We start from the raw sequence: 72089 nt of genomic DNA, 5'->3' as shown, positions 1-72089 counted from the left end.
GCAGTAACTGAAATAAAGGGGGCCTGGCATGTCATCTGTGGTATATCTGCAAGTTATTCTACCTGATGTAACCTCTAGAAACTCTCCTCAATGTCTACAATGCTAAGCTACCCCACCAGTATGAGCCTTTTGTGGAAGACCCCTCATACACACAAGTATAAAGTATGACCTGGGCTACCTTCCCAAGGAAATGTGCTGCCTCCTCCTGTGTGTCAGGCTGGCCTTCTTGCCCATGATCCCTAAGAGGAACACTTTATACAAAGGTTGTATCTCCCCTGAGAGGGACGTTCTGTGTCCATCTCTTCAGGGACTGAGAACATCTAGTGTTGACTCAAGCATTGACTATGAACCATTTTGGTTTAAACCTCAATCTAGGCAGTCAAGAACTAACTCATTTTGTATTCTGTCCCTTAGCCAGAATATTTTTTAATGTAGTTTATCTTCAATGCATATATCTTAATACATATATATATATATATATATATATATATATATATTTTATAATATTCCCTTCTTTCACTTACATTCCAGAATTGACAGCTATGCAGGTGGCACTAGTGGTAAAGAACCTGCTTGATGATACAGGGGACATAAGAGATCCAGTTTGATCCCTGTATAGCAAAGATCCCCTGGAGGAAGGCATAACAATCCACCCCAGTACTTTTGCCTAAAGAATCTCATGGAAAGAGGGGCCTGGAAGTCCATGGGGTTGCAAAGAGTCATAAACTACTGAAATGACTTAGTACACATGCACACATGCTCATTATTTTATATAATTTCAAGTTGTAAAACATGGTGACAGATAAATGTTATTTTTATTTATTTTTTTAATTGAAGAATAATTGCTTTACAGAAGTTTGTTGTTTTCTGTCAAACCTCAACATGAATCAACCAGGGGTATACATATATCCCCTCCCTTTTGAACCTCCGTACCATCTCTCTCTCCATCCCCCACCCCCTTCCAGGTTGATACAGAGCCCCTTTTTGAGTTTCCAGAGTCATACAGCAAATTCCCATTGGCTAGTTTACATATGGTAATATAAGTTTTCATGATACTCTTTCCATACATGTCACCCTCTGCTCCCCTCTCCCCGTGCCCATAAGTCTATTCTCTATGTCTGTTTCCCCATTGCTGCCCTGTAAATAAATTCTTCACTACCATTTTTCTAGATTCCATATATATGCATTAGAATACAATATTTCTCTTTCTCTTTCTGACCTACTTCACTCTGTATAATAGGCTCTAGGTTCATCCACCTCATTAGGACTGAGTCAAATGTGTTCCTTTTTATGGCTGAGTAATATTTCATTGTGTATATGCACCACAACTTCTTTATCCATTCATCTGTGGATGGGCAGCTAGGTTGCTTCCATGTTCTAGCTATTGTAAATAGTGCTACAATGAACAATGGGATACAGGTGTATTTTTCAATTTTGGTTTCCTCAGGGTATATGCCTAGGAGTGGGATTGCTGGGCCATATGGTGCTTTTATTCCAAGTTTTTTAAGGAATCTCCATACCATCTTCCATAAAGACTGTATCAATTTACATTCCCACCAACAGTGCAAGAGCATTTCCTTTTCTCCACACCCTCTCCAGCATTTATCACTTGTCAACTTTTTGATGAGGGCCATTCTGACAGGTGTGAGGTGATATCTCACTGTAGTTTTGATTTGCATTTCTCTAATAATGAGCAATGTTGAGCATCTTTCCATGTGTTTGCTAGGCATCTGTGTGTCTTCTTTGGAAAAATGTCTGTTTAGGTCTTTTTCCCACTTTTTGATTGGGTTGTTTGTTTTCCTGGTATTGAGTTCTATGAGCTGATTGTATATTTTGGAAATTAATCCTTTGTCAGTGGTTTCATTTGCTATTATTTTCTCTCATTCTAAGGGTTGTCTTTTCACTTTGCTTATAGTTTCCCTTGCTGTGCGAAAGCTTTTACTTGTTTTTATTTTTGTTTACTTGTTTACTTTTGTTTTTATTTCCATTACTCTAGGAGGTGGGTCATAGAGGATCTTGCTTTGATTTATGCCATCAAGTGTTCTGCCTATGTTTTGCTCTAAGAGTTTTATAGTTTCTAGTCTGTCATTTAGGTCTTTAATCCATTTTGAGTTTATCTTTGTGTATGGTATTAGGAAGTGTTCTACTTTCATTCTTTTACATGTAGCTGTCCAGTTTTGCCTGCATCATTTATTGAAGAGGCTGTCTTTGCTCCATTGCAAATTCTTACCTCCTTTGTCAAAAATAAGGTACTCATAGGTGCATGGGTTTATTTCTGAACTTTCTATCTTGTTCTGTTGGTCTATATTTCTGCTTTTGTGGCAGTACCATACTGACTTGATGACTGTAGCTTTGTAGTATAATCTGAAGTCAGGAAGGTTGAATCCTCCAGCTCCATTCTTCTTTCTCAAGACTGCTTTGGCTATTTGGAGCCTTTGTGTTTCTATATGGATTTTGAATTTTTTTGTTCTAGTTCTGTGAGAAATGACATTGATAATTTGATAGGGATTGCATTGAATCTATAGATTGTGTTTGGTAGTATAGTCATTTTCACAATACTGAGTCTTCCTACCCAGGAACATGGAATATCATCTCTCAATCTGTTTAAGTAATCTTTGATTTCTCTCATTAGTGTCTTATAATTTTCTGTGTATAGTTCTTTTGTCTCCTTAGGTAAGTTTATTCCCAGATGTTTTATTCTTTTTTTGAAGTGGTAAATGGGATTGATTCCTTAATTTCTCTTTCTGATTTTTCATTGTTAGTATATATAAATGCAAGTGATTTCTGTTAGTATATAGAAATGCAATGATTTTGTGTGTTTTACCCTGCAACATTGCTAAATTCACTGATTATCTCTAGAAATTTTCTGACACCATCTTTAGGGTTTTCTATGTACAGTATCAGGTTATCTGCAAACAGTGAGAGCTTTACTTCTTTTCTGATCTGGATTCCTTTTATTTCTTTTTCTTCTCTAATTGCTGTAGGTAGGACTTCCAAAACTATGCTGAATAAAAGTGGTGAAAGTGGACACCCTTGTCTTGTTCCTGATCTTAAGGGGAATGGATTCAGTTTTTCACCATTGAGAATAATGTTTGCTATAGGCTTATCATATATGGCCTTTACTGCGTAGAGGTAGGTTCCTTCTATGCCCATTTTTTAAAGAGTTTTAATCATAAACAGTTGCTGAATTTTGTCAAAGGCTTCTTCTGCATCTATTGAGATTACCATCTGGTTTTTATCATCCAATTTTTTAATATGATATATCACACTGATTTGCATATGTTGAAGAATCCTTGCATACCTGAAATAAACTCATCTTGATCATGGTGTATGAGCTTTTTGATGTGTTGCTGAATTCTGCTGGCTAAAATTTTGTTGAGGATTTTTGCATCTATGTTCAGCAGTGATATTGGCCTGTAGTTTTCTTTTTGTGTGTTGTCTTGTCTGGTTTTGGTATCATAGTGATGGTGGTCTCATAGAATGAGTTTGGAAGTGTTCCTCCCTCTGCAATTTATTGAAAGAGTTTTAGGAGGATAGGCATTAGCTCTTCTCTAAATGTTTAATAGAATTCTCCTGTGAAGCCATCTGCTCCTGGGCTTTTGTTATGGGGAGATTTTTGATCACAGCTTCAAATTCAGTGCTTGTAATTGGGTTGCTCATAATTTCTATATCTTTCTGGTTCACTCTTGGAAGATTGAACTTTTCTAAGAATCTGTCCATTTCTTCCAGGTTATCCATTTTATTGCCATATAGTTGTTCATGATAGTCTCTTATTCTCCTTTGTATTTCTGCATTGTCTGTTGTAACCTCTACTTTTTAATTTCTAGTTTTGTTGATTTGATTCTTCTCTTTTTTTTCTTGATGAGTCAGCTAAATGTTTGTCAATTTTGTTTATCTTCTCAAAGAACCAACTTTTTAGTTTTATTAATCTTTACTATTGTTTCTTTTATTTCTTTTTCAGGTATTTCTGTTCAGATCTTTATGATTTCTTTCCTTCTGCCAATTTTGGGGTTTTTTGTTCTTCTTTTTCCAGTTGTTTCCAGTTGTTTTAGGTATAAAGTTAGCTTGTCTATTCAATATTTTTCTTTCTTAAGGTATGAGTGTATCGCTACAAGTATTGCTACAAGTATTTTTCTTTCTTATGGTAGGATTGAATTGCTATAAGCTTCCCTCTTATAACTGCTTTAGCTGCATCCCATAGGTTTTGAGTTGTGTTTTCATTGTCATTTGTTTCTAGAATTTTTTTTATTTATCCAGTAGCTTGTTGGTTATTTAGAAATGTATTGTTTAATCTCCATGTGTTTGTGTTTTTTAAGTTTTTTTTTTTTTTTTTCTCTTGTAATTGATATCTAATCTCATAGCATTGTGGTCAGGGAAGATGTTTGATATTTTCTTAATTTCCATTTTCTTAAATTCACTGAGGCTTGATTTGTGACCCAAGATATGGTCTATCCTGGAGAATGTTACATATGCACTTGAAAAGAAGGTGTATTCTTCTGCATTTGGATGGAATATCCTGAAGATATCAATGAGATCCATTTCATCTAATGTATCATTTAAAACTTGTATTTCCTTATTAATTTTCTGTTTTGATGATCTATCCATTGATGTGAGGGGGTGTTAAATTCTCCTACTATTATTGAGTTACTGTCAATGTCTCCTTTTATGTCTCTTAGTGTTTATCTTATGTACTGAGGTTCTTCTATGATGGGTGCATACATATTTACAATTGTTATATCTTCCTCTTGGATTGATCCTTTGATCATTATGTAGTGTGCTTCCTTATCTATTGTAATTTTTTTTTTTTATTTTAAGATCTATTTTGTCTGATATGAGGATTGCTACTCCAGTTTTCTTTTGCTTCCCATTTGAATGGAATATATTTTTCAATTCTCTCACTTTCAGTATATATGTGTCTTTAGGTCTGAAGTGGGTTTCTTGTAAACAGCCTATATATGAGTCTTGTTTTTGTATCCATTCAACCAGTCTGTGGGAGTAAATGGCAACCCACTGCAGTATTCTTGCCTACAGAATCCCATGGACAGAGGAGCCTGGTAGGCTGCTGTCCATAGGGTTGCAACGAGTTGGACACGACTATAGAGACTTAGCATGCATGCATGCATTGGAGAAGGAAATGGCAAACCCCTCCAGTTTTCTTGCCTGAAGAGTCCCAGGGACAGAGGAGCCCGGTGGGCTGCCATCTATGGGGTCGCACAGAGTTGGACATGACTGAAGCAACTTAGCAGCAGCAGCCAGTCTGTGTCTTTTGGTTGAAGCATTTAATACAAGTTACACTTAAAGTAATTATTGGTATATATGTTCCTGTGGCCATTTTCTTAATTATTTGGGGTTGATTTTGTACATTTTTTTTCTTCTCTTGTATTTCTTGAGTATATAAGTCCATTTAACATTTTTATAAAAATGGTTTGGCGGTACTTAACGCTCTTAACTTTTGCTTGTCTGAAAAGCTTTTTATTTCTCCATCAACTTTGAATGAGATCCTCGCTGGGTACAGTAATCTTGGTTGTAGATTTTTCCCTTTCAGTACTTTAAATATATCCTGACATTCCCTTCTGGCATGCAGAGTTTCTGCTGAAAGATCAGCTGTTAAAGATGTGGGGTTTTCCTTGCATGTTACTTGTTGCTTTTCCCTTGCTGTTTTTAATATTCTTTATTTGTATTCAGTCTGTTAGGTTGATTAGTATGTGTCTTGGTATGTTTCTCCTTGGGTTTATCCTATATGGGGCTTTTGTGCCTCTTGGACTTGACTATTTCCTTTTCCATGTTGGAGAGATTTTGAACTGTAATCTTTTCAAAAGTTTTCTCATACTCATTCTTTTCTTCTTCTTCTTCTTCTTCTTCAGCCCCTATAATTCAAATGTTGGTGCATTTGATCTCAGAAACCCTGAGGTCTCTGAGACTACCTTCAGTTCTTTTCATTCTTTTTATTTTATTCTGCTCTTCAGAATTTATTTCTACCATTTTATCTTCCAGCCTATGGATTTGTTCTGCTTCAGATTCTGCTATTGATTCCTTCTAGAGTATTTTTAATTTCAGTAATTGTGTTGTTTGTTTCTGTATGTCTATTCTTTAATTCTTCTAGTTCTTTGTTGATTGATTCTTGCATTTCCTCCATTTTGTTTTCAAGGTTTTATATCATCTTTACTATCATTATTCTGAATTCTTTTTCAGGTAGTTTGCTTATTTCCTCTTCATTTATTTGAACTTCTGTGTCACTAGTTTGTTCCTTCATTTGTGTAGTATTGCTTGCCTTTTCTTTATGTAAGTTATTGTGTTTGTGGTCAACTTTTCTCAGTCTTTAAATTTGAATTCTTTCTTCCTTTTGGTTTCTGCCCTCCTGAGGTTGGTCCAGTTGTTTGTGTAAGCTTCATATATGGTGAGATTTGTGTTAAGTTTTTTTGTTTGTTTTTATTTTTCCTCTGATGGGCAAGGCTGAGTGAGGTAGTAATCCTGTCTTTTGTGATTGGGTTTGTATTTTTGTTTTGTTTGCTGTTTAGATAAGGTGTCCTGTAAAGGGTGCTACTGATGGTTGGGAGATACAGGGTCTTGTAATCAGGTGGTTTCCTTTGTGTGAGTTCTCACTATTTGATTACTCCCTAGGGTTAGTTCTCTGGTAATCTAGGGGTTGGGAGTCAGTGCTCCCACTCTAAAGACTCAGAGCTTGATCTCTGGTCAGGAACAAAGATTCCACAAGTGATTTGTTACAGCATTAAGTGAGAATAAAACAAATACCCAAAAACAAGAAACCAAAGAGGAACCCCAGACAAATGGCAGTTACAAAATCAGGCAAATAATAATTAAAATAATGGAATATACACATATACATATTCATATACATAAGCAAAATAAAAACAGTTCAACAAAAATAAAGTATAATAGATTGACCTGGTGAACAAAGGAAACCAAAAATTATATCTACCAGTTAAGAACAAAACTAACTAAAGTGCAAACTAGAAAACAAAACTAAAGAAAGATGACATGTAGAGAATAAAGCAATGAACACAAAACTAACAAATATGTCGAAAGAAAAGGAAAGAAAGCAGAGATAAAAGAATAGACATGCAAAGTTAAATAGAAGTAGGTAAAGAAGATTTATATACTTTAAAGATTAACTACAAGGGGAAAAGAACTGTAGGAAAGCAAACCAAAGGATAAATGTAGAAAAAAAATATGCTAGGTTTTAAAAAATTAGAAGTTAAAATTTAAAAAAGAAAAAGAAAAAAAGAAGAAAGAAAGAAAAAAAAAAAAATGTTCCACAGAACTGCAAAAGCCCAAATTAGAGGCAGAAAGTGAAGTCGCTCAGTTGTGTCCGACTCTTTGTGGACTGTAGCCTACCAGGCTTCTCCATCCAGGGGATTCTCCAGGCAAGAATACTGGAGTGGGTTACCATTTCCTTCTCCAGGATATCTTCCCGACCCAGGGATCAAACCCAGGTCTCCCGCATTGGAGGCAGACGCTTTAACCTCTGAGCCACCAGGGAAGCCCTTAGAGGCAAAGATTGATAACAAAAAAAAAAAAAAAAAAAGTAACTTAAAAAAAATAAAAAAAACCTCAAAAATTAATTAGATTTCTTAATGCCAATAAAATCGACAGCTACAACAGAGGGGGAAGAAAAAGAAAATCCAAAGTAATCTACAGAACAAGTCAAGCATAAGGATAGTAAATGTTCTTGAGTCACTGCTGTCAGAGTCCTTTCCCTCACTGGGAGTCACCGTCCACCTCACCTCCCTCGGATGCCCTCCAACACTGTGCTGATCTCTGGACCTGCTGTGGGTGCAGTTCAGATTCTAATCTGGTCCTATTCTTGTGTGTTCTTGCCTCCAATGTCCACAGCTATCAGAACTAGTGCGTTTTGTTTTGTGGGAGCCCTCAATGTCCTTTTATATATTCCTTGGACACAGAGTCTGCCTAGTTGATCGTGTGGATTTAATCTGAAGCTTATTAAGCTGTTGGGAAGGTTTGGGGCCTTCTTCCTTAGCCACACTGCCTCTGGGTTTCAACTGGGATTTCTTTCCACCTCTGCATGTGGGTTTTCACTGGGGTTTGCTCCTGAGGCTGAGCTGTAGGACTTGGGCGAGGGTCAGGTGTGGAGGTGGTGAAGCTGCTTGGGTTGCAGGAGTTCTGACAGCACCAGGTACTCAGGGGAGTTGGCAGCTAGATCACCAGGAAGCATAGTGCTTTAGAAGGGTATGGCAACCAGTATTGGCCAATACACTCCAGTATTCTTGCCTGGAGAACCCCCCTGACAGAGAAGCCTGGCAGGCCTCAGGCAACACGGTTGCAAAGAGGTTGGACATGACTGAAGTGACCCTGTGTGCATTGACGCAAGATTTTTTTTTTTTTTTTTTTGTCTGTGGCAGCTCTGCCCCAGTGAGGGTTGACCATGAAGGTGTTGTAGCTGCTTGGCTTGCAGGGACCGTGACGGTGCCAAGTGTGCAGGGACACAGACTGCCTCTGCCACAAGAGTTATGGTCCTATCCGAGTCTTTTTTCTGAACCTCTTGTATCTAGCTATCAGAAGGCCTCTTTGGCCAGTCTTTCTCTATAGCTCTGCCTGTTTAGGCACTTAGAGGTCTCCGTTGTCTGGGATCCTTCTCTGTTGTTTGGTACATCAGGCACATAGAGGGGCCCCTCTCGCTGAGGTCCTAGTCTTTAGATCCGCACTTCAGGCATGTAAAAGGGCACCCTGGGTGGGGTCCTACTCTGTGTAGTTCAGTGCAGTCAGGTGTTTGATGGGCCAGCCTCTCTATTGTTCAGCTGCCAGATGCTTGTGGGGAGAGAGAGGCTATGGTGATGACACCACCCCTCCGCATGACTCAGCAGTATCGCCTTGCTCCCATGGCTGCCTGGCTTTCCTCCACAGACATTTCCCACCACAATCTCCTCCCTGACATCCCCTTGATCTGTCTTTTCACAGATAACAGCAACCCTCACCCTGGGATTGCTCCACAGTCCCTAAACTCCAACTTCCAGCCACTACACCATCTAGGGGACCTGCATGCCTATCTGGGGTATGTATGGCTGTGGCAAGAACTCTCTGATTCTCATTCCATTTAGGCTGCCACAAATCAGCTGTTTCACTCTCAGCCTTAAATGTTTCTCCTCTGATTTAGACAATTGCCCCAATGTGGGGATCAGACCCCTGCTTCAGTTCCCCCATCCACTGAGAGCAGGTCCAGTCCTACTTACACTGTTTGTCCCTCTAGTTCTTTCATCCTACTTAGTTTTGCATGGTTCTATATATTCTTTTCCACTGGTCAGGTACTCCTGTCTGCTCTCAGCTGGTGTTCTGCATTCACTTCTGTGTCTGAAGGTGTATTTCTTATGTATCCATGAGGAGAGATGTACTCCACGTCCACCTACTCCTCTGCCATCTTGTTCTCGGCAGGTATATGTTTACTTAACCTTTGTTTGTCTGTTGTGTCATTATCTGTTTCTATATTAAATCATAGGAGAGAAGATGAAACTATGCTGAAACTAAATTTAAAATTCTGTATACATGATAACTGTGTGACTGTGTGTAACTCACTTCACTCCTAAATATCTGCTGCTGCTGCTGCTGCTGCTAAGTCGCTTCAGTCGTATCTGACTCTGTGCGACCCCATAGATGGCAGCCCACCATGCTCCCCATCCCTGGGATTCTCCAGGCAAGAATACTGGAGTGGGTTACCATTTCCTTCTCCAATGCATGAAAGTGAAAAGTGAAAGTGAAGTCATTCAGTTGTGTCCGAATCTTAGCGACCCCATGGACTGCAGCCCGCCAGGCTCCTCCGTCCATGGGATTTTCCAGGCAAGAGTACTGGAGTGGGGTGCCACTGCCTTCTCCCCTAAATATCTACTTACTTTTAAAACTTGAACTACCTATAGAACTACATATACTTTCTATAACATTGTGATTGTTCAAAGAATGTTAAATTCCATTATTATTAGTTTTATTACCTCTTGTTTCTTAATTTTTTTTTTTTATGATTCTTATGTCATATGAAATTGGGGGGTACTTTTCCCGGTTGTACCCTATATAAGGAATCAATTTTTCTTACTAGTTGTGTCTACACCTATTTACATGTAAAATCTGTATACTTATTTTTGTTCCACAGTTTTTAAATATATTCATGTCATATATTTTTGTTTACTCAGCTGAGAAATAAGGCAGTTTCTATTCCAATAATGAAAATGCTACTTCCCCAATATAATATTAATGTCAATGTATAATATTATTATTGCATGTGTTCTTTTTCTTGGTACTTGTTGAATTACTTGTTCATAGACCACTCTGGCTTCCCAAGTGGCTCAGTGGTAAAGAATCCACCTGCCAGTACAGGAGATACAGGAGATTCAGGTTATATCCCTGGGTAAGAATATCCCCTAAAGAAGGGAATAGCAAGCCGCTCCAGTATTCTTGCCTGGAAAATCCCATAGACAGAGGAGCTAGGTGGGCATAGTCCATGAGGTCACAAAAAGTTTTGGACACAACTGAGTGACTGAGCCCAACACACAGCATGGCACATACCACTTCTACTAATGTATAGCTCTACCATATTATGTCGGTGCTTTCATTTTCACAGGTTCATTGAATATTTTGCTAAAACTACTGGTAAAGAAAAGTCTGAGGGCATATGTGTGTTTTATTTAATGAATACATAAACATTTTGCTTAATATTTCTATGTTATGTTTCACTAGCTGTAAAAACTAGTTTTATTAAATTATTCCTCTTCCCTTCCACTTCTCAGTCTTACTTTCAGACTTTCTCACTTCAAGCCAAACCATGAGGGCATGATCTTATCCTGACATGGGTCAAGAACAAACAAACAAGAAAACTACAAAAAAAAAAAAAAAAAAGTTTGCCTTTGCACTTTTTACTCAAACTCTACCTTTGTTAGTTTGGAATAATGTTTTCTCTGGTAGAAAACTTTGAGTTTTTGTCCTGTTAAAACACAGCTACCTCACCAAGCTTAACCCTTCTGTCTTTTCAGATAGATATATTTCTCCAGTTACCTCCTCTATATGCACTCCTTTTCATCCCATATTATTATTTCCATTTCCTGAGCTATAGACAGGGAATAATTAATAGCTACTTCTCACCATAGCTACAAGAATTCAATGAGTTCATACTTTAAAAGTTATGAAGTATGGCTCATAATATGTGTTATGAGTCTGGTTCATAATATGTGTATGTAAGTGAGTGTTATATTAATATTAGTCAATTTTTGCCAACCTCATGTGCTTTTTTCATGTAAATTCTCTTTAACTTATGCAGTTGTTTACATTTGTATGTGATTATATCTATGCATATATTAAATATTTATTATTGTCCCTTTTGGATTATTGTTTCTAAAATGAGTGAAACACTTTGTAAATCTATACACAGAATATCATCCTCCCCTGGCATTGTACTATTTCAATCATCTGTGGAGAGATGAAATTTTGTTTTCTCCTACTCAAGCCTTTTCATCTCTGAAGAGCAAATTTCATAATCTGTTTCTGAAAGTTCTAATTATCCTTTCTCTTATCTGCTTGGTTCTCACCCCATAAATAACAGGATTTAGAGCAGGTGGGATGACAACATAAAAGTTAGCAAGAAGAATGTGGATGTATTGAGGAACATTTCGGCCAAAACGGTGGGTCATGAAGGAGAAGAATGCTGGAGTATAGAAGGCCAATATGACACAGACATGGGAGCCACATGTGCTGAGTGCCTTTAACCGGGCACTCCTGGAAGGTAGGCAGAAGACAGCATGCAGGATATGGACATAGGAGATGACAATGGCTATGATGTCAAACACCAAGATAGAGATAGCACATAAGCCATAGATGATGTTGACTTTTATGCTGGCACAGGACAGGCGGGCAATGCCCATGTGCCCACAATATGTGTGGTGGATGATGTGGTGCCCACAGAAGGGTAACCTCAGGATGAGCAGAACAAAGGGAATTGCAATAGCTAAGGGTCTCAGAAGGATAAGCAATGCTATCACTAATACCGCCTTGTTCGTCAGTACCAATGTGTAGTGAAGAGGGTTACAGATGGCCACATAGCGATCATAGGCCATGGCCACAAGCACAGCCGACTCCATACCAGTGCATAGGTGAATGAAGAACATCTGGGCAAGGCATCCCTCAAAGGAGATTTCTCTCAGGTTGAACCAGAAGATGCCAAGCATCTTGGGGATGGTGGATGTGGACAGGCCCAGGTCAATAGATGACAGAATGGCCAGGAAGTAGAACATGGGCTGATGGAGACTGTGTTCAGTCTGAATCACATAAAGAGTTGTAATGTTTCCCAGTAGAGCAGTCATATATACAATACAAAATGGAAAACCAATCCACATATGCACATCTTCTAGCCCTGGAATTCCCAGAAGGAGAAAAAAGTAGGGGTGGAACTGTGTGTCATTAGGAGGGACCATGCTTCTCTGGCACTGTGACAGCTGCACATTTCATACCAGATGTCTCATTCATTGAGAGGCTCCAGCACTTCTTGTCCAGTTATATGGATTTCCTACAGAATTATACAAAAATATGTGTGGTCTTTTCCAGTCACCAAGCCCATTATGACATAATTGTGTGACCTTTATGAAAACTAAAAAACATCATTCTTGTTTAATTTTGATGTAGCTTATCAGACATTACATTTATTTTCATTAATCTCTTCAATAATTTTAATGATTATTTATTTAATTTTATACTTTTATATTTTATTATTAATTTAATAATTTAATTTAACGAAACTTTTATCAAAGATCAATAGCTTATCAGACAAATGGCCAGATATTTGGTGTGCACAGATAAATTAAACATCGTTACTCCTCTTAAGGAAGTTCAATTATAGCTTCAGAATTAAAACAATAATTAAATGGTTTCTTTGGAATTGTTACAGGTATATTTTCCTTTTATCCTAGGTAATTACCATCTCAGAGTTAATTTCCACAACCTGTGAAGATAGAACTTGCACAAAATCTTTTTAGAAGTACCAAACCCAGTAAAGAAAGCCACTCAATCAACTTCTATATCTCTTTCATCAGAAACACCACCATTGTAGTTTGGATAGACTGTCCTGAATGTAGGAAATCCAAACTCATGGTGGATATAGTTGATAGAGTTGACCTGGCCTCACCATTAGATTTTACAATTGATTGTTGAAAATAGCAGAAGAGATAATGATGAAATTGTAAGAGCTTGGTTCACAGCAGCATGCAACTTCTTAAGTACTTATTCAAAGTGATATTTAAGATGTAGTCCTGAAGACGTAATAGTAGACCATATGAAATTAAATTGGAAAGAGAGTCAAGGTGATGGAATTTTTAATATAGAAGAGGAAAGTTTCAGGATTAAAGTATCATAGCTGAGAAGAGCATAGCATTTGGATTTTGTGGATCACACAAAAGTCTGGATCACTGTTTTCTTCAACCTTTTCCCTCTTCTTTCATGCCTACACTTTATCTCATTTCTCTATGTCAGCTTGTGACTACCCTTCAAAAATATCTGTCACATTTCTTTAGTGTGCAGTGTTACCATCTTGTCATGTATTCTAGCAAATATTTACTTAGCACTGTGCTTAGAAATTGAAAAGAGGAGATTTCGAAGATGTGTCCATTGCTCACATTGGGCTGCACTCTGCCAGGCAGTTAATGTACAACAGTTGAACTGCTTCTTAAAGCTGTCAGAGATTAAGGTAGTCAGGAAGCAGGGCAAAGCTCTCTACATGGTTCCTATAAATATACTGAAAGAGGGATTACACAGCAGTGGCTTCTCATCCTTTACAGCCTGTGGAGAACTACATAAAAATACAAGTTTTAAGTCCAAACTGTGGAAGTTTTGAATCATTAGGTATGGTATAGCGCCTCATGATTTCTGTGAAGCTTCTCAAGTTATTCTGATTCAATGTTTTTGTCATCTGGGAACTGCTGCAAAATAAGATAATGCATATAAGCATTTATGAGTTAGAATGTGTTAAAATATGTGTGCATTTAGTAGAATGGTATGTAATTCAATATCTCATAACCCTGACTTTATATGCCGTTTACCCTTCTTTGAATTCTCAAAACAAAATATAGTCACTGATTCCACCCAGAACTATGACACTTACAGGTTTTGTAGTGCTTCATCCCTTTCCTCAACTGGAGTTACTTATGGGAAATCTTTTGTTTATTATATGTATATCTTCTAAGCACTTAAAAATGTATATTGGTGCCTTTCTAAGAAGTACGTGAAAGTAGAATGATTGTGTGCTTAGTTGCTCAGTCATGTCCGACTCATTGTGACCCCATGGGCTAGCCCACTAGGCTCCTCTGTGGATGGGGATTCTCCAGGCAAGGAAACTGGAGTGGGTAGCCTATCCCTTCTCTAGGAGATCCTCCCGACCCAGGAATTAAACCAGGGTCTCCTGCAATGCAGGAGGAATTTTTTACAGCTGAGCTACCAGGTTATGTGGTAAATATAATCATCAGCTATGAACATTTTTCTCAGGATTTCCCTATGCCCATGTTAAAAAAGAACAGATAAGAAAAAAAAAACATAAATAGACTTATGTAGGTGAAACATTTCATGTTGTTTGAAGACTCTTGAAGTTCAGAAATTCTTGGAGCCCTATTTGTTCTCCAACTCTCAGGCAGAAACTTCCATGAATTTCACAGATATTGTGCAAAACTACCAACTGATAATGTGGATTTTGTTTGTTTGTTTACTCCATTTATAGGAGGAATGGTAATTTAGAAGGTCAAAACTTTTCAGATAACTAGATTGTGATTGTCTTGACTTTTTATCTTGAGAGCTAAATGGAGGCTAGAGGAATATACAAAGTTAAGGTCTGCAAAATAATTGCAAAATGCTAAGAAAAAGCAAGGGAGATAAGATTGAAGGTAAAGATACAACCACAACAGGCAAAGGAAAAAGTGAGATAATTGACAGAGACTTAGAGAAAGACAATACAGGAGATTGTGAAGGTATTTGCATATGCACACATGCATCACTTATCCAAATATTTAAGAATGATGTTTTAATAAAATATTTGTGGGAGTACAGCTCTGAATCTATGTAAATTATCATCTTGTTACATATTGGGGTGATACCTTCTATATTCAATTAGCTTTCATTTTTTCTACATTTCTGTCATCTATTTTGGCTCATCTTAAATCTCAATGAAATGACCATAATAAAATGGTTCCTGTCTTAGTACATCCTTTCTGGCCCCAAGGCCAGACTTACCAGCAAAGCTTTCTGAATTAGCTAGTTCAACTGCTCCAGAATGTTTCCATTTCATGCACTCTGACTGCAATGGGAGATTTATACTGTAAACACTGCCTTTAAAATGGAGTGTCTCCAAACATTAGTGCTCTCTGGAGAACAGAAGTGTCCAGAGGCACAGAGCTAGATGCTTCATAAATATGAAGAATAACATCATTGATGATTAAAAAAAATATAAAAAAGTCCTATATCTGGATGCTGATTCCCAAGCTTGAGGTGACAACTGATGAATTGTCTATTTCTAAGTAGGAGACGCTTTGAGGAGGGCTCACTTTCCACTTATTTTCCTCTCATACCCCAATGCTAAGCACAATTCAACCTTAAATATGATCTCAAAAAACTGAAGCTCAGCTAGTAGCCATCACTTCATGAGGTATATGTTAGAACTTAAATGGGAATGATAATATAATAAAACAATGACCAGTTGTTTCAAACACAAATACTTTCTTCTTTATTATTCTTATTAACAGTAAATAAGACAGGGTTAAATTTAATGATAGAAAGGCAGAGGTCTAAGGAAAGAAATATGTTATATAGGAAATTAGCTAAATGGATGAACTTTGAGACAGATTGTATGGATTTGAATCTCATCTCCCTTACTTAATAGACGTAAGAGTTTAGGCAAGAAATTTAAACTCTGTGTCTCCATTTTCTTCTCTATAATGAATAGAATAATACCAAATACAAATATTGCTCTGAAGACTAAAAGAGCTGATTCTTGTGTGGCACTAAAAACATTTCTTGATATATAGTAAGAAGTTTGTAACTATGTGTTGAGCTACTTAGCTAATACTTAATATTCTCAAGCTGTGATATTCTGTGGAAGCTCATACTGATTGGAGTTGCCATGAAGATGTCTCCTAGAACTCACACCTGGAATTATAGGGGAGTCAATAAATGTCATCATATTCCTTGCCTAGACTTATTGCCAATAATGAAAAAATCATTGGGTCAAACAAATGGCTTTTAGAACATCAGAATTAATGCTGAGTAAAAGCTGCATGTCGTTTCTTGCCTTAGTTATGCGTCTAAGCTGGGAAAGTAGGCTGTCTAACAAATCTTTGTCCCCACTTCCTTGTATGCATGCCCAGTTGCTCAGTCATGTCAGACTCTTTGCAACACCACAGATGATAAACCTCCAGACTCTTTAGTCCATGGGATTTTCCCAAAATAATACTGGAGTGGATTGCCACTTTCTCTTCCAGAGGATCTTCCCGATCCAGGGATCAAACCTGTGTCTCCTGCATTCTCTAGCATTGGCAGCCATAGTCTTTACCGCTGAACCACCTAGTAATCCCCTCACACCCTTAACTTACCTGAAAACCTTGGGTTTTTGGTTGCAGAAGCAGAAGTTTTTAGAAAGCTTATTGGAATTCATGAATTTTGGAGACTGACACTGAGATCTGCAATGCCAGCACTATTATATGACAAATAAATCTAATAAATCTATGTATTTCTGGAGTCTCTATCTAGGATATTCATCTTTTTTGTTAATTCAATTGTCAGTCGTCATCTTTCATAATATCAGCAGTATATTAAAAGTATTTATCTCTCACAGATCATGTCCTGCTTCCCTCTTGAAGGTCTGAAAGGTAAATTCTGACTAATTGATTTTCTATAAACTATTTTAAAAGTTTTAAATAAACTTAAAAAGATAGAACAGTTGTAAAGAAAAATGCAGATGCAGTAAACAGATCTCTCAAATGACCCATTCATAATTTCCCCCATCAATAGTATTGTACTTTAGTATGGTTATTTGTTATGGTTAATGAATCAGTGTTAATCAAAGTTCATATGTTATTAAAGTTCAGATATTATTTATAGTCCCTTAGTTTTACCTAATGTTCTTTTTCACTTATAGGATCCCATCCAGGATACCAAATAACATTTACTAGTTTGGTTTAGTTAGATCTCTTAGGGTTCTCTGGGCTGTGACAGTGTCTCAGGCTTCTCTTGGTTTTGATGACTTGACTGGTTTTAGAAATACTGGTCAGATTTTTGTAAAATATTCCTCAGTTGAGAGTAGTCTGATACTTTCCTCATGACTAGACTATATTTATAAGATTTGGAGAGAAAGATCAGTGAGGTAAAATATTATATCAGGACATAAGGGTACTTACTATCCCCATGGCTTTACCACCTGAGGCAGTGTTTGTCAGGATCTTTTTCTTCACCCATTTCCAGGTTTGCTCTGTGGAAGAAAATTACTCTCTGGAAGTAAGTAATGTGGAACCTTTAAGTGAGGTGTGATGCTCCTCTTCCTTGAGGACAGAGTATCCTCATATATTGTTTTGGACTTTTTTTTTTTATAAGAGATATATCTATTTCTCCCATTTGCTTATGTATTCAATCATTTATTTATACCAATGTGGAATCATATTTATACTGTAGGTTATATTCAGTATTACTTTATATTCTCACATTTTTTAGCTGTGGCTATTGGAAACTCTTTCAGTTGACTACTGTGTCTCTTTGACATACCCCTATAATTGTAGGTTCTTATTTGGAGGGGGGTAAGGGGTAGACTTCTTTACTTTCTGATGCCACATCATGCTATAATGCTTATCTTGCATATCATCTACCCCAAACTTAGAATATGATATTTCTCTAAGTATCACTGGTTTCTTTACTTTGATAATGGTGTTAAAAAAGGCTGCTGCTGCTGCTAAGTCACTTCAGTCATGTCCGAATCTGTGTGACCCCATAGACGGCAGCCCACCAGGCTCCCCCATCCCTAGGATTCTCCAGGCAAGAACACTGGAGTGGGTTGCCATTTCCTTCTCCAATGCATGAAAGTGAAAAGTGAAACGGAAGTTGCTCAGTCATGTCTACTCTTCGTGACCCCATGGACTGAAGCCTACCAGGCTCCTCCATCCATGGGATTTTCCTAGGTTTGCTTTACTACTTGGATGTCTTTGCTTTAAGACCGTCTCAGCTGACAGAGCAAGGAAATATATATGTATATATTAACCTGTGCATGTTAAATTGAATACATATCTATAAATATCTACACATTTATCATCTATTGAATATATCATTGTGATGTCTCTAACTCCAGTTCATTACCAAATGAATTATTCTAGTATCCACTCATGCTTATCTGTAAAATACCACTCCAACAATGAGAAACCTGGGTCCCACCACGTGCCATCCATTTGAATAATTGCTCAACAGCAGCATTTACATGTAAATATAATAGAATTACTAACCTATAACCCTGTGGGCAAAAATGCACCTGCTAGGGTACAGCACTTATGTATACAGTGCTTTCTGCCTTTAGTCTCATAGACTCCGCTCATGTCCAAAGTTATTTATGTTGATACACTTTCCTCCACCAACTTTAGTGAGGTTTTAACCTACATTTATAGTCCATTGTGTCTGTTACATTTTGCATTTCATCATGGGATCCTCTGAACTCTTAAATGATTTTCTAATGTGCATACACTTAAGTCATCTTTTGTGCTGTAAAAGTTCATGTATTTTTCAAATGTGTAGCATCATATGTTCACCATTACACTGTCATATAGCATAGTTTCACTAACCTGAAAATTCCCATGTTCTTCACATGTTCAACATCTCTTCACTCCTCCTTCTCCTGGCAGCCATGGTTATGTTTGCTGTCTCTATAGTTTTGCTTTTTTCTGGAATATTCTTTAGAGGCACACCATATGAAGCTTTTTCAGATTGGCTTCTTTTCACTTAGGAATATACATCTAAGATTCATCTATGTCTTTTTATGTCTTGATATCTCATTTCTTAAAAATGCTGCAAAATATCAATTATATTATGTTCAATAGATGTATTAGTTTGGATATTCATTTATCTTTTGAAGGGCATCTTGATTGCTGCTGGTTATTGGCAATTATGAATAAAGTTGGTATAAATATCCACATGTAGGTTTTTGTTTGGACATAGTTTTCAAGCCAGTTGGATAAATTTCTTGGGATATAATTGATGGATCATATGGTCAAACTATATTTAGCTTTGTGAGAAAATTCCAAACTTTTTTCCAAGTGATTATTTTTCCACAGTAATCCATTTTGCGGGCCTTGCATGGCATGGCTCATAGCTTCATTGAGTTATGCAAGCGTCTTCACCACAGCAAAACTATGATCCATGAAGGGAATTAAAAAAAAAAAAAAAGCCAAGCTGGATGAATCACAAGTGGAATCAGGATTGCTGGGAGAAATATCAACAACCTCAGATATGCAAATGATACCACTCTAATGGCAGAAAGTGAAGGGGATCTAAAGAGCCTCTTGATGATGGTGAAAGAAGAGAGTGAAATAGCTGCCTTAAAACTTAACATTCAAAATACTAAGATTATGGCATACTATGCCATTACTTCATGGCAAATAGAAGGGGAAAAAGTGGAAGCAATTACAGATTTTATTTTCTTGGACTCAAAAATCACTGCATATGATGACTGCATCCATTAAATTAAAGCTTGCTCCTTGGAAGGAAAGCTATGACAAGCCTAAACAGCACATTAAAAAGCAGAGTTATCATTTTGCCAACAAAGGTCTATATAGTCAAAACTATATTTTTTTTCCAGTAGTTATATATAGATGTGAGAGATGAACCATAGAGAAGGCTTAGAGTCAAAGAATTTATGCTTTTGAACTGTGGTGCTGGAAAAGACTCTTGAGAGTCCCTTGGTTAGGAAGGAGATCAAATCAGTCAGTCCTAAAGTAAATCAACCCTGAATATTCATTGAAAGAACTGATGCTGAAGCACCAATATTTTGGCCAATGAGAAGAGCAAACTCATTGAAAAGAGCCTGATGCTGGGAAAGATTGAGCTGGAGGAGGAGAGGGTGACAGAGGATGAGGTGGCTGGATGGTATCACTGACTCAATGGATATGAGTCTAAGCAAACTCTGGTAGATAGTGAAGGCCAGGGAAACCTGGGGTGTTACAGTCCATGGAGTTGCAAAGAGTCAGACACAACTTAGTGACCGAACAACAACAAAATATTCCATTCAATGTATATATCGCATTTTGTTTATTCATTTGTTGGTGGCAATTGGACTGTTTATACCTTTTGGATATTGTAAATAATATTGCAACAAACATTAACTTACAATTACCTTTTTCCATATAAACCTAAGAGTAGAATTACTGTGGCACACAACAAATCAATGGTTGATATTTTGAGGTAGTTTGAAATAGTATCTCTAGCATCAGCCCCATTTTACATATCCACCAACATTGCATAAGAGTTCCAATTCATTCACATCCTCACCAACACCTGTTATTTTGTTTACTTCTTTATTTGTTTAAAGCAATCCTGCTGCTGCTACTGCTGTCACTTCAGTCATGTCCAACTCTCTGTGACCCCATAGACGGCAGCCCACAAGGTTTCCCCATCCCTGGGATTCTCCAGGAAAGAACACTGGAGTGAGTTTCCATTTCCTTCTCCAATGCATGAAAGTGAAAACTGAAAGTGAAGTCCCTCAGTCATGTCCGACTCTTAGCAACCCCATGGACTGCAGCCCACCAGGCTCCTCCGCCCATGGGGTTTTACAGGCAAGAGTACTGATCCTAGTAGGTGTGAAATTCTGGCTTATTGTGGTTTTCATTTAAATATCCCTCGTTATTACTGAAGTTCAGCCTTTTTTCATGTGCTTATTAGCTATTTGTATGTGTTATTTAAAAAATGTCTATACAGCCCCCCACCAATTCATTTTTTAACTAGTTTTTTTTGTTTTTTTTTTTGCCTTTCTGTTGTTGAGATGTAGGTATTATATTTATATATTCTGGATAATAAACTATTATTAAAATATGACTCATAAATGTTTTCTCCCATTCTGGAGTTTTGTTTTTTTTTCTTTTCATCATAACATGCTTTGATGCACAACATGTTTTTGTTGTTGTTGGTTGGTTTTGTTTTGAGGATGTCTAATTTACTTATGTTTTATTTCATTACTCATGCTTTTGATGTTCTAAGAATCTATCGTCACAGCCAAGGTCATGAAAACTTAGTCCTAAATTTTTTTTAATAGTTTTATTTTTTTTAACCCTAATATTTAGGTTATTAATTAACTTAAATTTTTACATGGTGTGAGATAGATCTAATTTAATTCTTATTCATTTGAGTATCTAGTTTTCTCAGGACTATTTTTTGCATAGAATGTCTTCACACATTGAATTGATTTGGCATTCTCATTGAAAATCAACTGAGTCTATGTGTATGGTTGAATTTGTGGGCTTTCACTCTATTCCACATATCTATGGCAAATCACACCTTTTGGTAATATCATGCCTTTTGATACTATAACTATTAGAAGGCTCTATTATAATATAACTTTAATTATAAAGAAATAAATTTGTTCAGATCAAATGATGGAAAACTTTATAGTGTACTAACACTAATCAAAAGTAAATGACTATACTGGAAAAAGTAAATTTCCAAGCAACTCTCTTATCAGAGAGAAAGAGTGACTTTTTATAATCAAAAGAAGTCATTTTATCTTTAAGACCTCACAATCACAAAAATTTAATACCTTCTTTAGTACCTTAAAAGTATGTGCAGAAAAAACTGATAGAACTGTAGTGATACATACATAAAATCATAATTAAAAATATCAATAGTTGATATGACAAGCAGATAAAAATAATTGGTATAACAAGCAGAAAAAACATCTATAAGAATATAAATAGATCACAAACACTATTAAACACCTTGATATAATTAACATTACTAGAACACTTCCCCTGAAAGAGCCAAGTACAAATTATTTTCAAGTGCCGGGATACTACTTACCAAGATAAAATATATTCTGCCCTATAAAACATCTTATCAATGAATGATTCAAATTATACAAAAGTTCTGTTGACATAAATTGAATTAAATTATAAATCAATAATAAAAAGATAACTGGAAAACTCCAAAATGTGAAGTCTAAGTAACAGATTTCTCAATAACATATATTGAACTAAAACAATTAGACTGCCAGATATTTATCCAACAAAAATGGGTTTATTGATGGTCAGTAAATAATTATGATTTGGGATCTATAAAGAACCATTTGCCAGGTCCCACAAAGCAAGGGAAGGAGAACATTTTTATGTACATAAGAAATAAAGGAATTTTGGTCAGGCTATAGTAAATGAAGAGTCTATGGCTTTTTATTGGCTTAATCTTTGCCAAGAAAGAAGAGCATTGCTTCTTCCTGTTGGATTCTACTGTTGCTCCAAGAGATGAGCACTCCCCCTTCTAGTCTCCTGACTCTATTTGACTAAGGTTTCTGTTTATTATCATTATTTTTTACATTTCCCCTCTTTATTGAGATTCTCTAAAGCACTGCTGATCAAGAGTCAGGTTTCCCAGTTTCAGCCTTTTTTTGTCCCTCAAATGCCAGGAAGGATCTTTCCTGGTACATTGTTTTATGTTGGAGGGAAAAATATGCAGGTTAGATAAATATTCAGGGTAACAAGGAAGGTTAGAGGAAGAACACTTAGGCCACTTCTGGTCTAAAGTCCATAGGTTATCAAGATCATAGATATTGGAGATCATCTGAACCATAATGTCATCATCAAAGGTTTGGTGACAAACATCAACAGCCCAGGTTCAGATATCTTTAGAAAGTTGTCTCATATGATGTCATGTGCTTCAGTTCCTAGAAATCTTTAGTTTCAGGTTATCAGATGATGGGTAGGATTAATAAAAGTTAATTAATTAATTTATTATTATTTTATTTAATAATTATTAAATTATTATTTTAATAATATATTAATTATTCCTTAGAATCTATGCCTAAGGAAAATGACAAGCACTTGAGTGGTTTGTTTTTACAGGTAAAAGTGATTTTAAAAGACAGAAGTAACAAAAGCCTGCTTCTTACCATTAGTTACAGTCATCTAGGAAAAGGGAAAAAATACAGACATAATTTTGATTGTGTGGTTGGAGTCAAAGTTAAAACTGTAAAAGCATTGTTAGATTTGATTTGACTATAAAGCTACTCTTAAAATTTTAATAGGGAATGTCATGGCTTACTGGTTAATGCATATGAATCCTCTCAATCTGCAGAAATATGTATATGTTTCCTTCTAAAGATAGATACTGCATTTATTTTGCGAATGGTTTCGGTAATCCTGAGTGACTTTAAAAGTGGAATCACACATTAAATGATGATTTAAAGTCAATTTACTCAATAAGAGCAAATTAATAACATTAATAATAAAAGTTAATCTTTTAGTTTTTGTTGTCTTTTGTAATATTAAATTTAAGTTGTGCCACAAATGAAATACAACATCCAATTGAACAAAAACACTCAAAAGACTGCTCTTGGATGAACTTTTGAAAAGATGTCATTAAAATTCTTTTTGCATACCTTCCATTCTCTAAGAAAAAAGAGCATTTAAGTACTTAAGGTGTTACAAGAAACAGATTCTACAAATATATGGTATTTAGATGTGCCTTGTGACACCTTACATTAATTCCTTCAAGAAAGATTTTGCTGAATCTTCAGTCCCTGTGCCTTGCTGATATATACCCTATCGTTCCCATTTCCAATCACTGAAAATATGTGTTCTAATCCATTTAGTGATATTATAAAATTGTGCAGTCATTTTTCTCTTATCATACTGTGAGCTTACCATCAGAAAATTAGTTCCTAGACTCTTATTAAACAGTTGGTCTTGTGTTCTATTTCATTATTTTTATGAAATTAGTTTCTGCCACAACTAATTTAGAAAAATTAATCAATAATGCCTTAAATGCCTTGGAGTCATAGTGGAAATATGTTTTTATAAGAAAAAAAAGTATTTCTGAGAATATTCATCAAATTCCTTTATAATAGCTGACTTTCAAAACTTGTTTCTACCTAATGCCTGAAATTCAACTACTTTTGCAAAGCATCAATGAAAATGATAAATGCATTCTACATTCCACAATAAAGAGGTCTTTGGAGGAGAAGTGGGCTATTTAGGTAAAAGCTTTCCTAAATATGTTTAACATATGTAGATAAAGCAAAGTATCCACCTCTCTTCCACTTCCCTGATGGCTCAGTAGTAAAGAACTCACCTTCCAGTGCAAGAAACATGGGTTTGATACTTGGGTCAGAAGATCCCCTGGAAAAGGAAATGGCAACCCAAACCAATATTTTTGCCTGAGGAATCTCACTGACAGAGGAACCCGGTGGGCTACAGTTTGTGGGGTCACAAGAGTCCTACACGACTTTGCGACTAAAATAACAACGTCTGTCCCTCACACACATAAAATACACCTAGTTTAACCTGACTCAAAATCCACCTGTTAGAATTCTGTACATTCAATCTTCTCATAACAAAATTTTCATGCTTTAATATAAGTACTTTTTTCAGGTTCTTTCATTTCATATGCCTCCAGAAAGAGAGAAGTATAGTCACATAGTGAGGGCACATATTGCCTATAGATTTTCCTGAAGAGTAAGGAAAAGAGAACTGAAATTAAAGGGAAGAACTTGAGATGCTTTTAACAACTCATTTAGTAGTCAGTATCATTCTTAAAGAAATCAGATACATTAAAAAATGTATTGATGAGCTCTTCCAAGATCTTTTTAAAATTTTATACTTGTTTATTTATTTTATTCAGAGGAAACTAAGGCATATATAATAAACTAATTTTCCCCACTGAAATGCTATGTCATTTTCAAATAGATGGATATGGAGTTTCACTCAATCTTCATAGTTAAAAATGAAAGGATTTCCAATGGACTGTTTCCCTACTGTAATGAATAAATGCAGTTTATTCAGAAGAATGAATACTCAACACCAATAGGAAAAGGAAACACTGGGATTTAAGACTAAAGATTTTGTTCTTTTAGTATCTGCAAGACCTTTTGATATAAGGAACATTTAAAAAGATGATCAGTCTACAGTAGACTGAAAGTTACTATTCCAGTTATATCCAGGCCTTCAAGAACTAAGGAAACAACCCTATTTTGAGCTGAAAGCATGACTCACATGTGCACGAATCTGCTTTGTCTTCACACCATAGATAATAGGATTGAGGGCAGGTGGAATGACCACATAGAGATTCGCAACAAGGATGTGAATGTAAGGTGGAATTTTTTGGCCAAAATGGTGGGTGAGGAAGGAGAACAGGGAAGGTGTATAAAAAACACACATGACCCCTACATGGGACCCGCACATATTCAGGGCTTTGTGGCAAACATCTCAAGATGGGAGATGGAAAACTGCATGGAGGATGTAGGCATAAGAAATTCCAATCAGTGCCACATCCAAAATGAGGAAAGAAGCCACAAAAAGTCCATAAATGGCATTAATCCAAATGCTGGCACAGGCCAACTTGACAATTCCCATGTGCTCACAGTAGGAGTGGGCAATAATTCTAGCCCCACAGAAGGGCAGATGATGGGTTAGGTAGAGAATGGGAAACATGAGTAGAATTGGGCGCATTATAATACCAATACCAATGCCTGCTAGTACTCGGGGCGTCAGGATGGTTGTGTAGTGGAGTGGTGCACAGATAGCCACGTAGCAGTCAAAAGCCATCGCCAGCAGAACTGCAGACTCCATTCCTGTAAAGGTGTGTATCAGGAACATCTGAGCCACACAGGCTGAGAAACTAATCTCATGTGCATCAAACCAGAATATCCCCAGCATCTGGGGCACTGCAGATGTGGAGAGGGCCAGATCTATGGCTGATAAGATGACTAGAAAGTAGAACATGGGATCCCGCAGAATGTGGTCAGACCAAATAATCAGCAAAATGGTAGCATTGCCCAGCAGAGCCATTAAGTAAATGAAGCAAAAAGGCAGGGAGATCCAGACATGGACATCCTCAAGTCCTGGGATGCCTACAAGGAAAAAGGTGTCTGGGTGGAAAGTGGAAGTGTTGGTGTGGAGCATCTTGCCATCAATGAGAAGACAAAGAGTTGACCATCTCTGGAAGTGAAAATAAGAGTCATAAAAACTCACACCAGTAGGTTTAATTTTTATCTCTATTTGTATTATTAAAGTTAATGCTAAAACTTACATACAAAAGCAGGTATTGTCACAGACAGACTATTTTTCAGTGGAAGGAAAGTTAACTTTATGAAAGACCTTTCTCTGAATATTAGGCAGTAATATCTTATGCTCATTTGCTCAAACCTCATACAAGACATAGAATTCATTAATGGAACATGAAGGAGTTTATGTTTATATTGAGATTTTAGTCTTTTTGAAGACAAAGTATACCTTAATTAAACATATCAACACCAAATCACAGAACGTCAGATACGGATACCTGCACATAAACCATATATATATATATATGGGAACAGAGTTGCACCAAGATATATGGAGCGATGCATATCAAGCAGAAATTTCTTAAACCAGTTTATTCAATATCAATATTTACACTGATACCATATCCTAAATGAAATATGCTTCATTTAGTTATCCTTTCATATTTATCCAAAAATCCCAGTGACACACTATAATATACCACAGATATAGAAAAAAGGTATACAAAGATATACAAGTTGTACTGTATGAGTATGAAGATAGTTGCACAAAATGAGGAAACATTACAGCCTAAAATAACCTCCAGGAGACTTATGTGTCTCTTTGATATTAATAGTCTGATGGGATATATAGAATAAAGAATCTCCAGGGTTACTACTGGCTGCCATAATGCTAAGAATATCTCAAAATACCTAAAATCTTTACACTTCCTTGTCATGTGTTGGGGAGAGTTTGAGGGTGAGCAGTGAAAATTTTGTTGAAAGGAGATGATTTCAGAGAATAAAAACACCTTTCTAATCACAGTTATGAGGGTCAGCCTCAGGCTGATGAAATCTGTACTCCTAATTTACCACACTGTAGTTATGGTTTTCCATTCTTTCTCTCTTTCTTCCTCACCTTGTCTGTCTTTCATTCTCTTTCTTTTCTGTCATCTCTTTTTTCCTTTTTTTCCTCCATCTTTTTTCTTCTTCCCTTTTTCTTTCTCTCCTCTTTCTTTCTGGAACAAAAAACCAGAAGAGATAGTACAGCACTAATGAAGAAAAGAAGGGGGCAGAGGAGTGTGGGAAGAAAGGGGTGGAGGAAGGAAAAGAGAAGCTTAAAGAAGGGAAAGAAGAAAACAAAAATGGAAGTGAAAAGGAAGGAAGAGAGGATGGGATAAAGAAAAGAAGGAAGGGAGGAAGGAAGAGGAGTCACAGGCTAATCAACTCTTGATTAAAGTGAGAGACAAAAGTCTAAATTTTGGGAAGTATTTTAATAATGTTATGACCAAAATAGAGAATCCCCAGCCAGTAAATCCTTCTAGTGTATTTAATCTCCATCTTAAGATTTCTTACTTCTCTGCTTCCCTCTTGGTAATAAGCTTTATAAACTAGCATTTAACTCTGGGTCTATGACGATCTTATTTTTAAATTATTATAATACACAAATTGCCCCAATACACAATTATCCCAGCAGTAAAGATCATCATTTATACCATAGTTTAAGTTCCCTTTATAGGTGATTATTTAAAAATTTAAATTGTTTCAGCATGAACCACTGAAAAACTCTTTCTCTCAGAAAATCTTTCTACAATGGTGATATAGAGCTTAATAAATTCAACTGTAGCTCTTTCCTTCACTGTTGAACAGTAGTCTCTAATGACTATCCATCTCTATCACACATTTCAAAGGAAACTTACCTTCAGGAGGAATAGGGCTAGAGAACTCCAATATACCTACGAAAGAGAATATAGTTTTATACTACCCGTACTTAGGATCTTTGGGGTCATGTCTGAAAGCAAAGCCAACTCATACCCCCTATGGGAATCAAGATTAACAACTCAGAGTCTCCTGGGGAAAATTCCATTATTTGTACCTGGGGCAAAGGGACTGATGTGGAGGCAGACATAGTCTTTAGTCCACACCTTTCCCCCAATGCAAGCATATATTGTTATTAGGAAGTCAGAGACACAAAACTAATACCATCAAAACCTATGCATATGAAGTGAACAGAATGAAGTGAACAGACTCCCTTACTGGTTGAATTTTGCATCACAATTTTATTAAATATAAAAATGCAGTTTAGGGCATCAATCACGGACTCATGTATCTTCTTTTCCCACGTTGATGTCTTAGCACTCATCAACAATGTATTGACATATCATGATTTTTCTATAAAACAAAGTCTTTATTTTTTTCCCATGCGGTGCTAGTCTTACTGGGTGTAAGATAATAAAAAATAAATAACATAAAAATTATAAAAGGAATGTATTTAGATAAATAAAATGAATGGGAACCAAAGAAAGAAAAGATATGTTATTCTAACATTTTAAAGTCATAAATCAAAATGTATTTTTTACATAATGAGAGCATAAAGATAAAAGTATAATATTTAATCATAGAAAAATTAAAACTGGGCATTCAATCATGAAAGGAAGACTTCAATATCCCTATGCAGAGAATTTTTTTAGTTCCTAAAAAGCTACATAGAAACTGAAACCTTGATTACATTTTGGGCAACTGATCCTGTTCTTCACTGAGCTTATTGTTATACAAAGTAGTACATTTCATTACATTGAAGTAAATGTATACTATGATTTTTTTTTTCTTGTAATGATGAGACATCCTAACCAAGATGATAATTGTAAACATGTTTAAGACAATTATTACCTACTGTTGCTATTACTTGTCACAAATAATTTGCCAATTTATATTCTATTTTGCATGAATAAATTTATTGGATTGGAAAGCTTTGCTAACTTACTTGCTCCCTGCTTTCATAATTAAATCAGTTACTCTTTTCTTCTCAATACAATGTATCCTTTACCCAGCCTGTTTCAGTAGTTTCTGGCATAATAACATACCAATACATATATTTGATATCAACTTTCTTGTATTATGCTATGACTGATAAATAAGCACATAAGTTCTTTCATTCTTTCTTAGATTGATTCATTCAGCAGACATTTATTGAGTAGCTTGTGACACTTAATAGATAGGTTAAGTAGCATTAAATTTCATATGATCTGGGAGTAGAGGGGATGATAGGCAGTCATTGCAAGATATTATATTAAGTTGTAAGAGAACCCTGAATAAATGAAAAATAAATGAAAAAAGTAACCATTATTCTACTTTAAATAGTGTAAGAGAAATTTCCCTAGAGTTTGTTATATATAGAAATTCATTCCCATGTAAACCAGTGTTTTTCTTTTTCTGAAATACAATTTCATTTGAGTAGTTGATTTCAAAACGTAAATGTCAGAAAATTGGTGTAATATTAATATTTAGTTGTTGGGGAAGGGAGGGCAAGTCAGTAAGTCTTAAAAAGTAGGTATATTTGGATTGCAGAGGAGTTTATTAAGGACTCCTTAATTGCAACCATGAAATTAAAAGATGCTTACTCCTTGGAAGGAAAGTTATGACCAACCTAGATAGCATATTCAAAAGCAGAGACATTACTTTGCCAACAAAGGTTCGTCTAGTCAAGGCTATGGTTTTTCCTGTGGTCATGTATGGATGTGAGAGTTGGACTGTGAAGAAGGCTGAGCGCCAAAGAATTGATGCTTTTGAACTGTGGTGTTGGAGAAGACTCTTGAGAGTCCCTTGGACTGCAAGGAGATCCAGCCAGTCCATTCTGAAGGAGATCAGCCCTGGGATTTCTTTGGAAGGAATGATGCTAAAGCTGAAACTCCAGTACTTTGGCCACCTCATGCGAAGAGTTGACTCATTGGAAAAGACTCTGATGCTGGGAGGGACTGGGGGCAAGAGGAGAAGGGGACGACAGAGGATGAGATGGCTGGATGGCATCACCGACTTGATGGAGGTGAGTCTCAGTGAACTCCGGGAGTTGGTGATAGACAGGGAGGCCTGGCGTGCTGCGATTCATGGGGTCGCAAAGAGTCGGTCACGACTGAGTGACTGATCTGATCTGATACCTCTACAAAATGATGACCAAGAAGAATGTTAAATGTAATAGCAAAAATGAAACCGGGAGAGATTTTTGGCATAGAGTATGTAGCAAACGGAGAAGGCGATGGCACCCCACTCCAGTACTCGTGCCTGGAAAATCCCATGGACGGAGGAGCCTGGTAGGCTGCAGTCCATGGGGTCGCGAAGAGTCGGACATAACTGAGCAACTTCACTTTCACTTTTCACTTTCGTGCATTGGAGAAGGAAATGGCAATCCACTCTAATGTTCTTGCTTGGAGAATCCCAGGGACGGGGGAGCCTGATGGGCTGCCCTCTATGGGGTCGCACAGAGTCCGACAGGACTGAAGCAACTTAGCAGCAGCAGCATGTAGCAAAAGTACAAACACAACTTAGTGATTAAACAACAACAACAACAAATGAAATAAAATTAGCTGATCTGGAAGAATGAAAATGCCTGGTGATAAAGGTACTTCAGTCCTCAGACTGATGATATAAGAAATTAGGATACAAGAAATTAGAAAGAGGAATATATGATAAAAAGTAACAGATATAAATAAAATGACAGAAGATTGTGGAGATAACTTTCCTCACATTATATATGGATAAAGAGAAAAATAAATTATTTAATTATTTCCAAATTACAAATTTCTATTTTAAAGACTAGGAGGTAATGCTAAACATAAATATAAAAAAATATAAATTAAATTTGTGGATAATATATACTAAATTTGACACTAATTGTACTTTAGTTGTGTCACTACAGCTTCAGGGTATTTTGTATAAGGCTAATATTAAAATAAAAACCAATAAACATCTCTAATAGAAACAGTGTTGTCAAGGGTGAGCATCAATAACAAAATATGATAACACAAATGATAAAGATTATAATGCTGTTGTAGTGGTTTAACCGCCCAATCATGTCCAACTCTTTTGCAACCTCATGGACTGTAGCCAGTTAGGTCCCACTGTCCATGGAATTTCCCAGACAAGAATACTGGAGTGGGTTGCCATTTTATTTCTCTCGGAGATCTTCCTAATTCAGGGATCAAACTCACATCTCCTGCATTGGCAGGTGGATTCTTCACCGCTGAGCCACCAAGGAAGTCTGATGATAATGTTAATGGCTAATAATTATTTTATTTACTATAAAAAAATGCAGGTACTATATTGATTATTGTATAAACATTATTCAATGTAATTAAGTCTTCATGCTTAATCTTTGAAATAAAACTATGGCAATGCTTATAAAATAAGGAAATTGAGGATCATTGAAATATGTATATTAAAGACAGAACTAGGACCAAACAAGTTCTGTCTGTTAATGAAAAAAGGAAACAGAAACTACAAAATTAGTCTAAAAATAAGTTATAGACCATATAGAACTAAGAATGTGAATGTAGTCAACCACTCTAGGCTGTAGATGGTTTCTTTACTTACGTTTATGTCATAGTTTGTTTTATGAAACCTAAATGTATCTGTGACAAACTCTATACAAACATTTATAATGAACTGTTATTGGCATTCATTTCCCTAGTTAAATTTTATGTGCAAAATAAGTACCTAATCTATGACACAATTTTGGATGTCTGTATTGAAAAGCAGAGACATTACATTGCCAACAAAGGTCCGTCTAGTCAAGGCTATAGTTTTTCCAGTGGTCATGTATGGATGTGAGAGTTGGACTGTGAAGAAAGCTGAGCGCTGAAAAATTGATGCTTTTGAACTGGGTGTTGGAGAAGACTCTTGAGAGTCCCTTGGACTGCAAGGAGATCCAACCAGTCCATTGTAAAGGAGATCAGCCCTGGGATTTCTTTGGAAGGAATGATGCTAAAGCTGAAACTCCAATACTTTGGCCACCTCATGCGAAGAGTTGACTCACTGGAAAAGACTCTGATGCTGGGAGGGATTGGGGGCAGGAGGAGAAGGGGACGACAGAGGATGAGATAGCTGGATGGCATCACTGACACGATGGACGTGAGTCTGAGTGAACTCCGGGAGTTGGTGATGGACAGGGAGGCGTGGCGTGCTGCGATTCATGGGGTTGTAAAGAGTCAGACATGATTGAGCTACTGAACTGAACTGAACTGATAATATTTATGATGAAATCATAGGATATCATATTTCAGTCCTTAAAATAAAAATGATTGAGTTCTGAAGGTAGAGAAAATGAGAAAAAGAAGGAGAAACAAGAGAGGATTGCAAAGTAAGAAGGGAGAAACACTTACAGGACAACTTGGAGCTAAAGAGGGAGTGAGAATCATCAAAAAAATCCACATGAATAATATAATACACAAAAAAAGGTACATTCTATATTTCTACTTCGAATCTACTGATACCAGTGATCAAATATCATATATAAAGACTGTCATGGACTTTCACGTACTATTTGAATTGGATAACAAAACCTAGATTTTTCAGTCTCTGAACTCATTAAAATAGTTACAGAAGGGAGCCAAATACATATTTTGTCAATCACACTTAAATGTACATAATTTAATATAATAAGTTGTTTCCCTGCTCAAAAGTTCCATCTCATACATATTAGGTGCTATCCCATTTTAATTCCTTATTTTTGTAATAACATTTTTTTCACACGGCCATAGATCTGCTTGGTTCTGACTCCATATATGACAGGGTTGAGCATTGGTGGTACTGTAACATAGAGATTGGCCAAAAGTATGTGAATATAACGGGGGACATTTTGGCCAAAGCGATGTGTCATAAAGGAAAATAGAGCTGGTGTATAGAAGGCAAGAATTACGCAAACATGGGAACCACATGTGCTGAGAGACTTGAGTCGTGCTTCATGAGAAGGAAGATGAAAAACAGCACGGAGTATCTAAACATAAGAAAGGGCAATGGCTATGATATCAAACACTAGGATTGAAATAGCACCTAAGCCATAGATGATATTGATCTTGATGCTGGCACAAGATAGGCGAGCAAGACCCATGTGTTCACAGTAGGTATGAGGGATGACTTGATTCTCACAGAAGGGCAGCCGTAAAATGAGAAATACAAATGGAATAACAGAAATAAATGACCTCACTAACACACCGACACCAATCATAGAAACGACCCTGTTGGTGAGGATGGTGCTATATCGGAGGGGGTTGCAGATGGCCACATAGCGGTCATAAGCCATTGCCAAGAGGACTGCTGATTCCATACCAGTGAAGTTGTGGATGAAAAACATCTGAGTGAGGCAGGCTTCAAAGAGGATCTCTTTGAGACTAAACCAGAAGATCCCAAGCATCTTAGGGATGGTAGCTGTGGAGAGACCCAAGTCAATGGTAGCCAACATAGCCAAGAAGTAGAACATAGGCTGGTGTAGACGGCTCTCAGCCTGGATCACAAATAGGATAGTGAAGTTCCCTATCAGTGCTGTCAGGTACACAGCACAAAAGGGAAAGCCAATCCAGATATGGAGAGTTTCCAGTCCTGGGATTCCCAGCAACAAGAAGAAGGAGGGATGAAACTGGGTATCATTGGGAAGGGACATCCTGCTTGGTAATGCATAAGTCCATGTTCCTTACAAATGGGTGTTTACCGATCTTCAGAGTACTGAGTAAAGCTCTGCAATGTTTTAAACCTAAGGAAAATAAGAATACCATACAACTGAGTATATTCTCTTCCTCAGTTAATCACACAATAAAAAATGTAGTATCAATACATAAACATCAGTGTGAAAAAGCAAATTCTTGAGAAGGTTTTAGAAATTTTGTAGTGGATTGTCATAAAAAATTCTACATAATGTATTCAACTTTGTTAGCACTTTTCTTCTCTGCTAATTTGCAATGGTTCTAAAACTAGTATTATGCTAAAATGTTGCCTTAATATTAATAATTCATTAATTGCCTTCTCTCATTATCATCAACATAATTTATTTTCAATATTGACATACATAGGGCTTTGCCAGCCTCTAAAATGGTCTGTAGTTTCATTTGATTAGATGGTAACACACAAGTATTAAAACAATTTTTCTAATAATTGCTAATGAACACATATTCATTAAGATGCAATCTAAAAGGTTCAAAATAAATATAAAGGATTCAGGTAAGCCATTTGTTAATATTTATTCATGAATATTAAAATTGCAGTTAAAGTGCAGTTAAAATGGCAGCATCAACTACCATTCATTAAGGTACTTGCCTACTAATTCCAATGTTGCATAACATGTGCAAATATTATCTCTAATCTTTATAAACACAAATAGGAGAACATTAATCCCATCTTTACATATGGATCTAAACCTCATATAGTTTAAAAGACTTGTCAAAACTTGTAATGCTTATAGTTACAGAGCTATAGAAAGAAAATAGAGGAGAAAACAGTAAATTGAAATGAAGAGAATGGAAATAAGGAAAAGCTAATACATGCCTAACCCATATCATATGTACATAGCTCCCTCTCCTCTACACACATTCAAACAGACACATCATCTCTTTTAAACCCACATCCATCTGAATACAAGATGTCATATCTTCATTATAATCTAAGGAGGTCATAGTTGTAACAGTTTAAGATTCATGGCAAATATGTTGAAGAAAAAACTAAATAGACACCTGTTCTGAGCATACTGGATCTACCATTTTCAAAATTACCAAAGCTGTTCTTACATATTTTCATGTATTTTATGACAATTGTTAGATGAGTATTTTTAAAAATTTGATCATTCATTACTGATAGTGGTTTTGTAGTAAGAAGTGTCTTTTCATCATTTTGTATTATTGGAAAATGCCGGAAGAGTAATGGAAATTATGATTACAGTTTCACTAAGACAATCAGGTATCATCTAGACCTGATGATATGTATGAGAAAGCAGGGAACTCCTAGGAGGAAATGGCAAACATGAAAACAAGAGAAACTGAAAGCAATAGGTGTTATTTGTAGGAGGCACTCTGTGAAATGTCTTTAAGAATAAACTCTTTCTTCCATAATATTGTGGCCTTGAAATGCAATAGTGAATACTCTAAAAATGTGTGATATAGATAATTGAAAGTAGAATTCAATTGTGAAAGCAATATTTTCTGTGATTCATTAACATAAGTTAAAGACAGTCTTAATTTTTTTTTTTTTTTTGTATTCCTAGACCAGAAATCAAGTTTTAGCTATCTTTGGTAATGAATGCTAATCAGATTATTGTGTGATCGTTTCATAAGATGTAGGTTATGTTGTACACTTGAAACAAATACAACATTATATGTCAATTATACCTAAATTTAAAAACGAAAGAAAAATATCTGAGTAGCATCCTCTTCTCTTGCACATTATAAAAAGGTACAATTAATTTTACCTCTTCAGTATTTTAAAAATCAGTGTATTTGTCTCATTCATAATGAAATTAGTTTAAATCATTATCATTTCTTGGATTTATTGCAGCACAGTACTTTACAGTACTTGAAAGTATGAAGTCTGCAGTCAGACTAACTGTTTTTAAACCCAGATTCATGATTTATTTACAGTGTAATCAAAGAAAGTAAGTTACAAGCATTTTTCATCTATAAAAGAAGGAATAAATTTAAAGCTCTAAATATAATATATTTTTAGTTTTAGATAGATATTGAACACTTGAGCCTACTTCAAAGATAACATGCTATCCATCATTCTTTAGATGTCAGGAGAGTGATTTTTCTAAAATGCACAGGATAGATTCAGGCTGAAATCCAAATGGGTATATTATGATTACATGCTCCTTCCTAACTATGATCTTGTCCATTTCTCTAAACTTCTGTCTCAGTCTTCTTTCCCTCAAACTTATCTTGTGTCTCGTCTCTTCCTTTCTTTCTCTCCTCTTTCCTTTTGTCCATCACTGTGGCCTCGGGATACACTGAGTTAAGAGACAGAGAAGACTTACCAGACAGAGCACCAGGATGGAATCCTGTCTCTGTTTTGTCTTAAACCACTTAGTCTTTATGAGAGCACTGCTCTTTGCCTGGAGGAACTTTCAGTAGAAATTCCCCACAGCCAGTTTTATAAAGCACAAAAAAGACCTCTGAGGATTCAAGATTCTAATCTGGTTTTGAATCAAAAAAAGAGAGCCATTAGGGAGCCCTGGTTTCTAAGGAAAAGAAACCAAAGATGTCAGGTTTACATTACTTTTTTTTTTAATTTAATTTTATTTTTTAACTTTACAATATTGAATTGGTTTTGCCATATATCAACATGAATCCGCCACAGGTATAGGAAGGTGACTGAATAGGAGGTCTTTGTACTCTTGCCTCACAGAAACACCTGCTCAGCAAACAGTAATGGATGAAAATAAGAGTTCCAAAATCTAGATGGGAGGTTATAGGCCTCTGGTGGAGCAAAGAACAAGACAAAACAGATTAGTAAGAGTAAGAAGAAATGTTTCACTTTGCCCTCATCACTCACCTTTCCTCAGACTGTCACTACTTTGCACCAAGAAATTCCCTCAGCCTGAGTTCTCCTATGGGAGAATGAGAGAGTAAGCCCAGCTCCGGATAAATGTGTGTGTGTGTGGTGGTGGTGGGGGCTGGGGGGTGCGGCGGGAGTGTACATATACATATGATATGTATTAATGCACAGGCATAGTCCTTTCTCATTATTCTCATTAGTTCTTTTCCATAAAGTCACCATGGACACTGAATTAAAATGTAGGAAAATATCATTCCTACAGGAAATGCAGATCTAGGTTCCTACAAGCTTCTTATCACTGTTGTAGCCATGTGTTCCAGGAAACAAACTCACTCAGAAGGACAATGCAGATAAATATTATTTTATTCTGGTACACTTCAAAAAGAAATTTTTTAAATATTTATTTATTTTAGTGCATTTTACTACACTTGACAGCTATTACAAACAGCAAGATTATCAACAAGAAGCATGGAAATAAGAAAAATGTGGCACTGAATAGAATGCAAAAATAATACTTGTTTACAATGTGAAAGAGGAAATGAAAAGTCCACCTCAGCTGAGAATGTACATGTCAGGCAATTTAATTTGTCCCAGATCTTTGCATGTCTACAGATGACTGTGAAAATGTCATAACTATTTATTTGAAGTTACAAATAAATTCTTGAGAGTAGGCAAATTTGCAACTACAGAATTTCCAAATAATGGGGTTGCACTGTTGAAAGGTTTTTGCTGAACCACATAAGACACCGGGATTCTTGGCCTCCAGAGGAGAAGAATTCAATCTGGGGCCAGTGACAAGGCTTGATCACTCAGAGCTTTTGTGTAATAAAGTTTTATTAAAGTATAAAAGAGATAGAAAAAGTTTCTGACATAGACATCAGAAGAGGGCAGAAAGAGTGTCCCCTGCTAGTCTTTAGCCAGATATTATATAGCTACTAGCAGTCTGCTAATTAGAGAAAGGAAATGTCTCAAAATTCAGAGAATGGCACCAGGCCCTTCACCCACAACATGCATTGAGATAACCCTGGCATTAGGTGAATTATCCTGGGCCATAAAACGATTGACATGAAACTTAAAGGCAGATTTCCAAGCAAATATATAGTTTTATTAACATAGATTAGGAGAACAATGTACAAGTAAAACATACAGGATCTAAGCCTTTAGGTGGAACTGACTTGAAGACAGAGTCTAGGGTAAATGTAAAGTACATTAACATCAGATTAGATCAGATCAGATCAGTAGCTCAGTAGTGTCCGACTCTTTGCGACCCCATGAATCACAGCACGCCAGGCCTCCCTGTCCATCACCAACTCCCGGAGTGCACACAGACTCACGTCCATCGAGTCAGTGATGCCATCTAGCCATCTCATCCTCTGTCATCCCCTTCTCCTCTTGCCCCCAATCCCTCCCAGCATCAGAGTCTTTTCCAATGAGTCAACTCTTCGCATGAGGTGGCCAAAGTATTGGAGTTTCAGCTTCAGCATCATTCCTTCCAAAGAAATCCCAGGGCTGATCTCCTTCAGGATGGACTGGCTGGATCTCCTTGCAGTCCAAGGGACTCTCAAGAGTCTTCTCCAACACCACAGTTCAAAAGCATCAATTCTTTGGCGCTCAGCCTTCTTCACAGTCCAACTCTCACATCCATACATGACCACAGGAAAAACCATAGCCTTGACTGGACGAAACTTTGTTGGCAAAGTAATGTCTCTGCTTTTTAATATGCTATCTAGGTTGGTCATAACTTTCCTTCCAAGGAGTAAGCGTCTTTTAATTTCATGGCTGCAGTCACCATCTGTAGTGATTTTGGAGCCCAGAAAAATAAAGTTTGACACTGTTTCCACTATTTCCCCATCTATTTTCCATGAAGTCATGGGACCGGATGCCATGATCTTCATTTTCTGAATGTTGAGCTTTAAGCCAACTTTTTCACTCTCCACTTTCACTTTCATCAAGAGGCTTTTGAGTTCCTCTTCACTTTCTGCCATAAGGGTAGTGTCATCTGCCTATCTGAGGTTACTGATATTTCTCCCAGCAATCTTGATACCAGCTTGTGTTTCTTCCAGTCCAGTGTTTCTCATGATGTACTCTGCATATAAGTTAAATAAACAGAGTGACAATATACAGCCTTGACAAACTTCTTTTCCTATTTGGAACCAGTCTGTTGTTCTGAACCATGTCCAGTTCTAACTGTTTTTTCCTGACCTGCATACAAATTTCTCAAGAGGCAGATCAGGTGGTCTGGTATTCCCATCTCTTTCAGAATTTTCCACAGTTTATTGTGATCCACACAGTCAAAGGCTTTGGTATAGTCGATAAAGCAGAAATAGATGTTTTTCTGGACATTAACATAGCTTTATGCAAACATTTCCATAACGCAAGCATTTCCATAACAAAAATGCATTGGTTAGCTCAAGGTTTGAGAAAAGTTCAGGTGGAACCAGGTGTCATTATGGCAACACAGAATTTTAAGAGAAACCTCTTTTTAAATTTGTATAAAGTAAAAGTGAAGTCGCTCAGTCATGTCTGACTCTTTGCAGCCCCATGGACTGTAGCCTACCACACTTCTCTGTCCATGGGATTTTCCAGGCAAGAGTACTGGAGTGGGTTGCCATTTTCTTCTCCAGAGGATCTTCCCAACCCAGGGATCGAACCCAGGTCTCCCACATTGAAGGCAGATGCTTACCATCTTAGCCACCAGGGAAATCTCTTAAATTTGTATAGAGAAGGGGAAAAAAATATAACATTAGTTTGTTTCCTCCTGCTGCTTAAGAGAGAGATAAAAATATCTGACACTTGTAGCCTATTTCCTCTGTTTGGAGACCCCTGGCCTTCCTGCCTGTTCCCCTCTCACTGTGTATATGTAATGTATATAAGACACACTAACAATAACATAAAGAATGTAACTAAATTTAAAGTTAAATGATAAAATTCCAAGTTGTACAATGAATGAAATTAGTGAAATTGTCACACACAATAAAGATTCAAACATTAGTTAAAGGTCAAAAGCTAGCCTGGAATACATACATGTAAAATCAAGCAATAAATCTCAGTGGCTTGATTGTTTAAAGATGTCAAAGTTTCCACAATAATGTTTAAATGCTATTCAGTTTTCAACAAAGTCACATTTTCATTTGTTTCATGTAATAAATTTTCTGTGATAGAAACAGACATACAGAACAAAAGTAGTTGCCAAGGGCTATGTTAGGGGAAAAAATGGGAAGAGATTGGTAAATGGGTACAAACTTTCAGCTACAAGATGTATAAGATCTGAGGATTTAGCACCTAACTTAAGGACTATAGTTGATAATACTGTATTATATAATCAAAATTTGCTGGGGAGTAGAACTTAAATGCTCTCTCTCTTATACATACACACACATACACACACACACACACAAATGTTCTCACATACAAATAAATATGTGCAGTTACAGATATGTTAATTAACTAGATGTGGGAGGAGGGGAAATCCTTCCAAAATATATTTATATATCAAATCAACATGATGTGCATTTAAAAAAAATCAGTGGAATTTATTCTAATATGAAAGTAATAAAGTATATATCATGTCTTGAGATAAGTTATGCTATAAAATTTAGTCTAATATGATTTAAATATTTAAAATCATGTGAATATGAAAATTATGATATATAATTTAAATATCAAGGTGACTTTAGGATTGATATTAGTTTTTCTTTATCTTTTCTTATGTTAAAAATAAAAAAGGCATTATTTAAAACAAAGGGACTAGACATTATCTTTACTTTTTAGATTTGTGCATTTATTTTTAAAAACAAGCAATTCTGAAATGCAAGCAATCCTGCTGAAAGGCAGACTCCAGGCAATTGAGGAAGACTCATCTTTCCCTGTCCCCTTTCTTGGATTTTCCTGTTATGAAGACATCAGCTCTAAAGACTTACAACCTGATTTCTGAACTCAAATCTTTAACTCCCAGTGTCATCTTTCCCTGACACTATACGGAGACCATTCCCACTCAATGCCCATGGGACCCTCAGAAAATGGGAAGCATGTCTATAACTGAGCTCATTATGAAAAGCTGTAAGTTATGAAGTTTTCTTCAGTTGAGGTGGGTACTCATCCTCACTCCAGGAGCACCCCTGGTGAGGTAAGGCAATGCAGTTTGCTCTCATTCGTGTCACAGGCTAGGTTGACAATAGCCAGATAGAAGGTTTCAGGACTCTCCTCAGGGTAAACAGGCTGTGAAAAACAGGCCTGTGTAAGATTTCTTGGAGCAACTGAGCCCCTTTGGATTTATTACCCCTGAACAGATGGCCTCTGTTTTACTCTGATGTGAGTTGAATCAGGGTGCAGCTTTCCTTGGGAATAAATTTGTGCATGAGTTTCTCTACTTAGATCAGGCCTTCAGAAAAAGGCAATGAAGAAAGGATGGGAGTGCAGATGTATCAGCCCTACATTCTGAACAAAACTTAGAGATCTCTGGTATTTGAATAACTCTTCATGTTGCACCAAACTGTCTAACATGCCTTATGTTATTTTATATTTACCGAATCCTGTGGAGCACTTGCCTCTTAATGGTTAATATAACATTTTACAAAATTGCAAACCTTGTAATTACACTTGGGTTCCAATTCTAGCTCCTTGAATTCATTGTAGAAGAGTTTGAGGAACCTATGTGAACATCATTTACTTGTATTCATATCTGTGTTATATGTTGTAGTACCTATCTAAAAAGTCCCTTTAAGGATTCAGTAAGACAATGCCCTCAGTATAAAGAAATATAATATCTAATAGAAGCTCAGTTCATGTTGATTTATTTTATTTTTGTTATAAGCTTGATAGAGATGTAGAGCTTGTTTTTTTCTTTTTTACTTTTTGGTGTATTTATTTTATACACTGTCTTTCACTCATATGTACATCCATGTTCTTGACTCTTCTAAGTATGCATACAAGGTCTTTGGGGTTTTGATTTATAATATCAGGATCTACTATGCTCTTATTTTGTAACTTGACATTTTTTCATGTATCAATGCATCACACTTGAAACTATCACAGCATTGTTAATTGGCTATATTCCAATACAAAATAAAAAGTTTAAAAAACCAACAAGAATAAAAATTATATAGAATATTTAACAGCATGGAGAAAGTCTGAGATGCAGAATTTTGCCAGAGGTGTTATAGGTCATTTATTTTATTCCTCCTTAAAATCAGATATTTCTTCTCCTCCATTCCCTCTTTTTTCCCCTATAATCAGACAAAGAAAAAAATATTGATATAATTTAATTTTGTTGTATTTCTTTTTTATAATTTATTTTTGTTGTATTTTTAATTTCTTGGACATGTCTTAAATATTTAATATGATAAAATAAATAGTATAAACAGTATTAAAGTAGTATTAAAATTTTAATAGTATGGATAGTATAAATAATATGAACATAGTATAAACTGTTAATGTACTATAGTGTTTGGGGATTAGTGTGAACCAGAGTCAGTTTATAGTGATTCCATTGTCTTAAAAAATAACACTCCCTTATGTTCTTATTTTTCTCTTTTTGTTCATTCATTCATTGGAACATCAAACAAATACATGAAAAGAGATGAACTCTGTCAAGTAAGAATTTGTACCATAATAAATGTGAAAGATGTACAGAAATAAAAATGCAGTATGGCGAAATAGAGACATGTAAGTGTACACATCATAGGGACGCTGAGGAGGGATATCAAATGATGGTTGAAAATAACTAGAAAAGTAATCTCAGAGGAATGATATGTGAGTAAATTCTTGAGTTATTGAGGGATTTTATGTGGAAAAAATACCACCATGAAGAACAAAAACACTGGGCACCACTTGCACAAACTGACAAGTTCTCTATGAGAGATGTGGGAAAGATATTTAAAAAGCTTAGAGAAATGTTTCAATATTTTATAAGAGAAGGAAAGCCTCATCTCCTCTGTAATTTCATGGTTTATATTTTTATAATGAATACCATTGCAACTCTGCATTATTTACTTATTTACCGTAAACTATATAAAGCACATGAATTTATCGACTACACTGGTGCTGATAAAAAAAGGTAACCACAGTGATACAGCTAAATTATATTCTTATCACAGTCCCAAATTTAGGCTCTTTCTAAGTCTATGCTTCCTAAGTATACCCTTTCTGATTGTTTTCTGTGTTTATAAAAGCTTTATATAAATGTGTTTTATGTCTATATATATATATATATATATATACACACACACACACACAAACATACATGTTTCATTTTTGCTTGTGCTTTTGTGTTAACGGAAAAATCAAATTTCTGTTTCATTTTTCATTTGGATATTTTATATGTAAATATATAAAAATTACTTCATTCTAATTGCTTCTGAGTACTCTATAATATGCTACAGATTTTTTAACTTGATATTACTTTGATGGACATTTTGGATGCTTGATTTTTTCTTCTATTATAGGCATTTTTACAATGAGAATCGCTGTATATACTTCTATGTCTATGTGCTTAGTAACTCACTCATGTCCAACTTTCGGTGACCCTATGGACTGTAGCCTGCCAGGCTTTTCTGTCCATGGGATTCTCCAGGCAAGAATACTAGAGTGGGTTGCCATGCCCTCCTCCAGAGGATCTTCCCTCCATATGTATATATGAGCATTATTCCCTAGGATGGCAAATAGTTAAATTGATCTGCCAAACCTTTTGTTTCATAAGAATAGTTACTATGCAGTTTTTTCTTTAACAGGTCAATTGTCTTCTACCAATTATGCATACTAGTTGCTCGTTAGCTCAAACCTCTCTAATGCTTGATATCAAAAATCATGATATTCTGTTGGTTAAAAATATAAACTGTGATTTCTATCATATTCATTTTCATTTTTAATTTCATGATTGCAAGTAAGGATAAAACCTGTTTTAAATAATTGGAAAATTGCATTCACTTCTGTATGAATTTTTCTCTGCATAATTTATCCACTTATTTTCTACTGGGAGATAGATTTAACTTGTTTAAAGAGGTAGAACAAATAGAAAGAATGAAACTTAAAGTACATGAGTAATACGAGAATGTTGATGGAAACACAACTATAGATAAAAGGATATACAATTTCATTTGAGGATCAAAAAGGGAAAGTTTGTAAAAACTCATTTTAGCTCAATGAATGTAGACATAAACCTAAAGGTAAGCAAGGGTAGGGCTTCCCTGGTGGGTCAGTGATAAAGAACCCACCTGCCAAAGCAGGAGACATGAATTCAATCCCTGGGCTGGGAAGATCCCCTGGAGAAGGAAATGGCAATCCACTCTAGTTTCTTGCTGGGAAATCCCATGGACAGAGGAGCCTGGCGGCTACAGTCCTTGGGGTCGCAAAAGAGTTGGGCACAACTTAATGACTAAATAACAATCCCAAAAAAGTAAAGGAAGCTCAGAATACAGGTTATAACAATATTGTAATTTTTATCTACTAGAGCAAACACAAATTCTGGGGCCAGATGTGGGTCATGAGCAATGCAATGAACTGTTCATTTTCTGACACACCGTCATCAGGCTCACTCTTGCCATCATCCTGCATGAATCCCATGTTAGTTTGAATTAACCCCCTTCTGTTTATTCTACAACAGTCCCCCAAGACTGCAATATTTAAATCTCAAAGCTACCCACCCACTATAATTTGGCATGTGCCCAAACTATTATAACTAAAATCTAAAATAAAGTTTATTTTCCATTCAAAATACTCTATCACACATCCTGTTTCATTCTGGTTTGTATCTTACAATTGCATGTTTGTTACTAAGTCATCCAAACCCATGACTCTTACATAGTCTTCAGCTTTCAACTGATATCCCTTTCTTCTTGATGGAAGATTTTGCTTTCATATATGTAACTCCAGTTTTTTGATACCTAGATATCTTTTCTCATTTAGCATTTACAGAGCAGCCACATTGAAATTTATAACTCTGAAATAATATTTCACACTCAGATAATGAAATAATTTCTATCAAAATATTTACAGACATTGTATTTATTCCATAGACTATAATTCTCTGCATTTTGGCTAACTTAACTTCTCAGAGGCTTCAAAATTTATGTTATGATTTGTTTGCATTAGATGAAAATCCATGAAGGGAAAACTGAAACATCTGACGATTATGTCAGCAGATAATAAGACTGATATCTATCCATCAACCTTCATTCTCATCGGCATTCCTGGATTAGAGACTGCTCACATCTGGATCTCCATCCCCTTTTGTGTGATCTATCTTTTGGCCCTACTGGGAAACTGCTCTCTTCTCTTTATTATCAAGACAGATTCTAGCCTCCATGAACCAATGTACCTTTTCCTTTGCATGCTAGCTCTGGCTGACCTTACTGTGTGCACTACAGCTGTGCCCAAACTTCTCAGCCTCTTCTGGTTCCATGATGGAGAGATTCGTTTTGAAGCCTGCTTCACCCAAGTGTTCCTGATTCACTCTTGCTCCACCATGGAGTCTGGCTTCTTCCTGGCAATGGCTTTTGACCGTTATATAGCCATTTGTAATCCATTGAGACATGCATCTATTCTGACACATTCTACAATTCGGTGCATCGGTCTAGCAATTGTATTCTGGGGCACAGTACTTCTCTTTCCTCACCCTTTCTTGCTACTGTGGCTTCCCTACTGCAGAAATATCATTTCCCATACCTATTGTGAGTTCATGGCCCTCATCAAGATTGCCTGTGCTGAGACCAGAATCCGCAGAGCCTATAGCCTCATTGTTGCCTTTCTTACAGGAGGAGTGGACTTCATATTGATCATTTGTTCTTATGTCTTCATACTCTACACTGTCTTCCATCTCCCATCCAAGGATGCCCGACTCAAGACCTTGGGTACTTGTGGCTCTCATGTCTGTGTAATCTTAGTGTCCTATACTCCAGCCTTCTTCTCTTTTCTTACTCACAGGTTTGGGCACCATGTGGTGCCCCATATCCACATATTTGTAGCCAACATTTATCTCCTAGTCCCTCCCCTGGTGAACCCCATTATCTATGGGGTAAGGACCAAGAAGATACGAGACAGGTTTCTTAAATTTTTCAATTTTTCAAAGTCTCTGAACTAAATCATTTTTATTCATAAGTAATATCTGAACAAACATTATATTATCTAACTGTGAATGTGTGCTTTCTTCATCAAGAACTTCTTTTAATTGTTTGAGGACTAAGGTTTTTCTATGGGAAGTAACTTACCCAAAGATGAGTTATTACATTATTACATCTATGTTGTCATAGTCATTAAGGCAGGTATAGTACCAAGTAAGGCTCTTTGTCAAAATAATAAAATATTGTTTCAAAAATGGAGAATCATATGAGGTAAAAAATAAGAGAAATTTAAAATCAACATGATATATAATCACATCTTTGGCTTACAGTATAAAATTTACTACTAGATTTAGAAATTTCCATTTTTTGCCCCAGTTTTTCCTTTTCGATGAAATATACTTCATTCTCAAGCATATGCTTTAATACTTTCCTAGTCAGAGTCTCTTGGTGCTACCTTCTCTGTTATCTGTTCACCAAAATTTTCTTCAATTCACCCTCTTCTTGAATGGCACTTCTCTAACTATGCAGTTCTATTCTCTAGTTATTATATTTTATTAGCCTTTTCAAGTTATTCCCCTACAGTCTTTTGGAATCTTATTAGTTGAATAGGCTCATGTTGACCAAATTATCCTTATTATCTTTTCTCTTTGTCATTAAATAATTTTGCTTTTCTTGATGTCTTCAAGGTTCACATGGGGCTTCCCATGTGGCTCAGTGGTAAAGAGTCTGCCTGCCAATGCAGGAGATGCAAGAGATGCTCAAGAGCCAGGAAGACCCCCTGGAGAAGGAAATGGCAACCCACTCTAGTATTCTTGCCTGGGAAATCCCACGGGTAGAGTATCCTGGTGGGTGGCAACCATGGGGTTGCAAAGAGTCAAATGCAACTGAGCACACACCACACAGGTTTGCATGGGTAAATCTCATAGGCATCATGCTAACTGATAAGTCAGACACAAGAGAATACATACTGTATGGTTCTATGTAAATGAAAATCTAGAGAAAGTAAAACTATGAGGGATCATGTTCAGGCATTCATATTTTCAAGTTCCCTAGGTAATCCACAGATGCAGCTAAAATTCAGCTTCAGTTGTGCACAGAGATATTAGTTGACCAATGGGGAAATATTTTAGTCAAGTACTTCACCATTCAAGCTAAAAATGGGAAGTGAATCAGCATTTATCAAGCATTTGCTAGGTTCCAAGCTCTTCATTTTGTATTTTATATACATAATGACTTAACTCTTATAATATTTTCTAGGGTTAGTTATCATAAATATCCATATATTAAATAGTTCAACAAACTCATATTCAATGGGTTAGTGAGTCGAGGAGCTAGAATTGGAAGACTTTTCCAGCTCTAAAACCGTAATTTTCTTCTAATCTCATAGTAATTCCATATATAGATATACATTCTTAGCTGCTACACTATATCTAGTTATATTACACACTGATATGTAAGTGTGACAAGTGCTATGATAGAAGTATTAATACAAAATAGGCAATCAGCCAAGGCTATGGGGTTTAGAAAATCATAAAAGTGTTCCAGAAGGATAGGACATCAGGAACATTAGGTAGATAATTAAAAGTCAATGTGGATTAGGTCAAGTCAGTTGTATGTGTGTGTGTTTATGTGTGTGCACATACATGCCCTTGTGTGTTGGATAAAGGGAAGTGTCCAGTTTTGAGTTAGCCAATTCTACATTCAAGCATCTCACTTCCTAAAGATTATCTGATTTTCCCCCCTCTGGCAATGAACCATTTTGATTAATAATCAAATTTCAACTTTCCAGAATAATAGTTCTCAAGATTAAGGAGGCTTAAAGTTTCTTAAGAATACAGATTGCTCAGACCTACTCTAAAGCTATTAAGATTCAGAACTTCTGTCACATATCTCATAAATAAAATCCTATTTTATTTTGATAGATCATACTGAGTACTTATGAGTCAGTGGTCCAAGCTTTGAGAAATACTGTTGTAGGAAACAGAATGAACACATAAAGGTCCTTCCACTTAAAGGAGTAACATGATTTAAAAGTTATAGCTTTTCATTAGAATATAGAAACTCAGAAGATGTGTCTCTAAAAACTTTTAAAAAATGCTAAATAATCAAAATCCATACTTTTCTCGAAAATGTCAGATGACTGAAATTAGAGAGCAACTAACCAACACAAAACCTCAGAGAAGATAGGCAGAGCCAAAAATGTATTAAACACAGGTCCATGCTTACCAGCCAAGATGCCATATGCCATACAAGCCTATAAAAAAGAACTAGTTCAAATTTTCAAGCAAACTCCTCACAACTAAGTGTAGACCTACTGAGAAGATAGAATGGTTGAGGGCCGTCTGTGTACGACACAAATGAGAATTTAGACCCGCTCAGGTTTTCTCCCTAGAGCTCAGCCAGGTACTCTTGGAAAGCCTACTCTTGGAAAGTAAGACTAGAGGCCTGAGAAGACTTGCATCATGGAACAGACTTGGTAGATGGGAACGGCATCCACTGTAGGATGGGGACTATACCTCACCCAGTTCCTGTCCCCTAAGCATCAAGTGAAGATCCATTGCCTGTGAGGTAAAGGAGTAGAAACAGACTCTATAATCCCAGGCTGAAGCAGGTTCATCAGAAGTCTCCTGCAGCACTGGGGGAGGGGCAGAATCACAGAGAAATCTGCACTTTCAATATCCAGGAACACTACACCTGCCTGAGACAGGCTGAAACAGAACAATCAGAAGACAGCCCCATCCTCCAGGTCCACCAGCAGAATCACTGGGTTCAAGTAACAAAGCACTGTGCACTGTTCCTGAGGGGGTGTGGAGAGCCTGAAGATTGGTCTTGTCTGTGCCACAGGAATAAAGGGGTGATCCAAAGCTGATACTGGGATAGACATTAGAAAAACCTTCTCACCAGCCCTCAGCCTGAGTAAAAGGTAAAGTTAGAGAGATATGAATCCTGTGACTCATTCACTGAGGACATTCAAAGAAATCGCAGGAGGAAATGGATGGCCTTAGTAGTCCCTTACCAATTTAAAGATTTGAACCTGTAGTGAGCAACCTTCTAACACAGAAATCTCCAGGCCTAAATAGCTACACTGGTGAGTTCTACCAAACTTATAAAGGTTAAATACCAGTTCTTCACGAATTAACCAAAACATACAAACAGACTGAATACTTTCCAAATCACTCAAGATAACAAATTAGGCTAAACAACTCGAGTCCATGTCGTAAGTAGAATAAGTGGATAATTAATTTTCTAGAACCACAGTAAGGTTCTAGAAAACCCAAAGCATAACTGTTTGTTTTTAATAAAACCCAAGTTTGTTTTTAATAAACCCAAGTTCATGGTGTGATGTTAATTAATGCAAACTCCAATAATTTATGACATTATATTTTCCATTGCAATAAAAATAAGTGGAAATTTTTTTGCTAAAGTGCCTTCTATAGAACAAGTGTCATAGTATGGTTGGAGGATAATTTCAAAATTTAAAATGAATAATTTGTTAATTAAAAGCTCTGAGAGTCCTGCAGTAAAATATAGCTAAAAATTTAGTTTTATTGGCCAAGATTTACAAACATATTTTCCCTTGAATCTTTTCTACAAATAATGTCAGTAAAGCCATATAGAAATAGAAATAGTGAGTGATAGCACATGGAATTAGAATTTCATCTTAAATACACACACACACACAAACTCGGGGTAACACTGGACTTGAAATCTAAGGCTTCCAACATTCTATTAGGATAAAACTTTTCTATGGAGTGGCAGAATGGCAGAAAACACAGAGACAAACTGCTGAAAAAATAAGGGTTTCTTTGAAAAGAAGTATCAGCAAGCAAGACTCTGTAAGAACTCATCCATTAAACAAGCAACACAATACAGCTTAAAAAAAAAAGAAAGAAAGAAAGAAAAGAAAAAAACTACACCTTTACAAAGATTGTCAACTTTCCTCAGTTTTGTTCATGGAAAATTCTCATCTTCACACATAGCATATACACAGTGTCAATTTTATATCCTCTAACATTAACATGGCAAAGTCAAGAGCAGCATTCTTTTTAATAGGGGTTGGTTCCAGGCATATGGGAAGTGCTCTAGCATCTGTTATTTTAGAACTAGCAATGATCAGCGTAACTCATTTATTTTTGTTTAAATCAATATATAAAGATCTTTTTTGTTTGCTTGTGTTCTTTTGCAGTGGGGGCAGCGTGGTTTAGTTTCAAACTGATGGTGACTATGGGATGTGATGTGTTTTGTTCAGTCATAGTAGAAGTAAAACAAAGTGTCGGTTTTCTTCCATGTGAAGAGGCTGAATTATTTTCAAACAATGGAAATTATAAAACACCTTTATTAATGCATTTGACATGATTCTAACTTTTAAATTTGGGTTTGTGAAGGAAGCTGACAGGCCTTCTCTAAGATAGGCCTATATTGCTTCCAAATATTTCATTTTGACCATAGAGTGCCACTCCCTTCTTAGATTTGATTCTTTACCAGAGTTATGCTTTTTTCTAGGAAAATACTTTCAGCACATGCTCTCTAATCTGTTTAGTCCTGACACCATAGATTACAGGGTTGAGAGCAAGTGGAATGACTACATAGAAATTGGCCAGAAGGATGTGGATGTAGCGTGGTATATTCTGGCCAAACCTGTGGATCATGAATGAAAAAAATGCAGGGGTGTAGAAAGCCAGCCTGACACACACATGGGAACCACAGGTGCTGAGAGCTTTGAGCCGGGCATCATGGGAAGGAAGTTGAAATACAGCACTGAGGATCTGTACATAGGAGACGACAATGGCTACAATGTCAAACACCAAGATAGAGATAGCACATAAGCCACAGATGATATTGACCCTGATGCTGGCACAGGATAGGCGGGCAATACCCATGTGCTCACAGTAAGTGTGAGGAATGATTTGGTGCCCACAAAATGGTAACCTTAGAATGAGCGGAACAAAGGTGATGACAAAAGCCAGAGGTCTCAGGAGGACTGCCCATGCAATGATGGTTACCACCTTGTTTGTCAGCACCAGTGTGTAGTGAAGAGGGTTGCAGATGGCCACATAGTGATCATAGGCCATGGCCACGAGCACAGCCGACCCCATGCCAGTGCATAGGTGAATGAAGAACATCTGGACAAGGCAGCCCTCAAAGGAGATTTCCCTCAGCTTGAACCAGAAGATGCCAAGCATCTTGGGGATGGTGGATGTGGACAGGCCCAGGTCAACAGATGACAGAATGGCCAGGAAGAAGAACATGGGCTGATGGAGACTACTTTCAGTCTGAATCACAGAAAGGATGCTAGTGTTCCCAAGTACAGCTGTCAGATACACAACAAAGAAAGGAAAACCAATCCATATATGCATATGTTCCAGTCCAGGTATCCCCAGAAGAAGGAAAGAGGAGGGATGAAATAGTGTGGCATTGAGTGAGGCCAGCATTTGGGGATCTTTTTGTAGTGAAATATTTCAGAGACCAAGATCTTCTCAGTCAGAGAACACGTCTCATCCTACAGAGAAAATGAAGAGATCAGTGAAACTTCTACTATAACTGCTGGCTTTGTTGCATCATAGAGGCCTGAAAGTCTATGAAATTTCATGGTAAAACGTGGCCACAAGATTTTAATGTACTTCATCAAATCCATTCATTCAACTGAATTTTACATTTTAGTTCAGCAAACATTGTGTATCTACCATATCTGCACTGAGTTCTATGCTAAGACTGAATGCAAAAGATGAGTTAAACAAGGTATCTTTCCTGGTGGAACTTAAAATGTTAATGGTTGAGTCATAGAAATAGGGCATTCAAATTAATAAAATAATTTTAAGATAAGTTGTTCCCTTGCTACATGAGTACACAAAATATTTCCTGAAAACTTTTTATTATTTTGTAGAAAAACTAGTTGATTCATGACTATATATTTTATATACAAAGTAGGAATACATCTTAAACATCAGAAGAAATGCATGGTATGTGAATTATATCTCAAAAAAGCTATCTTTTAGAAAATGACAGCCATTATTATTCTGAATATACCACATTTCTGACTTAAACATACACAATACACTATTAAAAGGAACTATAAATGTAACAAGAACTTTGTAAGACAGCTTTGGATCTGTGCTGGCCTTCCACTATTTAAGCCACCCAAAACCATTCCTCATGTCGTAGTCATCTTCTGGTCTCTCCTTTCTTGTTAGTTCTAACATCATAAAATAACCTTTTATGAAGTTTTATCAATGAAGCCATGGGAAACTTCATCTCTGGATGATCTTCTTAAACTGGGTCTGCTTAGTATGGAATGTATATTTCCCTCTTCATTTCTCTGCTGACTGTAGACAAATGGAGCATGCTATTTGTGTCTTCCTGTCAAGACAGAAACACAGATATATACACATACACACAAATGTTAATGTTCAGGTTTATAAAAGATCACAAAATAGTTAAGTAAAATGAGTTAATTTATACACGTCACTCTGAAATGAAATCTACCATTAATTTTACTATACAAAGTTGTCACCATGATATATCAGCTTAATAAGTCTGAGCACACTGTAATTGAGTTGTTTCTTTCTCTTTCACACTCACATACTCTGTCTCTCAATAGATAGAGAGTTGGATAGACATATACATAAAAAAGGGACATATGCCTGTGCAAAACAGGGAGACACTGCATTAGACAGGGAAACTGTATTAGAACATTATTTCTAGGCATGAAAGTGTGTGTGTGTGTGTGTGTGTGTGTGTGTGTGTTGAAAGGTCACATTGCTGCTTGAGCCTTGGACACATTGCATGAGAAATTCTACAAAGGAGACTTTGATCCCAGATGGAGATAAAACTGTGAATTAAGATAATAAGTCAAAAGCAAGCAAATTATAAGATTGAGAAAAAAGAAAAGGGATATGGAGAAAGAAATAAGAACTATGTAGGAAAAATACATATCAAGAAGGATGATGTTATAAGAAGTCATACTTTTTTATTTATTGAGTTTTTTTAAATTTTATCTTATATTGCATTATAGTTGATTAACAATCTTGTATTAAGGGATGGCATTTAAATTGAGGGGATTTGGGAAAGAAATGAAGTAGAATCCTATCATCAAATTTCTCTTCTGTGACTTGAGTTCAGCTAACTTAGAGCTTAGTGTCTGGGAAACAGCATAATATTTAGGTATAGATATTAGGAATTGAAGCCAAATGCTAGTGCTCATTGCCATGTAAATTTAATTAAATAATCACTCTTCTTTTAGTCTGAAATTCCTCCCCTATGAATGAAGTTAAAATGTTGATATCACTGGTTGTTGCAAGGTTTACATGGGTCATAATGTGTTCATCAAAAAGTAGCTACAGTTACTGATTAACCTATTGATGAGAACGTGATAAATAGAGAGCTATAGTGAACTTGGTTCTGCATATCTCAACTTGTCAGGTAATTCTTACATCAGGGCAGACTTTAAATCCTGATACTCAGTTCATTTGCATATAAATATTTTGATAGAGTTCATTATATTTATCATGAAGTACATCTGATTACCCTTATCCTTAGACATTTTCACAGATATTTGCATTACATACTTGGAGATTGTCCTACTTGAAACGATTAGGACTATGTTCTAGTTGGAGGAAACTAGCAAGTTGTTTGGTTATGTTTTACTAGGATGTAACTGGTGAGGGATCATTTCTGAATAGTTGAAGTTAAGTTCAATTATAGTTTTCACTCTGTGTTGAATATAATCTCAAGATGGGGGCATTTCTCCAACCTTTATATTGGTTTAGAAAGGGTTGATGGTGAGAAAGAAAACACAAAGAGAATTTCGATAGATAAATAAATAGATTAAGAGTCAGGTTAGCAAAGAGCTCTAGTGCACAGAAAGAATGTCACAAGCATCAAAAGATATATAAGCTGCACACAGAGAATGTTTAATAATGTATTAGAAAAATGAAAGCAGTAGTTGCTCAAGTGTACATAAAGGATTATACCAACACATTCTTATAGTCAGCTACCTTATCCCCTCCGCTCATTCAGAAAGCTTTGCTTGCTTCCCCCTATCCTACCACCTACCATTCTTTTTCTTGTGCTCAGCTGACCACAGAAAAAGATTTTCACTTCTAAAAACTAACTTACCTGAAGAGATTTCTAGAGAAGTTAACATCCTTTTGAACTCCCTTTGCTTAGGTGGGAGGTTTCATGGTTTGGTGATCACAGCCTCCAGAATGAGACTTTGGTTGTATTGGGAACACTCTAAGGTTGGGAGAGAGAAGAACAATAAAGCTCTGAGATCTGAAACAACTCCTTTTTCAGTGAAATAGAACATCACCATATATAAGTAGCCTACATCCTGATCCTGGACACAGACTTTCAAATTTAGTATTGTTTATTTTCAAAGGAAAATTATTATTATTTTTTGACCTTCTAAAATTATTTAAAAAATTTTTCACAACAGGGTTCTTGGGATTGGTTCTAAATTCTTAATCCTAACTCCTTGAGATGACTGGGGCTGATCCTGGCAACATGATGTATAAAGCAATGGCTGCATAAATTGGAATCTCTCTTCTTAGTATTGTATAGCTACCATTTTGATTAAATATTAGCCAATGCAGGAGACAGAAGACGGGGCTTCAGTCCCTGTGTCAGGAAGATCCCCTAGAGGAGGAAATGACAACCCACTCTAGTATTCTTGCCTGAAAAATCTCATGGACAGAGGAGCCTGGCAGGCTACAGTCTTCAGTTCAGTTCAGTCATGTCCAGCTCTTTGCAACCCCATGGACTGCAGCATGCCAGGCTTCCCTGTCCATCATCAACTTCTAGAGCTTGCTCAAACTCATGTCCATGAAGTCAGTGATGCCATCCAACCATCTCATCCTCTTTCATCCCCTTCTCCTCCTGCCTTCAATCTTTCCCAGAATCAGGGTCTTTTCCATTGAGTCAGTTCTTTGCATCAGGTGGCCAAAGTATTGGAGTTTCAGCTTTAGCATCAGTCCTTCCAATGACTATTCAGGACTGATTTCCTTTAAGAGTGACTGGTTTCATCTCCTTGGAGTCCAAGGGACTCTCAAGAGTCTTTTCCAACACCACAGTTCAAAAGCATAAATTCTTCAGTGCTCAGCTTTCTTTATGGTCCAGCTCTCACATCCATACATGACTACTGGAAAAACCGTAGCTTTGACTAGACAGGGATTTGTTGATAAAGTAAATGTCTCTGCTTTTTAATATGCTGTCTAGGTTGGTCAAAGCTTTTCTTCTTTTAATTTCATGGCTGCAGTCACCATCTACAGTGATTTTGGAGCCAAGAAAATAAAGTCTGTCATGGGCTACAGTCTATGAGTTTGCAAAGAGTCAGACATGAGTGAGAGACTGAGCACACATGCATGCACCTGGAGATAACATCAGATCACACAGGTCAAAATCCATTCCTACAAGATTTTCCCCTGCCCTACTTCCAATACCAGTCACAAGCCCAGTTATCATCCATGCTTCTGACAGACCAGCATACAGACCAGATTGTAGGTTGATTGTAAACTCTAAACTCACTCTTTTGACTTCAGTGGCAAGTTGCAAGTTAAAGTTATTACTTGTACATTTGACTGACTGGTTATAAATCAGAGATTGCCATGACCTCCTCCTTGTGTGCTTGTGTACTAAGTCACTCCAGTTGTGTGCAGCTCTTTGCAACCTCATGAACTGTAACCCACCAAGCTCTTCTGTCCATGGAATTTTTCAAGTAAGAATACGGGGATGGATTGCCATGACCTCCTCCTTGGGTTCAATTAATTTGCTAGAGCAGCTTACAGAATTCAGAGAAAATTTTTACTTAAGAGAACACGACTTTAGTCCCTACTTCTAGCACAGAGTCCCTAAAACCCTTGGAAGTTAATGCCCTCTTTAGGCATACTACTCTCCTCAAATTTCCACATCTTCACAAACTCAAAAGCTCTCCAAATCCCATCATTTGTGTTTTTATTGGAGCTTTATTACACAGGTAATGTTTGATTAAATCATTGACCATTGGGGATTGAACTCAATCTCTAGCTCATCTCCCCTCCCAGAGGGTGAAGATGGAAAGTTGCAATCCTCTTAATTACAGGATTGTCTCTGCCAGCAACCATCTCTCCCACCCACACCTTCATTTTAGGTGGGGCCTAAAAGTCACTCCATTAACATAAAAAAAGACATTTTTGTGGCTCTTTTCATTTAGGAAATTCCAAGTTTAAGTGCTCTGTGCCAGAAACAAGGACTGAAGCTGAATATTTCTTATTATAAATATTTATATCACAATCCATGTACAAATTGCTTTATCCTCACAATCTCAATTGATTTCTATTGAGATATAATTGACCTAAAACATTGTGTTGGTTTAAGGTGTAGAACTGTATTCAATATACTTACATACTGTAATATGTTTATTACATTAGTGTTGGTAATACTGTCACATCATACAATTATCTCTTTTTTGTGGTGAGAATATTTAAAAACTAATCTGTTAGAGATTTTAAAGTATGTATGCATGCATTCTAAGTTGCTTTAGTAGTGTTTGACTGTGCAAACCTATGAACAGTAACCTTCCAGGCTTCTCTGTCCCTGGGGATTCTCAAGGCAAGAACCTATGGGGTAGGTTGCCATGCCCTCCTCCAGGGGATCCTCCCAACCCAGAGACTGAACCCACTTCTCTTATGTCTCCCGTATTGGCAGGTGGGTTCTTTACCACTAACTCCACCTGGGAAGCCCATTTTAAAGTATATAATACAGTATTATTGACTGTAGTCACTATACAGTGCATTAGATCCCCAGAATTTATTCATCTTCTAACTACAAGTTTGTAACTTTGACCAACATTTCCTCAGTTCTCCCATCCTTAGTCCCTGGTAACCACTGTTCTAATTTCTGTTTCTATGAATCCAACTCTTTTAGATTCCCCCATATAAGTGATATCATATCGTATTTGTCTTTCTCTGTCTGACTTATCTCTCACTTAATGTCCTGATGGTGCATCCATGTTGTCAAAAATTACAGGATTTTCTCCTTTATTTTGGCTGAATAATATTTCATTGTGTATATACACGACATCTTCTTTATCCATCCTTAGTTGGCAGTTAGGTTTTTTTTTTTTTTAGTATCTCAACTCTTGTGAATATTGCTTCAAAAACATGGGAAAGCAGCTATCTTTTTCAGTTTCATGTTTTAATTTATTTTGGATATATATACCATCAAGATTCAAATGAAAGAATGGTCAACAGTTTCATATGTTGATGAGAGTTGTATTATGACGAGGGCAGGGGCATTTGTTTCAGTTTGGTGACTAGAGGTCATTTATCAACTTGACTAAGACTGTTTTAGTTTTAGCAGGATGTTGGGTAGGATAACAGATTAAAGAGAATAGGGATGAGCTGAGAAAAATCAAATTATATGCTTTATTTTGCTGGTATAATCCTTTTAACATGTAGTTAGGTAATTCCAGATGATCTACAATCCTCAAAGGGTGATATTATTCATTCACTTGTTTTCCAGTTATATAACCAGACATTTGTACACTTTCCCACTTGTAAGTTCTAAGATTTCAACTCTCACTTAGAAATTTCCACCTGTTTCACAGTGTTATAAGGTTCTGAAGTAAGTGTCTAGTATGGGAACTTTCTGCTCTTCTCTTTGACTTCATTGGGGCTCAGTTCCTTTTAGCAGTAATACCTCAATCTGCCAACACAATTGGATAGCCGCTATAAAGTTAGAACTCTCTTCTTCTGAGTTGAAGTATCAAAATACAGCTAGATCTCTGTCTTCCTTCTCTTTCTTAATACTTTCTGGGTTCCAACAACTGACTTAGGTAGTGCTCTGGCTGCAAATATTCTCACAGCTCTCCTCATTACTTCCCTTTATGCTTAGCAAAAGATTTTCCCTCCAAATAATTACCTCTTCTTCCCCTCTTTCTTCTAGGTTTTTGTTAGTGAGTGGGGAGACAGTATGCATTCAGGTGTATTCAGGTAAAATTCAGACGAATTTGAAGGAGAGAACAAGGGTATTCCTCAGAAGAATCTGGAAAAAGTTGTTTAGAAAAAATAGTTTGAGAGGAAAAAGGGGACCATTTATAAATTATGTTCATCACTCTAATTCCTAGTTGTGATGGAAAGTCACCATAGCAAATAGTTGAGGCTAGATTCTGCACATAGAATTAAAATGCTTCAGTGGAAGATGTAGAAGCTGTACAAACAAAGGCTCAGATTCTAATTATAGCTGTTCTACAGTTTGCTCAATGGCATTTCTAAACCAGGTAAGGGCAAAATCAAGGGCCAAACTGATTCAGCTCTCTCTGAGAGGTTTCTTCAGGCTTGCAGATATCTGCATCCTTGCTGTCTACATATGGCCATTCCTCTTCTTGAAAGTAAAAGTCCCTCAGTCATTTCTGACTCTTTGTGACCCCATGGACTATGCGGTCCACGGAACTGTCCAGACCAGTATACCAGAGTGGGTAGCCATTCCCTTCTCCAGGGGATCTTCCCAACCTGGGGATCGAACCTAGCTCTCCCACGTTGCAGGCAGATTCTTTACCAGCTGAACCACTAGGGAAGACCAAGAATACTGGAATGGGTAGCCTATCCCTTCTCCAGTAGATATTTCCAACCCAGGGATTGAACCTGGGTCTCTTGCATTATAGGCAGATTCTTTACCATCTGAGCTACCAGAGAAGATCTTCTTATGAGACAAATAATCCCATCACAAGAGCCCTACTGTCATGACCTGTTCCAACCCTAATTACATTCCAAAAACCCCATCTGAAAATACTCTCACATTGGGGTTAGAGTTTCAACACATGAAGTGTCTATAAACTTTCAGTCCATAACAGTGCCCTGAACTTTCAGGGTATTATGTATGATCCTCAGTCTTAACCACTGCTGGCTGCAGAATTTGGGAAGCCCAGTGCAAAGTGGAGTTCCTGGGGTTGTTAAGAAGTTAGAATAGGAAAAAGGAGTCCAGAATGGAGGTGGCTAAAAGACAAAGAAGGGAAAAGCCCTCAAAAATAGAAAGGAAGGTCCAAGGACCTAAGTGAGGACCTCAGGTCCTCCTGGCTCACCCAGTTTACATAGGGCAGGCCCAGGGGGAGGAGGAAAAGACATATAATAAGAGGAGCCAAAATTGAGGGGAAGGGACTTCTCTTCTCTTCTCGGTCAATCTGCCCTCACGCCTCAAGGATGCGTTTTCCTTTGCTTTCTAAATCAAACTGAGCTGTAACACTGCTCCATCTGTTGCTTCAAATTTTTGCTGCCTTGAGACAAAACTGAGGAAATTACACACTCCCCCACAGGGTCCTTGTAGAAATTGCAAGAGGGCCATAAAGAGCTTTGTTTTTCTTTGATAGTGTTGACTGAAAAAAAAAAAAAAAAAAGACATCTGACCTAAAAGTAGAAAGTTCTTTCATTTGGTGGGAATGTTTAGGACTCTGAGTCCAGAAGTCAGCATCCTAGTAACTCAGAAAACCGCTCCAAGAAGGCAGGAGGGGAAGTCAGGCTCTATGCTACTTTGCAACAGAAGGAGGAGGCAGTCTGAACATCAAAGATCAGTATTTAGCATTCTTTGTATGGGAAGATGCAAGCCTCTAGGCTCACTGAATTTATTCCTTTCATATGCACCTCAGCTATCTGAAGCCAATCATGTTTCCCTGTTCACATTTTGAAGTGGCAGATGGATTTCTCTTGCATTCCCCCAGCTCCTCCGCAGTCATCTTGGGGTGGTGGTGGCAGATCCCTCTGGATCACAGTTTGGGGATCCCTCATTCACATTTGGAGGCCAGAAATTGCTGATGGTGGTGACATTTCATATTTATTGGTAACGGCAGGAGATATTTTTATTTCATAACGATCTCTCTCTTTCAAGCATTTATAGTGTTCTTTTTTATCTTCTGGTATTCTTTCTTTGGGGTGTGAAGATAACTGTCGGGTAAGAGAAAACTTGCATGGGAACACAGGGCCCCTGTCTTATGAAGTAGAGTACTGGTTACCAGTGTGGATAACTTCAGAATTTGAAGTAGGCCAAGGGCAAGGGAGAGCAGCAGCAGTCTCTGGGCCAGGGTAGGGTAACAAGTGGCAAAATATCATTCTTGGAAGATAGGAGTATAGCAGGTGTGAATGTATATGAGTCTGATACAATGGGTATAGCAGGTATGAAGGTATATGTCTGATTTCAAACCCTATCATCTGCCTCATTTTCACATAAGATTTCAATTCCAGAATATAAATTCAAAGATTGCTGTTGTTCAGTCACTCAGTCAGTGTCCAACTTTTTGGGATCCCATGGCCCATGATCTGCAGCACTCCAGGCCTCCCTGTCCTTCACTATGTCCTGGGGAGTTTGCGCAAACTCATGTCCATTGAGTCAATGATGCCATCCAACCATCTCATCCTCTGTCACCCCCTTTACCGCCTGCTCTCAATCTTTCCCACCATCAGGATCTTTTCCAGTGAGTCGACTCTTCGCATCCAGTGGCCAAAGTATTGGAGCTTTAGCTTCAGCATCGGTCCTTCCAATGCATTTTCAGGATTGATTTCCTTTAGGATTGACTGGTTTGAACTCTACTGTTCAAGGGACTCTCAAGAGTCTTCTCCAGCACCAGAGTTTGAAAGCATCAATGTTTTGGCTCTTAGTCTTCTTTATGGTCCAACTCTCACATCTGTACATCACTACTGGAAAAACCACAGCTTTAACTAGATGGGCCTTTGTTGACAAAGTGATGTCTGTGCTTTTTAATATGCTATCTAGGTTTGTCATAGCTTTCCTTCCAAGGAGTTAGTTTCTTTTAATTTCTTGGTGGCAGTCACTGTCTACAGTGATTTTGGAACCCTAAAAAATAAAGTCTGTCACTCTTTCCAAATTCAAAGATAAAAGTGTTTTAAAAACTCAAGCACAGCAAATTATTAACCCCCACACATTGGACCCTCTTTTAAAAACAAGATCTTAAGTACTGTGGGTATTGGCCAAATATCCACCAAAAGTTTATTGGCATTACATAGCCTCTGCAAGTCCATTTATTGTAATATATTAGTTAGGTGCTATTTCTGGGAAAAAAATAAGGCAAAAGGACTGTGTAAGTCAATAAATGCACTAATAATGTTTTTATTTTTATATAATAATTAGACATAGCTGAAACATCTAAAACACATTATGAACATCTGCTTAAAATTATTGATATATTTGAAAAATTCATTAAAATTTTATTAATTATACCTATTGAATATAACTTAAAATTTGATTGCAGTGTTAAAGTCAATAGGACCAAGAGTCTCAGGTGGTGCTAGTTGTAAAGAACCTGCCTGCCGAGGCAGGAGATGCAAGAGATGCATGTTCAATCCCTGGGTCGGGAAGATCCCCTGCAGAAGGAGATGGCAACCCACTCCAATATTCTTGCCTGGAGAATTCCATGGACAGAGGAGCCTGGCAGGATTCATTCCACAGAGTCGCAAAGAGTCGGACATGACTAAAGCACCTTACCAAGCAAGCAAGCAAAGTCAGTAAAAAAGAATTGGAGTAAATTATTAGGTTTGAGATTAACTATGAATGAAAAGTGAGTGCTATCGTAAAACATAAGAACAATTGAAAAAGAAGTAAAATAAAATGAAGAGGTTAAATAATAGATCCATTATCACTTTTGATTGGTAAACATATAAATAAATAAATAGTAGAACAGAAGTGTTTTGGCGTGAGAGTCATTGTTTTTGAACACAGAATTGTACTATCTCCTTAAATGAAGATCTGAGATGGTAAGAGAATGAGCTCCATTTATTATTGTATGATGTAAGATGGAGCAGGTTAATGAAAGGTTAATGGAGATTCACAAGGTAATCAAGAAACCTCACTTTTTTCTGTCTTCTTTTTCTTAGTAATCATGGCTTTCTAATCATGACTCAGGACCAGATTAGAAACTAGAATCCTCAGAGACCTTATGTCCTTTTACAAAACTGGCTCTGGGAGATTTCCTCATGAAAATCTCCTCATAAAGACTGAGCAGACTGAAACAAAACAGACAGAATTTGATCCTGGTGTTCAGTCTGGTCAGTTTGTTTGTTTTAACTTTTTGTTTAATATTGAAGTATAGCTGATTAACAATGTTGTGATAGTTTTAGTTAGTGAGTCTTCTCTGTCCCCCAACTCAGGCTGCATCTATAGGACACATAGTGATAGGTGAAAGGAAAGAAGAACGGAAGAGAAAGAAAAGAGATATGGGATAAGTTTTGAGGAAAGGAGACAAATGGTGGAGTTTAGGGAAAGAATATTATCACATTTAGGAAGGACCATATAATTCTAGGCATTTATTTGGATTTCAGCCTAAATCTATTCAACATACATTTCAGAAAAAAAAAAAAAAAGTCTGCCTGATATCTGATATCTAAAGAAAGGTGGATAGCTAGTATCTTTGGAATACAGTTCAAAGTGTTTTGAAAGAATTATATGTTCTAAATCATTTTAAGGATTTATTTACACTTCTTATTTCTATTTTCTACATGAAGAAACTGAGGTACAGAGATGTTAAAGTTCTTGTGCAGACCCACACAGCTAGCTAATAAGTAATACTTCTTACTTTCAGCTCTAGAGTGAATACATCATGAAGCTGGCTTTTAACACACCCAGTCTGAATGAGAGCTCATGCTCTTATACACTGGAAAGTACTGTGCTATAGAAAATATAGATGGCTTAAATCATCCTGGTTAGGATGCAGACAAGGTACTATATTTAATGACATTTTTAGAAATAGAATCAAGTGTTGATCTTTTTTCCACAGGTGGAGAAGGGAAAAGAGCAATGCCCATATTTCTGGATGCGCCAAATCACTGAAGAGTAATACCATTTACTGAGGCTGATAACAGCACAATTAAGGTGAAGTTAGAGTTAGAGTTTTGTAGAAGCAGGATTGGGGACTAAATTATAGAAATATTCTATTTGTAATATTTTTGCATGTGAAAATGTGAAGGTAGTTACTCGGGAATTCGGTTATATGAATCTGAATTTGTCACAGTCCTGAGGACTAGTGACATTTATTTAGTAATCTTTATTATAAAGAAAGTTTTTAAAGCAATGGATGTGGATAAGATTATTTAGAAATATTAAATTAAATGAGAAATAACAGGAGCTAAAGCTGATGGTTAAGAATCACCAGTATTTACTAAATAATCAGAGGAACAAACATCTTTAAAGGAAAATGTGAAGATAAAATAGAAATAAAATATGAAATGTTCAATATCACCGGACTTATCTTTCTAGAGCTTACAAAAATACATTTATAGAATTGCCTCACACAATGATGACAATTACCGGGAAGCATTCGATCTTGCTATTGAGAGATGCTATGTATGTATGACTAAGGATGTCTTATAATTCTGAGAAACTCTATTCCATTTTATTTTAATACCCTATGGTCTGTCCTTGGAGTTCTCCAGGCAAGAATACTATACTGGATTGCCATTCCCTTCTCTGGAGATCTTCCTGGTCCAGGGGCCAAACCTGGGTCTCCTGAATCACAGGCACATTCTTTACCATCTGAGCTACCAGGAAAGCCCTTTAAGAGTAGATTACATGATTGAATTCAAACATTGATGTAGAACTTGTTTCCCTATTTGTGGAATAGCTTTATGAATTTTTAGAAATTCATTTCCTTTGAATATCCTTGTTTTTCAGTACTGCATCAGATTATATCCAGTTGATCTTTGAATTTTGTAACTCTGCTGCTGCTGCTGCTAAGTCATTTCAGTTGTGTCCGACTCTGTGCGACCCCATAGACGGCAGCCCACCAGGCTCCCCCGTCCCTGGGATTCTCCAGGCAAGAACACTGGAGTGGGTTGCCATTTCCTTCTCCAATGCATGAAAGTGAAAAGTGAAAGTGAAGTCGCTGAGTCTTGTCTGACTCTTAGCGACCCCATGGACTGCGGCCCACCAGGCTCCTCCATCCATGGGATTTTCCAGGCAAGAGTGCTGGAGTGGGGTGCCATTGCCTTTGTACCTTTATTTTTTTTCAATGATAAATACTATAGTACTACATGATCCCAGGTTGGTTAAATCAGAGAATGTGAAATTGCAGAAATGGAAGGTAACAATAAAGTTACATGTTATTTTTTATTGAAAGGAAAGTTGGTACCACAACCCCCAAATTGTTCAAGGGTCAACTGCATAACATTTTATTCATGATTGCACAAACCTCAAATTTGAAATGTTTCAGGACAGTTTCCAACACAGAACACATCTATTAATGTGTATTTAATGAATAACATATAACATGCATGAAACTATTAACAAGATTAGAGCACAAATTATATCTAGCCTAGGATGTCTTTATAACCATGTATCATTTTAATATTGATTTTTAACTTTCTGAAATATACTGTATTAAGTTATGTCAGGGATATAAAAATAAATGACATATTTTGTCAGCACTAAAGAATTCATACTTTGTAAATATTTTGTTGAACTTTCATATCCATAAACAAGGTACACATCATAAAAGCATGGCTCAATATTTTACAAAGTGATTACATTTGTATAGCCAGTACATAAGTAAATAAACAGACATTATCAACACCCTGGTAGTCCCACTCATGCTGACTACCAGTATTCCACAAAGTAACAATTATCCTGACTTCTTAGGATCTAGAATAGTTTTTACTATTTTTAATTTTTATATAAATAGCCAATTTCTTTCTCTCATCATCATTTGGTAATATGCATGCATGTTAGGACATGCAGTTGTAGATTGTTCATATGTACAGTATTTCACTACATACACTATTAGCCTACAATGTTTATGGACACAGAAGAAAAGGATATTTACCCTGTATGAGGTCATTCACCATTACCTTGAGTATATATCTCAATTATGTCTTGAAGGGAGTTTTTAAAATTTGTTTGATGGAACTTTCCATTACTGTTTATGTGCTTTTGTCCGTCAGACGCTTGGACATAATACTGATATTTTTACCAATTTAAATCCAAGGGAGTCAAGGAGAAAATATCAGGGTGTTCTCATGGTAACATCAAATGGATAGAATACCTATGGGCAGGAATGAAAGTTTAAGATGATTTAAACATAAGATTCAGAGAAGGCAATGACACCCCACTCCAGTACTCTTGCCTGGAAAATCCCATGGACGGAGGAGCCTGGTAGGCTGCAGTCCATGAGGTTGCTAAGTGTTGGACACGACTGAGCAACTTCACTTTGACTTTTCACTTTCGTGCATTGGAGAAGAAAATGGCAACCCACTCCAGTGTTCTTGCCTGGAGAATCCCAAAGATTGAAGGAGGGAAGAGAAGGGGACGGCAGAGAATGAGATGGTTGGACGGCATCACCGACTCAATGGGCATGAGTTTGAGGAAACTCTGGGAGTTGGTGATGGACAGGGAGGCCTGGTGTGCTGCAGTCCATGGGGTTGCACAGAGTCGGACATGACTGAGCAACTGAACTGACTGACTGAAACAAAACTATTTAATGTCCACAGGAACATTAAAGTTTATATAGCTTACAAGACAGATCTTACTCCTTTCTGTATATTCCTTGTTTCTACTCTAATTTGTGTGTGTGTGTGTGTGTGTGTGTGTGTGTGTGTGTGTATTCCTTGTCTATATGTGTCTTCCACTTGGTTTAATCATACCACTTTCTGGCTACTTCCCTGATATTTACCTTCTGTACCACCATAGGGTGTGATTATATATGTCCAGGGAGATATAATTTTCACTTAAATTATTATCGATCAAATAATATAGTATTATTTGATTATTATATAATACTATATTATATAATATAATTATAATACTATATTATTTGAAATAATATAGTATTATAGGAATAATATAGTATTATTCCTTCCTTCTTAGAAAAGCCAGAGAAGTAGCTTATTTTTACCCTTTAGCCATCAAATCTACTCTTTAGTACTCAAAGTAAACTTTCATTAGCTTTTAAACTGTTGCATATTTGTATACTGGAAAAGAAAGGAAAATGTTTTTGATTTTTTGCTCACCCATGGGATTCACAGAACAACTTGCCTCCATAAATGAATTCTACTTTCACTCCTCCTGCCATTCATTGCCATACCCTTTGAAAGTACTTACAAGTCTGTCATAATGACATAACCCCAGGGAAATAGCCTTTATTTCTGTCACAACTGCCACAGAGTGCCTCCTTCTGCTAACTTTGCTTCTCTTCAGGTTTACCATTCATTCTCAACTGCTTCCTGAAATGTTTATTACACTATTTTTCCCCTCTTTATATCAGCACCTAGATAATATCCTGACTGACTTACTGAAAATATGGTCGTAATTAGTATTGCTGCCATGGAATCTTCAAATACTCAGAAGAGCAACTTTTCACTGCAAAATACTTAAACACATGAATGCATAGATGCTTTGGAAATCTCCTATCAAATGTTATAAGCAAGCTGAATGAAGATGTAAAGAAAGATATAGGGAACCTTGAAAATGATTGAATTGTCATGTACCTAATTTAACAATATTCCTAATTTTTTGTCTCTCTCATTTTTGATTGGCATTTTGACATATAGTTTAAAATTGTAACTGACTCAGCTGTAAATGAGAAATACTAACATATTTTATTCAGGTAGATGTTGTGTGTTTTAAAAATGTGTATTTGTATAATATGTGTGGAATATTATATGTTTGTGTGCAGTAAAACATAGATAAGGCATAGCTTTTATTTCTATTTTTCTTCCATTTTCTTTCACTACTTTTCTTTCTAGCTTAATCTCCCAGATATTCCTTTGAAAACATTTTAAACTTCTCATAAATCTTTTAAACACATTGAATTTTAGACAACTTACATGTAAAATGTATTCTTCTTCAAAGGTGTTTTTTAAAAATATTAAGTGTAATTTTTGCAAAGAGTCTTACAAATAGTAGGAGCACCTCAATAATTGGTAGTTGATGTTGCTGTTTTCACTATTATCCCTACCTTATTTTATAATATTCATGACTAAATACTAATGAATGAATCAATTTAATTTTTAAAGTAATTTTTAATATTTTGTTATAAATTTTGATGAATCCACATGCTTTTTGAAATGTTATTATCCATCCTGTGTTTTAAGCCTTGTGTTGCCATTCAATCAAGTGGAATTCATGTCCATAACTGTATTTAGTGGAGAAGGCAATGGCACCCCACTCCATTTCTCTTGCCTGGAAAATCCCATGGATGGAGGAGCCTAGTAGGCTGCAGTCCATGGGGATGCTAAGTTGGACATGACTGAGCAACTTCATTTTCACCTTTTGCTTTCATGCATTGGAGAAGGAAATGGCAACCCACTCCAGTGTTCTTGCCTGGAGGATCCCAGGGACAGGGGAGCCTGATGGACTGCCGTCTATGGGGTCGCACAAAGTCAGACACGACTGAAGTGACTTAGCATAGCATAACTGTATTTAGAGATTGCAGAATTTTTAAATGGTCAAAATGAGGGTTGTCTGTTGGTGATGACTGTAATAATGAAAGAAGGTAGCTAATGAAGTATTCTTATACTACCTTTAGGTCGTCAAAGCTACAGAAAACTATCTGGTGGCCTATAGACTGTGTGAGTCTACAGTTCTGAAGACATATGCATTGTCCAGCAGGATGTCCCTTCCCAATGATACCCAGTTTCACCCCTCCTTCTTCTTGTTGCTGGGAATCCCAGGACTGGAAACACTCCACATCTGGATTGGCTTCCCCTTTTGTGCTGTGTACCTGACAGCACTGATAGGGAACTTCACTATCCTATTTGTGATCCAGGCTGAGAGCAGTCTACACCAGCCTATGTTCTACTTCCTGGCCATGTTGGCTACCATTGACTTGGGTCTCTCCACAGCTACCATCCCTAAGATGCTTGGGATCTTCTGGTTTGGTCTCAAGGAGATCCTCTTTGAAGCATGTCTCTCCCAGATGTTTTTCATTCACAGCTTCACACTTATGGAGTCAGCAGTCCTCTTGGCAATGGCTTATGACCGCTATGTAGCCATCTGCAATCCCCTCCAATATAGCAGCATCCTCACCAACAGGGTTGTTTCTGAGATTTGCCTTGCTGTTTTAGGGAGAGCATGTATTTTTGTGATTCCGTTTGTATTTCTCATTTTGCGATTACCATTCTGTGGGAGTTATGTCATCCCTCATACATATTGTGAACACATGGGTCTTGCTCGCCTATCTTGTGCCAGTATCAAGATCAATATTATTTATGGCTTATGTGCAATTTGTAATCTAGCGTTTGACATCATAGCCGTTGCCCTTTCTTATGTTCAGATACTCCGTGCTGTTTTTCGTCTTCCTTCCCATGAAGCCAGACTCAAGTCCCTTAGCACCTGTGGTTCTCACGTTTTTGTGATTCTTGCTTTCTATACACCAGCCCTCTTTTCCTTCATGACACATCGCTTTGGAAAAAATGTTCCCTGCTATATCCATATACTCCTGGCCAATCTTTATGTCATAGTACCGCCAGTGCTCAACCCTGTCATATATGGAGTCAGAACTAAGCAGATGTATGACCATGTAAAGAAAATATTAAAACTGAAACAAAGAAAAAAGAATGACATCTAAATCTTATGAGGATAAATATGCAATTTCATGAAATGTAGAAAAGTACTTTTTTCATAAAAATTATGCTAAATATGCGTCTATATTGGGTCTCTTTTGTAAATATTTAACTGCCATGAAATTAAAAGATGCTTGTTTCTTGGAAGAAAAGCTATGACTAACCTAGACAACATACTAAAAAGCAGAGAAGTTACTTTGCCTATAAAGGTCCATCTAGTCAAAGCTACGGTTTTTCCAGGAATCATGTATGGATGAGAGAGCTGGACTATAAAGAAAGCTGAGCACAGAAGAATTGATGCTTTTGAACTGTGGTGTTGGAGAGGACTCTTGAGAGTCCCTTGTACAGGGAGGAGATCAACCAGTTAATCCTAAAGGAAATCAGTCCTGAAAATTCACTGGAAGAACTGATGCTGAAGCTGAAGCTCCAATATTTTGGCCACCTGATGTGAAGAACTAACTCTTTGGAAAAGACCCTGATATTGGGAAGATTGAGGGCAGGAGGAGAAGGGGATGACAGAGGATAAGATGGTTGGATGGCATCACTGACTCGATGAACATGCGTTTGAGTAAGCTCCAGGAGTTGGTGATGGACAGGGAAGCCTGGCATGCTATAGTCCATGGGGTCACAAAGAGTTGGACACGACTGAGTGACTGAACTAAACTGAACTGAATTGCATTTAATTTCCATCAGCTCTTCAGACCACTTATCAGCATTCAGTGCTGCATATTCTTTGTCCCTTGTAGTTGCATCAAGTAAATTATATCATTTTTCTTTATTTTTCTCAATATCTGGTTGATATGTTTATGTCAGAAGTTTTTAATGTATCCATTTTTGGTGGGTCATTTGGTGTTTTACTGAGCTTCTTTCTTCTCTCAATATAATTATAATCACTTTGTGTGTCTATTTTCATAACTACCGGGAATAAAATGGTCTGTGTCACTTTCTATAACTGTGGAACTTGCAGAGTTTAAAATTAGTCATAAAAACTCATTTAGTCATCCTTTTTCTTTCAGCCTTTTAATATCCTGATAACTGTTTCATTTTTCACATATAAAACAATTTATGTTTAAACCAGTCTGGCAATTTTACTATCTTAAGTATGCTACTATTTCAAGCACATTCAACACAATTACAGCTGTTTGTTTTGTTAAATTATTATCTTATGTTTACCATTATTACTTCAACCTGAACTATAAATTTTTCACAGCAAAACTTTTGCTCTCTGAATTATGTTTATTACTATCGTAAGTCTCATTTGCATTTATTTTATAAATAACTTTAAAATTACTTTAGCCATTGCCCTACAAATGCCCAAACAACTTATCAAATCTTAATATAAATTAACAATCTTATCACTTTCTGTTTAGTAAGTGATTTTAGAAAAAATTTAGTCCATGTATGTGCTTTCTGACATATACTATTGTTGGTTTAAGTTACTTCTTATAAAATTTAAAACTCATATACATATAAGTATGTAGGACAGTAAATTTCCATTTAAATGTTCCCGATACCTACTGTTTCTACTGGTATGTGTTCCGTCTTACATAAACTTAGGTCTTATTTCCTTTATTCAGTTCTGTTGGTGGTGAGTTTTTGTTTTTCTTTGCTAAAAATAATTTTATCCCACTTTATTTTTAAGGCTATCTGGAGGACATCAAATTCTAAATTAACTCAGGCTATCCAGCTTTATGAAAGTATGCTTGACAAATAAAAATTGTCTGTATTTAGCTTATACAATGTGATTTTTATATGTATGCATGTGATGATATTATATATGTACACATTGTGAATGATTACCAAAGTCAAGTTAATTAGCACATTCATCAATTTGTATTGATGTTGTTCAGTCGCTCAGTCATGTCCATCTCTTTGTGACCTCATGGACTGCAGCACTACAGGTTTCCCTGTCCTTCACTGTCTCCTGGAGTTTTCTCAAACTCATATCCATTAAGTCTTTAATGCCATCCAACCACTTCATCCTCTGTTGCCCCTTCTCCTCCTGCCCTCAATATTTCCCAGCATCAGTGTCTTTTCCTGTGATTCAGCTCTTCGCATCAGGTAGCCAAAGCATTGGAGCTTCAGCTTCAACATCAGTTCTTCCAATGAATATTCGGGAATGATTCCTTTAGGATTGACTGGTTTGATCTTCTTGAAGTCCAAGGGAGTCTTCACTAGCACCACAGTTTGAAACATCAATTCTTCGGTGCCTAGCCTTTTTCTTTATGGTCCAACTCTCACATCTGTACATGATTGTTGAAAAAATCGTAGCTTTGATTATATGAACTTTTGTCAGCAAAGTGATGTCTCTGCTTTTTAATATGCTATCTAGATTAATCATAGCTTTTCTTCCAAGGAGCAAGTGTCTTTTCATTTCATGGTTGCAGTCACCATCCTAAGTGATTTTGGAGCCCAGGAAAATCAAGTCTCTTACTGTTTCCATTGTTTCCCCTTGTATTTGCCAAAAAATAATGGGAGTGGGTGCCATGATCTTCATTTTTCTGAATGTTGAGTTTTAAGCCAACTTTAAGCGTCTTTCACCTTCATCAAGAGGCTCTGTTTTTCCTCTTTCACTTTCTGCCATTAGGGTGGCGTTGATATCTGAGGTTGTTGATACTTCTCCCAGCAATCTTGATTCCAGCTTGAGCTTCATCCAGCCTGGCATTTCACATGATGTACTCTGCATAAGTTAAATAAGCAGGATGACAATAGACAGGCTTGATGAACTCCTTCACCAATTTTAAACTAGTTCATTGTTCCATGTCTAGTTCTAACTGTTGTTTCTTGACCTGCACACAGGTTTCTCTGGAGGCAGGTAAGGTGGTCTGGTATTTCCATGTCTTTAAGAATTTTCCACAGTTTGTTGTGATCTACATAATCAAAGACTTTAGTGTAGTCAATGAAGCAGATATAGATGTTTTTCTGGAATTCTTTTGCTTTTTCTGTGATCCAGTGGATGTTGGCAATTTGATCTCTGATTCCTCTGCCTTTTCTAAATCTAGCTTCAACATCTACAAGTTCTCAGTTCAGGTACTGTTGAAGCCCGGCTTGGAGAATTTTGAGCATTACTTTGCTAGCATGTGAAATGAGATAAACTGTATAAGAAATATTTTAATGAGATGGATATGTATTTAATTTTTAACATACAGAATTTCTAGTATTTATAGAAGTGAATTTTTCATTTACTTGACTGCTTTCCTTTACTTATACTTCTGTGTCTAATTACTCTACTAACCCAATTAGTCAACTACTCATTAAAACCAATAAGAAAAAAGCTGTTTGTACTTTGAGTGTAAATGAAATGGAGAACTAAATTAGGTTAGGAAGAGGTGGGTAAGGCAGAGAGAGAGAGCTATAGTAAGACATACTGAAAAAGGCTGAAGAAATTTTTCACACTCTTCATGGCGTTCTCAAGGCAAGAAGAGGTATGCCATTGCCTCAGCATTCAAAAAACTAAAATTATGGCATCTGGTCCCATTACTGCATGGCAAATAGATAGGGAAACACCAGAAACAGTGACAGACTTTATTTTGGGGGGGGGCTCTAAAATCACTGCAGATGGTGAAATTAAGACACTTGCTCCTTGGAAGAAAAACTATGACCAACCTAGACAGCATATTAAAAAGCAGAGACATTATTCTGCCAACAAAGGTCCATCTAGTAAAAGCTGTTGTTTTTCCAGTAGTCATGTATGGATGTGAGAGTTGGACCATAAAGAAGACTGGGCGCCGAACTGTATTGAACTGTGTTGTTGGTGGAGACTCTTGAGAGTCCCTTGTACAGGGAGGAGATCAAACCAATCAATCCTAAAAGAAATCAGTCCTGAATATTCTTTGGAAGGACTGATGTTGAAACTGAAATTCCAATACTTTGGCCACCTGATGTGAAGAACTGACTCATTGAAAGAGACCCTGATGCTGGGAAAGATTGAAGGCAAGAGAGAAGGAGACAACAGAGGATGAGATGGTTGGATGGCATCACCGACTCAATGGATGTGAG

General features: G+C 36.7%; 5 protein-coding genes and 1 pseudogene across 5 annotated transcripts; 2 read left to right on the top strand and 4 right to left on the bottom strand.

The window, feature by feature from the left end:
• Window positions 1–11489: 11489 nt before the first annotated feature.
• LOC123329619 (olfactory receptor 52E1-like) lies at window positions 11490–12428 on the bottom strand. Its single transcript, XM_044928989.2, has one exon. The coding sequence runs from the start codon at window positions 12426–12428 to the stop codon at window positions 11490–11492; it is 939 nt and encodes a 312-aa protein (XP_044784924.2).
• A 12756-nt stretch (window positions 12429–25184) lies between these two features.
• Window positions 25185–26120, bottom strand: LOC102395820 (annotated as a pseudogene).
• A 6573-nt stretch (window positions 26121–32693) lies between these two features.
• Window positions 32694–33735, bottom strand: LOC102395503 (olfactory receptor 52E2-like). Its single transcript, XM_025265909.3, is given in 1 exon segment — window positions 32694–33735. A coding segment is annotated over 1 exon segment (936 nt). The 5' UTR covers window positions 33630–33735.
• Window positions 33736–44603: 10868 nt separating this feature from the next.
• Window positions 44604–45581, top strand: LOC102413052 (olfactory receptor 52D1-like). Its single transcript, XM_025265908.3, has one exon. The coding sequence runs from the start codon at window positions 44604–44606 to the stop codon at window positions 45579–45581; it is 978 nt and encodes a 325-aa protein (XP_025121693.3).
• A 4479-nt stretch (window positions 45582–50060) lies between these two features.
• LOC112579464 (olfactory receptor 52E1-like) lies at window positions 50061–50993 on the bottom strand. Its single transcript, XM_025265907.2, has one exon. It carries the CDS (start codon window positions 50991–50993, stop codon window positions 50061–50063), a length of 933 nt encoding a protein of 310 aa, XP_025121692.2.
• Window positions 50994–67138: 16145 nt separating this feature from the next.
• Window positions 67139–68095, top strand: LOC112579344 (olfactory receptor 52E2-like). Its single transcript, XM_045162880.1, has one exon. The coding sequence runs from the start codon at window positions 67139–67141 to the stop codon at window positions 68093–68095; it is 957 nt and encodes a 318-aa protein (XP_045018815.1).
• The last annotated feature ends 3994 nt before the right edge of the window (window positions 68096–72089 follow it).

The sequence above is a fragment of the Bubalus bubalis genome, chromosome 16, assembly GCF_019923935.1.
Source record: "Bubalus bubalis isolate 160015118507 breed Murrah chromosome 16, NDDB_SH_1, whole genome shotgun sequence".
NCBI classification, from domain to species: domain Eukaryota; kingdom Metazoa; phylum Chordata; class Mammalia; order Artiodactyla; family Bovidae; genus Bubalus; species Bubalus bubalis.
The sequence above is the reverse complement of the archived record's forward strand: the minus strand, read 5'-3'. Positions and strand labels throughout refer to the sequence as shown.

Excerpts from the sequence above, each read along its gene's own strand:
- LOC123329619 (XM_044928989.2), bottom strand. The coding sequence starts at position 12,428 with ATGGTCCCTCCTAATGACACACAGTTCCACCCCTACTTTTTTCTCCTT.
- LOC102413052 (XM_025265908.3), top strand. The coding sequence starts at position 44,604 with ATGAAGGGAAAACTGAAACATCTGACGATTATGTCAGCAGATAATAAG.
- LOC112579464 (XM_025265907.2), bottom strand. The coding sequence starts at position 50,993 with ATGCTGGCCTCACTCAATGCCACACTATTTCATCCCTCCTCTTTCCTT.
- LOC112579344 (XM_045162880.1), top strand. The coding sequence starts at position 67,139 with ATGTCCCTTCCCAATGATACCCAGTTTCACCCCTCCTTCTTCTTGTTG.